We start from the raw sequence: 71652 nt of genomic DNA on the forward strand, positions 1-71652 counted from the left end.
TTGGACCATTCCTCTTTACAAAACAGCTAGTTCATTCAGGTTTGATGGCTTCCGAGCATGGACAGCTCTCTTTAACTCACACCACAGATTTTCAATAATATTCAGGTCTGTGGACTGAGATGGCCATTCCAGAACGTTGTACTTGTTCCTCTGCATGAATGCCTTAGTGGATTCTGAGCAGTGTTTCAGGTCGTTGTCTTGTTGAAAGATCCAGCCCCGGCGCAACTTCAGCTTTGTCACTGATTCCTGGACATTGGTCTCCAGAATCTGCTGATACTGAGTGGAATCCATGTGTCCCTCAACTTTGACAAGATTCCCAGTCCCTGCACTGGCCACACAGCCCCACAGCATGATGGAACCACCACCATATTTTACTGTAGGTAGCAGGTGTTTTTCTTGGAATGCTGTGTTCTTTTTCCTCCATGCATGACGCCCCTTGTTATGCCAATAAAATGACAACAGTGCCAAAATTTATGCACCTGCCTGATTTTGTTTAAACAATTATTGCACACTTTCTGTAAATCCAATAAACTTCATTTCACTTCTCAAATATCACTGTGTGTGTCATCTATATGATATATTTAACTGACATTTTTTATCGTAACAACCAACGATTTATACAGGAAAATAATGACTATTGACAAGGTTGCCCAAACTTTTGCATCCCACTGTATAAAATAACATCTACCTGAGTTTTTTCTTTGAAAGAAGCCCCTCGTGTCCATTGTTGTATTCATCAGTTCATAGCTGAAACCGATTGAGAGTGCTTTGTTTAGCCGTGGAGGGTAACAACTGAAAATATGAAATAAACACACATGTAAGCTAAAAAAACAGCATTGTTGTTCGGCTTTTCATTTCGCCATTTGTTGATTCACTCGTAGAGCAAGTAACGTAATATGGGCCAAGTGATCAGTTTGATATTAATCTTTTGCGATACACCGTCATATTTACATTATTTGCACAGTAAGAATGATTTGTTTTGGTACCTGGTCAAACTTAAGCTCTCCTCTGTCCGCCGATGGTTGACTCCAAATCTCCCGACCACTATGTCGATCTGAGAAAGCAAGACCGAGACAGTGAGACCAAGACAAGACCGAGGGATCCAAGACCAAGACCAAAGTCCGTCGAGACCAAGACAAGACCTAGACCACGTAAGACCGGTCTCGAGACCAATACCGGTCTCGAGACATCCAACTCCACTATAGATAGATAGATGACAGGATATTAAGACTTTACACTGTGACTGCAGTGTAGGTGGTTTCTAGTCTTAGTCAAAGAGAAGCGTATGTCACAGGGTAGAGACAGGAGACTGTCTGCTTTCATGCAGTGGGAAAGTCCCTCTTTATACACATCCCAGCTGGGAAAAAAGGAAACAAAGAAGCAGAAGAGCAGAGGGGTAGGAGACTGGGATGGTCCTTTTTTACAAACAGTTTGTATGAACAAATCTGTCCATGTGTATTATTGTCTCATGCACTAATTTGTAATTCATCAACAATTTCTTGCCTAAACTTGTTTATACTTTAGTAGTAAGTAAATTTCTAATTTACTTATAAAGTATGTCTCAGAGCATGCACTAAAACAAACTTAAAACTTACTACTACTAATCATAACAATAAAAATTATTAATATTACTATAATATTTACAACAATAGTAGTAATAGTAATAGTCTCTCACAGCAATTCATATTCAGGATATCTGAGCCTGAGTTTTTGAACTTCCTCCTTAGAGTATAATGTTTCACTTTCTACAATGAGCCTTAGTAGGATAGTTAGTGTTAGCTAACATTAACCAAAAGAAAGACAGCCGAGTTTCGGATTTGATCCATAAACCAAAATGATCCCTCCATTATTCAAATGTCTTTGAGTCCAACTGCCTAGTCTTCTGTCTTGGTTCTATATAATCAGTGTTCGGCAAATTTCCACAAACCTGTCCCCTCTCTGAAGCGGTGGACGTCTATGTCAATGATCCAGTGGTACACAGGGAGGTGTCTCCTTCAGGGGAGCTCGCTTCCACTTTGGCAGGATACTAACAATCTTTGTGAATCTTTTTCTGTTTGTCTAACTCTGTGAGCACCAGCTTTCCAAAGGAGGTTGGACATGATATGGTAAAGTGTGACACCTGAAATAATGACAGAAAAGCTCTGAAAATACAGAGAGAAATTTCAAATGTGTATGATAATCACAATACAGTTACTGCAGAGGTGAGCACAGTTTAGAAATGGAGTTGGGTCTCAGACTCACTGCGCCTCTGTAAAAAGATGGTGCAGCTTTTTAAGATGTCTACGTTTGCTCTCTCCAGCTGTGTCAAACCGCTTTATGTAGACGTTGTTAAAAGTGGTGGCAAAGGCTAGATTGCCAGTGAAAATCAAAAAAATCCTGATGAATAAAGAATGATATTAACCCAAAGATATCATGAGAAATCATTTCAAATTCCAGTAGCATTTCTACTACAGTAATAATGTGGTAATACTGGAATAATAAGGTGGAAACAAGATGCTAATGGTAATAACCATAAACCAATAACCTTAAAAATGTTTCTCAGTATTGTTTACTAGATAAAACAAAATGTATATTCAACCTTGTGATACATGAACAAGCAATGGTAATAAGCCCAAAACCATGTAATGTTCCTGACACAGGGTCACAGGTTGGCTTAGTTTCTCTTTGCTACAGATTGTTCTTCTTACAGGCTCTGTCTTCCCATGTGGATGGAGCCTGGGGTTTTTTGCTCTTCAGCTGGACATGCCTGACTGTTATCTCATTCATCAGAGCCAGTATGAAAGAACCAGCCAAACCATCCAGTTTGTGCCAGCCTGTCAGCCTCTCATAGGTGGTGACAGAGCACTTATGTGTTTTTTATTTGTTTCCAGTTTTCCTCCTGCTGGATGAAAAAAATGAAGGAACACTAAAAACTGCACATGAACAATATTTATTATTCAATGCAGTTCAGCTCACAAAAGAGGAGTCTCAGCAAAAGAATGAAATCAGTGTATGATTTTAGTTTTAAACTTGAGAAAATGTTAATCTAGAGACCTATGCGATCATCCAACCATGATCCACGTTCCCTGATATTCCTTTAGGTTTTGCTTTGTTTCTGAAAAATACTCCTTCCTGTCACATTTACAGTTTGAAATAAGCATTTCAAATCATTGAACTGTTATTTGACCTCTATATATTATGTTCACATTGATATGAGTAGTGCAAAGATACTTTTTTCATATCACTGTTACTAAAGGCCACCAGATTGTGATACTTAGGACCTACAGTCCTTCAGAAGTTTCTGCTGGAAAAGGTTTCCTTTCTTTTTATCTGCAAAACCTTTCCTGCTGAGTTTATGGTCTTAGTCACTCATTTAGACTTAGTACTCAGTAAGAAATCAAATCTAATTTTTAAATCTGTTCATACCATGTATCAAAATGGAGGATCATGGATTCACAGTCAGATCTGCAAACCCTTTTTACAGCTTTGTTTTTTATTTATAACTTTTTCTGAGAGGGAAACTATCCAGGATAGAAATGTAACTTACAGAAGAAGTAGGTGCAAATTCTGGGTTTCAAAGCCTGTTCGGGCTGTAGATCAGAGAAAACACAATAACTAATGCACAGGATCAAGCACACAAAACAAACAGCCTTCACTTTTTAAACAGAATATGACAGAATGAGAACACAGTTTGAAATGAACATCTATATATATTTAAACATTAAAGCATCAAAACATCACACATATACATAAACATAAAACAATGTTAAGTAGATTATTAGAGTTTTAGACTGACCTGTTTCTTACTTGCACTTATTTTTATCATTCAGTTGCATTTAAATGCAACTGAATGTTGACCTTTCTCCCTCCGTCTTTTTTCTCTGGTCAGCCACCTCACCAAGCAAGATGTTCAGTGTTAACTCTAAAGACTCACTTACACTTTGCCTGCCTGTACATGAGAAATACAGCATGATATAGGCACAGAGATGAGCAGAGAGAGAGATAAAGCAGTAGAGAGAGAGAGTGACAGAGCATAGACTAGCAGTCAAAAGTATGGACACACCTTCTCATTGAATGTTTTTCTTACTTTTTATGACTATTTATATTGTAGATTCTCACTGAACGTATCAAAACTATGAATGAACGCATATGGAATCATGTAGTAAACAAAAGCGTGTGAAATACCTCAAAACATGTTTTATATTTAAGATTCTTCACGAAAACCTCCCTTTGCTTTGATTACTCCTTTACACATTCTTGGCATTCTCTCAATGACCTTCATAAGGTCGTCACTTGAAATGGTTTTCCAACAATCTCAAGTGGAACCAAAGATCTGGACTCATCAAACCATGCACAGATTTCCACGGGTCTAATTTCCATTACTTGTGTTTCTTGGCCCCAAAAAATGCTTTTTGGGGACACATTCAAAGTTTTAGCAAATTTTTGGACCAACTGACCTAGTTCTTATAAGTAATGATGGACTGTTGTTTGTCTTTACTTAGCTGATTGGTTCTTGCATATTATGAATTCTAACCGTTGTCAAATAGGGCTGGCAGCTGTGTACCAACCCGACATCTCCATAACACAACTGATGGTCCCAACACCATTAAGAAAATTCCACAAATGACCCCTGACAAGGAACACCTGTGATATGAAAACCATTTCAGGTGACTACATCATGGAGCTCACTGAGAGAAGGCCAAGGGTTTGCAGCGCTGTCAACAAAGCAAAGGGTGGCTACTTTCAGGAATCTAAAATATAAAACGTATTTATCAGTTTTTTCTTTGCTACAGAATTCCAAACATCTTGCTTCATATTTGATGTCTTCAGTTTGTATCTACAATGAAGAAAGTAGTAAAAATAAAGAAATAAGAAGGTAGAAGAATATTAGCGCCGGCTTTGCACGTCCATGAGCGTGAATGTGCACGTGTACTACCCTCCAGAACTACCAGCTTTGCTCGTTCATTTAACCCTCAGCCCTGTCTCCTCCTAGTGGGTGTGTTTTAAGCTGAGTTGATTTTTTTTTTCTGTCATTCTGTTGATTTTCTGATGTCATTAAGCTCGTTCTCCTGTTGCCTGACCCAGTTTCAGCCAAGCTTTATATTTACCTCAAGAAGACTTTGGTATGCAGAGGAATTCATAGTCGAATTAATGACTGCAAGATGCAGCAAACTGCAAAAACTTCTTCTTTTAGCGGTGGTCCCAATTCCAGATAATCAGTTAGTCAGGAGAATTTGATTACCTGGCTTTCCCTCTTAATTCCTGTGTACGTAGTTAGAATGTACTTCTCGAATTCTTTTTTTTTTTTTTTGCCTGCCCCGTTTGGCTCTTTTGCCATCAGAATTATTGTCTAAAGGTGAAGAAAGATGCCCAACGGATTTACTTTACCAAATGGACCATCCCAGCCTTCCCATAATGGTCTATTTGATTCACCTTTTATTGTTTATTTTATTTTCACTTGCTGAATACGGGACAAACTTGACTGGGGGAAAGAAAGGGGAGAAAGAAAGAGGGAAAGAAAAACAGCCGGGAAGAGGGACGGGGATAAAGGGCAAAAAACAAAAACCAACAGAATAAGCAGACAAAAAATACATATATCGATCACCTGTTGAGAAAGAAAAAAGAAAACAAGCAGAAGAAAATGAGAGTAATAGAATAAACAACATCACGATGATCTATGGGAATATGACTGTAAATACTAAATATTAAACATTATTGTGCAGCACGTAAGATCGACAGCGCACAGTGTGCTTTAAGGTAGGAGCCAAAAAGGGTGTCGTTTGTGTGTGTGATCACCTGTGTGTACACCTGTGAGCATGGACGCGCTTGTTTTTAAAAGGTTCCTTCATGTAATGATCTGCTAGAGGGTGTGGGGGGGCCACTCCCCCGTCCTCCAGGGCATGAAGCAGGTATGGAGGAGATCAAAACTCCAGACATCCAGAGGCCCCCAGAACACAAGAGACCAAGTAAGACCAACAGAGGGGCAGCCGCGCCACTATCCCAGAAAGAGCTGAGGAGAGTCCCAGATGAGGGGTCACTCAGCAGCCGCGGAGCAGAAGCCAGGGGGGGTTGCAGTGACGTGCCCGTGAGCTCCGCCGGCAGCCAGCTGTGCCTGAGTGACCGAGCCCCAGGCCGAGAGGCCGAGGGCACCCCACCCCCGAAGTGGCCCGAGCGAGCCCCAGGCTCCAGGCCCCGATAAGCAGCCACCAAGGAGTGAGCCGATGTGTACCTGGACGCCCATCCCGGGACACAAAGAACCATCAACGCACCGATGTCTGAGGGCATCCGCCACCGGCAGGGGAAGTGGTGGGGGGAGATAGGCCTCCAAACCTTGGGGGGCCTGAGATGTCCCCAGAGAGGTGGCGTCTGATACCCAACCTGACATATAGACACAGACATACAGGCACACACAGATACAAACATCCATTCCCACCCTCATGCTCTCATAAGCAATTACTCCACACTCAACCAACGTGGAGACAGACATAAAGAGACGCTGTACACACAATCACACTCCCCAAGCGTACTCTAAGAACCGGGTCTGGGTACCCTTGCCCCTGGAGGGGGAAACTGCACCCAGACCCAGGTGGTGTTACCTTTTTCCCTGCGGTGGGGAGAAGCAGACCGCCCCGACTCCGCAGCAGCAGGGAGGCCCCACATTCCAGACCCCAGTCGGACAGCCAACTCCTCCTCCTAGCCCCTCCGCTCCAGCAGGCCGCAGAGAACGGTGGTGTGAGAAGACTCCAAACCTCCCTCCACCCGCTCATATGTAGTGTTGATGTATGTGTGTTCTAAGGTGCATTTAAAACCCAGGAGGGCATGGAGCTACCTGCCAGAGAGCAGCAGGTAAGCGCATAGCCCCTCCTGCTAGCCCTCAATGCCTACGTGTATTTAAAATTGGGAGGTGGGCAACGACGCCAGGGGTGAGGTGTACACCCTGATGGTAATTTGGAGTCCGTGTTGCGTGCCCACCCCCAAGATCCTATATGTATGTGTTATGAGAGTGTGAGTAATGTGAATGTCTAAGTTGTGAGATAAAATTAAGGCACAGGCAGCCAGAAGGGGACAGAGGGGGGGGATGCCTCCTCTGCACCCTGGTGACACACCCTTACCCCAATGCCCAGCATGTGTGGGTTGGCTAAGAAGTAGTGCTGAAAGTTAGGTAGTTCTAATCCTTCTTTATCCTTGTTCTTTTGTAGTGTTTTTAAGCTTATACGTGGGGGCTTATTTTTCCAAAGGAACTTGGACATGTATGAATCTAGAGATCTGAACCAATCTTGTGGCGATTTAGTTGGGATCATTGAGAATAAATAATTTATTTTTGGTAAGACCATCATTTTTATAGCGGCAACCCTTCCCATGAGTGATATGGGTAGACATTTCCACCTAGCCAGATCACCTTCTACTATCTTTAAAAGTGGGATATGGTTTAATTTAGTTAGATCTGCAAGCTTGGGAAAAACATTAATACCTAAATATTTTATATTTCCCGATTGCAGTGGAGTACAAGAGGATTTATGGAAGGAGCAATTAATCGGAAGGACTGTAGATTTTGACCAGTTAATTGAGTAATCTGATATTCTTGCAAAAGAGTTTATCAATTCAATCACCCCAGAGATATTGGTTTGTGAATTTTGGAGAAAGAGTAACACATCATCCGCATAAAGGCTGATTTTATGTTCCACGTTCTTGCATTTTATGCCCTTAATTACTGAATTCTGTCTAATTGCTGCTGCTAGTGGTTCAATAAAAATTGCAAACAGTGAAGGGGAGAGTGGGCATCCCTGCCTGGTGCCCCTCAGGAGACAGAAGCTGGAGGATGTCTGGTCATTTGTTCTGATACAAGCTGTTGGGGAATTATATAATATTTGTAACCAGTTAATGAAAGAGGATCCAAAACCAAATTTTACTTTTACTCGAATTCTGTAAAACATTGTCTTTCCAGAAGGAATACAACATGGCCTGTTTTAGGATGCAAAAAAAGCCTCATAGCAGTGAAAGTTACCATATGGTTCCCTCACCACTGCTTATAAAGACAAAAATAATTGCTTAACTGCACATTACTCTTTAATATCTTTATTGACTTGAGACAACTTTTAAATTATTTATAGTCCAGCATTTACTTGACATGTCACACAACTACATTAGGAAAGTAACACATATAGCAAGACATTATATATGATTTTTCTGGTTTACATTAATCTACTGTCATCGTATAATCTAACAGTATGAAAACACTTCCATCACTATTTCTCACCTTTTCAATGTACTGACTATATTGACTGATATCTTTGTAACATACATCATGAATGAAGGTACGATTACTCTAACTCAAAAACTTTTGGCTGGTAGTGTAAAGTGTTGGTCATGTTCCCAGGTTCTTGGAATTTCTAATTTTGGACTCACTCATGAACCTGAATAACGGTTCATTTTTATTTAATCCTGCTTGTCTGTGGAGTCTGCTTTGGATTATTTCTCCTGTTTACTTTGACACACATGTATCTAAGTGTCATAAGATGGAAAGTTAAGTACAGATATATCAAATTTTTACTTAAGTACAGTACTTAATTAATTTTGGAACAGATAAAGTTCCTTTTCTGCCGGCAGTTTCTTATGCCGTAGGGTGCAGTACCGTTCTTCTTGAGGACGCCACAGAGGCCCTCGGTTGGGCATTTTGGGATATCCTCATATTGCATTTCTTCTCCACCCACCCACAGCCACTCACCAGCCAGGTTACACAGGCCTGTCCACACCTGCCAACAGTAAACAAAGAGAAACAAACAAAGTTACAATAAGTACGATTATGAGTCTTTCACCAACACAAATGCATGCAGAAAACTGCCCGACCTCATCAGTGGTAGCCTCTTGTGCGGTCTTTTGTGCAGTGGTGTAGTCATTTGGAGTGATCAGGGTAACCAAGTCATGGCGGTGGTTCCAGTATGAAGAGGCTGGATCTTCTGTGACCACTCCATCCAGAGACCTGCAGTGTCCTAATGCCTCCTCCCATGTTTTATTCTCCTTCACCAGAATCAGCTCTTCCTCATAACATAGGAAGTTTATTTTTTCATCACACTTCTTGCTTTCCCATTTTCCGTCGCTTTTTCTGTTCACACAGTTTTCATCATTTTTTGGTGCTGCAAGAAGTCGAAGCACAATAGAGAAAAAAGACTGGGATGGATTTCAGAGATTTTCTAAAGGTCTATTTTTATCTAGATTCAGTATCAAATCATTTTACCAGTACAGTGTTTATGTGTTTAACAAACCCTCCTTGCTGAAGTTGCAGCTGAAAGAGTTGGTTTGAGACATCATGAAACTCAGTACAGTCAACACTGTGGTGGAAAACACTGCTCCACACTGTAAATCTGATCCTTTCTCACCACTTAAATTGTTGAATGCTCAAAATGTCTCAAATCGATTTCAGGTCACAATGCAAATGAGTTTGGTATAATTACCAGTAAGTTTGATCTTGTAAGCCAGGTAATATCTAAGGAGTAAAAAACATAGTATCGGAATTTACCGCCATCCCACGGTGTGAATATGGCTATTTCGCCTCCTCTGGACCATTTCCATGGACTTGTTGCATCCTTCCGGGACAAACCGATCCATCCAGAGTACTGTAAAGCTTTATTTTCTTCTGCAGTTCTCACTCGGACCAAGTCAGTGTGGTTCTCCCTGCAGAATGCTTCTGCCTCTGCCCAGGTATACTTGTAAGGGTCATTATAAAATTTGATGTCCAGCAGATGTCCACACACGGGGAAAAGAATGAGCAGGAGGGCAACGTGTTTCCTCATTGTTTTTTTCACAGGAGAAAACTGGACAAAAAGCCTGCACAGACAGGACACAGAGCAAAAACTTTATAGTGAGTAAGAGCAGCGTCTGCTGTGTCCACATAATGCTCTACTGATAAATGCTGGGAACAATAAACCCTTCATTAAACACAACTAGAGTAAATTGCACAGATATAGGTGCTTGTGTGTTTATAGAAATCAATAAAACATTTCAAATTTCAAGTGAAATCATATAAATAAAATGTCCTATTATTTAAAAAGAAAAGAACACAAAACAATAGAAAAACCAATTTAAATGAATTGTTGTAATGACATTTACAAAATAAGTGTTAGGTTAAGGCTGTGTGCAGGCAGGAGTGGTGGTAAGGAGGACCCAAAGTGCAGACTCTCGGAGGCAAAAAGGTGAACTCAAAAAACAGCTTTAATGCTGAACTCAAAGTAACAAACTTCCAAAGTGCAAAATAAACTCAGGCAAGCAGACAGAAACACACAGCATAGTAAACGGTAGATCGCGACAGAGAGCACAGGAAAACAAAGGGCTTAAATACACAGAGGGAGCAATCAGGGAATGGGCAACAGGAGGGAAACACAGCTGGGGCAAATCAGGACTAACGAGACAAGGAGAGCAAAACCAGATACACTAACATGGGACATGGACTTTCAAAGTAAGACAGGAAACATAACACAGACTCACAGGCAGGCATTATAACAAAGGGAACAAAGACGTGGGACCAGGGCAGACAGACACTGACTGGACGTGGGGATACAGCAAACAGGGGAGACAGCAACTCAGAATCACAGACAGAAAACCAGAACACTAAAACTCTAACAGAACCCACCCAGAGAACCTAAACTAAGAATAATCCAAAAACCCAAAAAGCAAAACTAGAATATAATGAAATAACAAACTCAAAGAACCAAAACACAAACCACTGGGTCGATGACCCAGGGATCCTAACAATAAGAGTGCGAGTGAGATCAAACTAAATAGTGAGATAGCTATTGCTTTTTGTTCTTCTTTGGGAGAGCATACACTGTGTTCAGTGTCTTAATGTATGATCCCTTTGTCACGTTCCTGGGTCATTGTACCCAGCGTATTGAGTTTTAGTTTATTTTGATGTTTAAAGAGCATTAAGAGTGTAGACCAGTCTAAATGGATCTTTGATGACATAAATAGCATTTTGGCTATTTCAGGTTAATTCCTCTATAAACGGCTGTTTCAAAAATGTAGATGTAATAACTCTTTAGCAATTAAGTGTCATGATCTGTCTTGGTTCCCCGTCTCGTAAGTTAGACTATGTTCAGCAGTGTTCCCACCTATGGTCTATTCCTTCGTTTGCCTTGTGCTTTTAATGTCTGCCTCTTCCTCTGCTGGTTGTCGTGATCTCCCTGAATGCTGTGTTTTCTGCTAGTCTGTCTGTTTAGTAGTGGTGGGCGGATCGATCCAAATATCGATAGTATCGATACCAAGTCGGCATCGGTATCGGATCGATACTTGCCTGGTGAGATCGATTTTTTACTTTGAGTTGTGCTTGTTTACAATGCTGTGCTTTCGGCAAAGACGAAACACCCAGGTCGCTGGTCTCGCTGCTCCTGTGTCAGCGAAGAGCAGGCACACTTTGCTCCCCCTTCCCCCCCTCTTATGTTTTGGTGCTGCGCTGTCACGTGACGTCATTTAGACACTTTGGGGGTTGTTAAGTTGTTTACATATTAATTATATTTTTACCAGTTGTTTTTGTTGTTGAGAATTTTAATTGTAATTTTTGTATTATAGTTTATCAACAGTATTTGTTTTAATTTGTTTAGTGGTTTGCGTGCACTTAAGATTTAAAAAAAGAAAAAGAAAAGATCGCCACCATGGCAGACCCGATGGCATTTTCATGCTTCGCAGCATCATTTATTCTTACAGTAATCACACAGTTGCTGTAACAGTACATTCAACGGCTGCAGCTCTCCCGCTGCCAGCCATACACATCACCACCACCACACCTGCAGCGGCATCGCAGAACACGCCCCCCCACCCACATACCCCCATCGCCCGCTTCAGTCCGGGGAGCCATCCAGCCGAACCTACTCCCCACTCCGCAAGCAGGCGAGGGAATCGGCCCGGACCATCGGCGCCCCATGTCCCAGCCCAGCGACGGGGAAGTGTCCACTCTGGCGGTCGCCCGCGCCTCCAGCGGAAGCCCCGGAGCTGGTCTGGTGGCCACCCATGTGGCAAGCAGTGGCGGAGCAGCAGGCGTGGAAGTGAGCCGGGGCTCACGGCAGCTGGGCAGGCAGACGGCACGGAGGACCATGCAGCATGCCGGTGGCTTCTGTTGGAGGAGGCTGGAGCAGACAGCACGCCGCCCTCGGGCGTGGCAGGACCCCGCGCACCTCGACCTCCGTCTCCAGCTTGGCAGGTCCCGCTGGCGCGCCAGCCTCCTGCTCACCCCGAGCCATGCACTGTCCACCCTTACAGTAATCACACGGTTGCTGTAACAGTACATTCAACGGCTGCAGCTCTCCTGCTGCCAGCCGTACACATCACCACAAAAAGCAACAACAGCACAAGCAGCTCACAGGTTTTTAGCCGGCGAGGCATGATAGTAGATGCCGTGAATGTGAGTCCATCTCACCTGTAGTGGCAACGCAGACCACAACCCGCCACAATAATAAAGCATTTTTTTAATTTAATTATAAACTTTGTCCTAATTATATCCTGGGTTTTAACTATTTATGAATAAAAAAGGAAACATCACATAAAAACACTGAAGGTCATGAAAAATAATTACGATTTAGCAATTCAATGACGCATCCACCTTATTTATTGAAAAGTATCGGTATCGGTATTGGTATCAGCGATACTTGCCCGTATTTACTTGGTATCGGATCGATACCAAAATATGAGTATCGCACACCACTACTGTTTAGTTTAAAGTGTTTTCCCAGTTTTAGTTTATAATTAATAATTCCAGCAATAAAGCTGTGTTTTCAGTTTAGTTTGGATTTTGGGTCCATTCCTGCCTGCCTTTAAAAAAGCTGTTATGACACCAAGTACTTTCAGACACTACAGTGACTGTGGTCCAGTTTATACAGGAATACTTCTTTAATAAGCTACCTTTTTTAATTATTTTTTTTATCTATACTTGTTCCTATATCTATGTGACAGTGTAATTAATCATGGTTTTCAATCACTGACATGAAAACAGGAGTTAAACCAATTCAGTTCTCTTTCAGTTGAGCTGTGTTTATTACCACTTTGCTCACTACATATTTTGTCAGCTATAAATGTTACTACTGTTAGCTGTCAGTCAGTTCAAAACATTACAACAAAATCAAAATCAGACAAAGAAGTAATGTGTTAATCTAAGACTCAGATGGTTGTTTTAGTGCTTTTTAGTCACTTGACACTATGACAGACTATTGTTCTATATTTTAAAGAAGCTAGAAGTAAACTCACTTCACCATAATTGTTTTAGGAAATTGCTCTCAAATGACTAAAGAAAAATTAGAGAATGAGTTGTACATGAATACATGCTAGTCTCAGGAAGCTAAACTGCTTTTAATATACAGCTTCAGCAGATTAAAACTGAAATCAGCCCAACTGATAAAGTCCACAACTTACGTGGATATCACAATGTTTTCTCTTCATCTCTTTATAAATTTAAGTCTCTGCCATTCATTCATCAGACCTGTTTGTACAGCAGCACTTACCTTGGTAGATGTTAGCAGGGAAGCTTTGAAATTCACTCTGGTTATGATCCCTCTATATCAAGTCTGAAAAGACACCAGTGGTGATTCAGAGTTCCATTCAAAACCTGCCATCTATGTCCCAACTAAATTGATGGATAGCTCTAGCCTGGCTTCCCAAAGTCATTTAAATCCGAAGCAAAGCAGCAGCATTCAAATACACTCTATTTTGGATATTTACTTAGTCCCTTCCTAGAGCCTTCCGGGATCATGTACATGTAAACAACCACACCCTACTGACAGGAAGCTGTCGAAGGTGAGGATTTTTGTGTTTGAGTGATGTGCCTTAAAATCTTTATTTTTAACTTTAGTGTAAGAACATTGTTTTAATATTTGTCTTTGTGCAATATATGCACAACATATTTAACATATTTTCAATTGTTTAACCTTCATACATACATATATATATATATATATATATATATATATATATATATATATATATATATATATATATATATATATATATATATATATATATTATATATTATTTATATATAATTATATAAATATATCATATATAAATATATGATATATATATATTTGTTTAACCGATATCTATCTATATACATATATATATACACATATACATATACATATATACATATACATATATATACATACATATACATATATAAATATATTAGTGCTGTCAATAGATTAAAAAAAATAACTAACTAATCTCACAATTTTCTGTTATTAATTGCGATTAATCGCAATTACTTGATTAATAGCCTGGCTCCAATTACATTTTTTCAACTTTATATTTTAAGATTGTAACAGACATTTATGCAACACAATGAAGTAAATGCAGAATAAACACAAAGAATGTATGCTGAAATTCAAAGAGAATTTTAATAGTTTTCATCAATCTTTAACACAGTGAAAACTTACAAAACACCTTTAAGGCCATCAACAGTGACCGAACCCAGGCCTACAGGTTAAAGTGAATATAACAATAAAGGGTGCACAAAACTCAGTATTTAAAACACAAAAAGACACAGCTGAAAACCCGGAATGTTGAACATTTTTCACTTTAAAGGAGCAATCTGGCTTAGTCCTTCTTTGCACTCAGCCAGTTACTGAGGCAGACTATTCTGTTTACATTGTCTGATGACAAAGAAGCACGCTTCTTTTGAATGATGTGACCTGAGAGTGAGAATAATCTCTCACAAGGCACTGTGGTCGCAGGGGTTGACAGGTACTTGCGTGCAATAGGTGCCAGCCTGGCATGTGCTCCTTCTCTCTTTAACCACCACTGTAGTGGACACTCTCCTATGTCAATTTTGGGCTCTGCTTTGTACAGATTCAGACAGCAGTCTATAGCATCTTCCTCTTCCTCTGTATCTGAATCAGGAGAACCCAGCAAGGAGATGGACATCTTGCTCTTCTTTGGTGAGGGTTCCTGTGTTGTCTGAGCAGATGGTTGGTGTGCATCCGTCTCTGCCATCAGAAGGTCATGTACTGATGCCCACACCTCTCTTCTTTCATCTTTGGAAAGGCATTTAAGGTCTTTAAACCTGGGATCAAGGGCAGTAGCGATCTTCAGCCATGTGAGATTGCTGCTGTCCCTCCGCTGAGCTAGGTCTGTGGTAAAAACCTTCTTAAACCTCAAAACATAGACTGGGTCATCATCTGAGGGCTCCATAATCCTGAACAAATGACACAAGGCTGGCAACACCATGGAACAGGAGACATACCGCTCTCCCCCCCAGCAGTTCGGTAACATATCTGTAATAGAAAGATCAAGTCTGTATTTTTCTATTAATCACACAGAGACAAACATAAATACCACATATGAAAATACACAGAGAGGTGGAGGTGGAGAACATACTTGAAAACAAAGCTAGAACACAAAGATAGACACACAATCATGAGAAACAAAATGATTTACCTGCAAGGTTCAAGTAGTTCCTCCAGCTTTTGCAGTCTGTCAAGCTCCTGGTCAGTCAACATGGTCACCTTGCTGTTTTGTTGAGTCAGGATGGTGGTCAGCCCAGATTTGTTTCTCTGGATCCGCTTGATCATCTCTAGGGTGGAGTTCCATCTTGTTGGAACGTCCTGAACAAGCGGTTCTGTTTGATGTCCATGTGCAGCTTGCTGTGCCTTTAATTCCTGAGCGTTTGCTGGACTATGCTTAAAATGTCCAACAATCTTGCGACATTTGGCCAGAGCCCTTTCAAATGCGCTGTCATTAAGAGAAACTGTGACCGTTCTTTGCAGAATGTGGGCCATGCAGGGCATGTGTTCAAATGGAAGTAGTCTGGCGGCTGCAACCATGTTACGAGCACTGTCGGTGCCAAGCGTGGTTACCTTGTTCTTGATTTCCCATTCGTTTGCAACATTCAGAAAATGGTCAGCACACGCCTCAGCATAGTGTCTCTCTTCAGTTTTACTCACTGTTAGTGCAAACGATTGCATAGTCCAGTCGTTATCAATAAAATGCGCCATGACCCCCAAGTAATTATCATTGTTCACCGAAGTCCAGTGGTCTCCGGTGAGAGCGATGTTCCTTACTTGCACAAGCTTGCTGCACTGCTGAGCCCTCTGGTCCCCATACAAAGTGTGCAGTCTCGACACAATGGTTCCTCTCGAGGGCAGATTGTAACACTCATCTCCTGATGCAGCGCGAATGACTTCTCTCAGTCCATCATCTTCTACTATGCTAACTGGTCGGCAGTTTTTAGCTATCCAAACAACCAAGGAATTGGTTAATTTTTCTCTCACATTTTTTGTTATTCGTCCACGAGCACCATACTCCTGAAGCGTAGACTGGCGAGGTCCCGTAGAGGTGGATTCAGTTGGGTGTTTTGCTCTCAGGTGATACGCCAGTGATGAACTGCTTCTGTGGTACTTGAATTCAGCTTTGCAAATTGTGCATCTTACTCTCGTTTTGTCCAACAAGCCATCAGGCAATTTCTTAAAGAGAAACTTTCCACCCAAAAGTCCACCCTCGTCCATGCTTACGTGTGTTAGCTAAATAGCAGCATGGTGTCACTTCTTCTTCTTCTAATCATTTCTGTCAGGCCAAACGCCAGCATAGCACACTGTTGCCCCCCCCCCCCGAGGTGCTCATGCGTTTAAAGGTCTTAGATTACAGGAAATTGATAAAAAAAAAAAATCAGCGTTACATTTTTTTAACGCGTTAAACATTTCGCATTGATCTTAACAATTAACGCGATAATTTTGACAGCACTATAAATTACACAATGAACTTATTTTCGCGGTAATTTCAGCCTGTTTCTTTCTCCTTTTAATAGCCATTAATTTTCCTTCTTCACTGGCAATTTTTCTGACATTAAACTTCAACCATTCCCATTTACTAGTAGAAGAAAAATCCTCCATTGCTTTTACCTCTCCTATTAAGGATTTAATTTTTATACAAAAAGATGAGCTTCTTAAGAGGTTACTGTTAAACTTCCAGTGAGAATTCTTCGGTCCTGATGATCTATTATCCGGGGAGATTGAAAGTGTTATGGCACAATGGTCAGTAACAGGGGAGTGGAGAATCTTACAGTTGGATGATAGGGGGAAAAGACTACCAGTTATTAAGCAATAATCTAGTCTTGAGCGTTGAGAGCGCTCAGAATTACTCCAGGTGTAATGCAGTTTTTCTGGGTTTAACTTAAGCCAGATATCGATTAGGTTGAGGTTGCAGGAGAAATCCATTATTATTTGGTTAAAATGAGAAGAGTCATATTTAGTTGGAAATCTATCCTGTTTTTCATCTGGTACCATATTAAAGTCACCTGCAACAACGACTTTTTCAATTGAATAAATGATCTTCCATTCTTCTATAATTTTTTTCAAATCAGAAATTAATTTCCGATTTTTAGCTCTATTGTTGAACCCATAAACATTTACTAAAATGTACTTAGTATCATCCAGCTCTATGTTAACCATTAACCAATGACCTTCCTTATCACCTTTATGATCAATAACTCTTCCATTAAAACGATGTAGAAAAATAGCCACTCCTGCTGAATGATAGGTACAATGAGATAAATAAATATCACCGCTTCCCCACTGCTTTCTCCAAAACATATGATCATCTTTACTACTGTGTGTCTCTTGAAAAAAAAAAACAATTAGTGTTAGGCTGTTCCTTACAAAAAAGAAAAACCGCTTTACGCTTTATGTTATTTCTTAAACCTCGAACATTTAAAGAAAATATTGAAAGAACCATTGAATAAAGCTTGAGAGTGCTTTAATAACTAGAGTAGGGCAATGGAACGTTTTACCTCCTATTAACTAATAAACCCAGTCAAATTTAAGGACCATTGAGCAAGTTACCGGCTTAAATTTAGTTGAACAGTTATACCTTCATATCTAGGTCGTTATAAAGTTCTTTCATTCTTTGATTTGACGACCATCGATGACAGCATATCCTTTCTTCAGGAAAGCTTTGAGCCCTCTGCTCCTTGCCTCCTCCACCCTTGGCCACAGACGTTTGTGGGCTTCGCTGTCTTCCTTACAAAAGTCCTCTCTAAACCGAATCTTCATCTCCTTGCAGAACTTCGCCTCCTTGGACATCTTCCACACTAGGTCTCGAACAGTTCTCATGGCAAACTGTATGACGATCAGCCTGGGTTTGTCACCGACTCGTCCCTTCTGACCCAGCTGATGCACTGTATCCACTGTGTTGTACAGCTGCTCGGCGTTCGCAGGAATTCCCTCTCGGGAACGCCAGTTAGCAGCAAAGACCATCTCCGTTTGTATCTAGCATGCTCCAGACACATTTCACGAAGAGCCTCGTTTTCTTTTTTCAGCGTCGCCATCTGCGTTTTAATACGTTTCACATCTTCCACCACAGATTTAACAGCTTCCGTATTAGCATCCACGGACTCCTTTACTTTTCTTACAGCGTCGGTGTTTTCTTGCAGCTGGAATTCATAACTCTTTAAATGTTCACTTTGGGTGTCGAATTTACATACCAGTTTTTGGATAGCGTTGAGGAGAACTGTGTTCGAAACTTCGTTTTGTGTCTGTGATTCGTTAGCCTTCATTTTTTTAGGATTTGGACTTTTAACCGGTGTGTGGTGACGATCAGCTTGCGGTTTGTCTTGTGATAAGTCATACTGCTGTTCCATCCATTCAATATCTTCTTCGTCGCACGCCTGCCGAAGAGCCGCTAGGTGGTAGCCATGGTCTTTGTTAATGTTAGCCATTTCGCCGCTTCGGAGAAGGTGGCCGAAAATGACGGAGAGAAACACAGGGAAGAAGTTTTTGAGTTTTAGAAATGAAGTATAACTAGTCTGCTTCTAATTCCGGTTTACTTGATTGCGGTCAAGACATAAAGGAGGTTCTTTTCAAGAAAAGCCTCGGAGCCCACTCAAGTTGAACCGCTCACTCCGCCATCTTCCCAAAATCCGAGGATGAGCGCTTCAGTACCGAGCCCACCGCCCTTTTTGCAACATGTGGGTGAGCCGCCGATACAGTTTATGACGTGGCGCAAATTCTTTGAGAATTACATGCTAGTGATAAATGCTACGGGAGATGCATGGCTGGAGGCAAGACGACGAGCCGTCTTATTACATTGCTTGGGACCAGAGGGACAACGACTGTTCTACACACTGCCGAATCAAGGTACAACGTTTGCTGACGCCATGACTGCGCTTGAAAACCACTTTGTCCCTAAAGTGAATGTAGTGGCATGCAGGCACACATTCAGACAGCGAGTTCAGCGGGCTGATGAAACTGTGACCCAGTATGTTGCCGCCCTCAGAGCGTTAGCTGCGCCATGTGGTTTTGGAATAATGGAGGGTGAGATGATTCGGGATCAACTTGTTGCTAATGCTAATCTCAGTGTTGTTAAAGATAAATTGCTGCTGGAGGAGGACCTTACATTGGACAAGGCAGTTACTATTGCATGTCAGGTGGAGGCTGCGGTCAAGAATGCTACACTCCTCTCTGCTGCGCCCACGGCCCAGACTGCTGCAGTACAAGCTGTGGAGGTGAAGGACGCACGTCTTCGGGGAAAAAGAGGAGCGCGACCAGCTCAAGCTCAGGGACCTACATCTAAAGAATGGCACAAAAAGGCAAGTCATAAAGAGCAACAGCGTCATTGTTTCAGATGTGGATCCGAGAAACACCTGGCTAATGATAAAAACTGTCCAGCAGCAAAAGTAAAATGTGATAAATGCAACAAAAAAGGGCACTTCGCCAGAGTTTGTAAATCAGCTGTAGCAGTGGTCAGGGAAGTAGTTGTTCCTGAGTTTACAGTTTTATGTGTTGATGATCACAAACTGATGACTGCAGCATGTGATAAGATTACATGCAAAATGAACATTGAAACACCACAGGGAAACTCTCAGGTTCTGGAGTTTATTGTGGATACAGGAGCTTCAGTATCTATCCTTCCAGAAGCCATCTACAAAGAACATTTTGCACCCTGTGCTTTGACTGAACCGAAAGTTAAGCTTGTCACTTATGCAAAAGGTGACTTGCCTGTCATTGGCTGCCTACAGGCTTCAGTGAGGGTTGCAAACAATGACAGAAAAGTGCCAGGATCATTCTTCATAGTTAAAGATGGATCACCTTTGCTGGGGTTGGACTTAATTAAAGCACTTAACATTGATATCATTGCTGGAAAAGTCATCAACAAAGGAGAGGATCCTGCAAGAGGATCACTAGCCAGTAAACAAACATGCACGGTGAATAACATTGATTCTTCTTCTTCCCATCATCTCGGAGCTGTTAAAGGGTTCATCCACAAAGTTCAAGTGAACAAGACAGTACAGCCAGTTCGTCAAAAACTGCGGCGTCTACCACTCAGCATACGTGAGGAGGTGTCAGCTGAATTGAAACGTCTACTCCAAGCAGGCATCATCGAACCAGTGGATGCCGCTGAACGATTTAAACATTTGTGCTCTTCAAATTACACACGCAGTAAGACAAGCCACAAAAAACACTGGAGTCAACGCCAATAGGTTGTGTTCAGGCGCAGCACTTAAAGTTTTACAGACATGAGCTGGGACAATTTTTCTAATCCTCTAATGGTTGGAAGAAAAAGTAAGGGAGACTTAAGACTTTGTGTGGATCTGCGTGAACCTAACAAGAGTGTGATCATGGACTGTTACCCTCTTCCTCACATGGAGGATTTGTTCGCAGAGCTGGCTGGGGCTACACATTTTAGCCAGATTGATTTAAGTTCAGCTTATCACCAACTGCCTCTTCACCCTGATAGCCGAAGCCTCACAGCATTCATAACCCATGAAGGACTCTTCCAGTTTACCCGAGTCCCATTTGGACTTGCTTGAGCTCCTTCTGCCTTCCAAAAGATAATGCAAACAGTCCTAAGAGACCAGACAGGAGTACAGAATTACTTGGATGACATAATAGTGTATGGACATTCCAGAGAAGAGCATGATGAACGGTTACAGGCTGTCCTCCAACGCCTGAAGGATGCCGGTCTGCAGATCAACTTCAACAAAAGTTCATTTGGACAGACATCTATTCCGTTCTTGGGACACGTCATTTCTAAGGATGGCCTGAGCCCCAGCCCAGACCACCTGACTAGCATCACCAAAGCTCCTGCACCAAAGGACATGGCTGCTCTTCGTTCCTTCTTAGGCTTGACTTCGTGGTTCAGCAAATTTCTACCAAACTATGCAATTGTGGTTGAACCACTCCGTGAGCTACTTCGGACAAGTCAGACGGCTGAACTTCAATAGACTGATACAGCAAATGAAAGCTTCAACAAACTGAAGGAAATGCTACTAAAAAGTCCAGCACTGGCAATCTTCAACCCAAATCTGCCAACATTCATCACCACGGATGCCTCAGATTATGGTCTTAGAGCTGTCCTGACCCAGTTGAACTCAAACAATGAGGAACGGGTTGTTGCTTTTGGTTCCCGCACCCTGTCCCCAGCCGAGAGGAAATATTCAACAATTGAAAAAGAAGCTCTTGCCTGCGTATGGGCCGTCGAAAGACGGAGGACGTTGTGAGGTAGTCGGACACGAACGTCAAGGAAGGTGGTAGGGAAGCAGACTAGGCAGGCATTTCAGATTTCCAAGGTGAGCAATTTATTTACAGTGAACTTAATATAATGTAACTTAACAAAACTTCCCCCCAAATCAATTCAATTAACAAAACTCAACATAACATGGCTCTGGTAACACAGCTCACCTCTCCTCTCTCTTGCATCTGGTAGAGACTAGCTTTAAATAGGGCCATCAATTTCCCTCCAATTGCCCAGCCAGTACCACTCACTCAACTGAGGGATGTAAAACTCTACACAAATGATTTAAAAACACAAAACCTCTACACACATCTAATATGCACATTTACACAACTAAATGGCAATATTAACAAAAGGAAAAACATTCAACAAATTCCTTTAAACCGTAACACAAACAAAAGGAAGCATCTCTATGGAAAAAGAAACCCCTCCCCTTAGTTTGACCTGCTGATGTCATGTGTGACATCATCAGGATTTTAAAATGAGGAAATGCCAGGCGGGCGTTTCCCCACACCTGACCCTCATGAAAACTGAAAAGACAAACAAAGTAAGTATGAACAAATGACTTAATCTGTAACATAATAAAATATAAAGAAACATAACTTAGTATTTGTCTTAATTTGCAGAATGTTTGATTTGCCGGCAAGAGAACGCTTACACAAACAAACCCGGGATAGTGAGTGAAGCAATGTTACTTGACAAATAGCAAATCATAGCAAATACATAGAAACAGAATAATGTGTACAATGTGCAAAATAAAGTAAACACATATGGGACAAATGGAGAGCTTTACAACTGCTCCTCCACTTTGTCACCCCCCCCCCTTAAGGCACTCACTCCTCCATGGAACGAGACAGAAAATCAGCCACTACATTCTTATGCCCTGGTCTATACTGGATCCTGAAACGAAATGGCTGTAGGGACAGATACCATCTAGTGATTCTAGCATTAGAGTCTTTCATTCTGTTCATCCATTGTAATGCACGATGGTCAGTCTCCAAAACAAACTCATCACCCATTAGATAGTACTTTAATGTATCCAAAGCCCATTTTATTGCCAGTGCCTCTTTCTCAATAGTGGAATATTTCATTTCCCTAGGAAAGAGCTTACGGCTTATATACACCACTGGTCGTTTATTCTCACCCTCACCCTACAGCAACACTGCTCCAAGTCCTTCTCCGGAAGCATCTGTCTGCAACGTGAATGGCTGGGTAAAATCCGGGCACTGCAAAACAGGTTGACTACACAAACAGTTTTTAAGATCAACAAAAGCAGCATCACACTCGGCAGTCCATTTAACCTTTGTGGGGCTGGATTTACGAGTAAGGTCACTAAGGACCGCTGCCCTGGCAGAGAAGTTGGGGATGAAGCGGCGATACCACCCCGCCAGACCCAAAAAGGATTTCACTTTTCGTTTGGTTGTAGGAGGTGGGTAGGCACTCAGAGCTTCAATCTTTGACACCTGAGGGCGGATGACCCCACCCCCGATGACGTAACCCAAGTACTCCACCTCAGACTTAGCAATGTGACATTTGTGTGCATTTATGACAAGTCCAGCTCTCTTAATCCGTTGGAAGACATCAGAAAGGTGCTCAACATGATCCTCCCATGTTTCACTAAACACCACAATGTCATCAATGTATGCTGCGGCGTACCCATCTGCACTTCTCAAAACTTCGTCCACCAACCTCTGAAATGTGGCTGGTGCACCGTGCAGACCAAAAGGCATTGTTCTAAAACGGTAAAGTCCGCTGGGAACTCTAAAAGTTGTCAAATCTTTCGAAGACTCAGTCAAAGGTACTTGCCAGCAGCCCTTGCAAAGGTCTAGTGTTGTAAGATACTTAGCGTTCCCTAAGCGCTCAATCAGTTCCTCTACTCTTGGCATCGGATAAGCATCAAAAGCGGAAACAGCATTGAGTTTAGAGAAATCCACACAAAATCTCTGTTTAGAGTCATTTTTCTTCGGCATTAGCACCACTGGACTACACCACTCACCTCTAGATGGCTCAATGACTCCCATATCAAGCATGTCCTCCACCTCTTGTTTTAATGCTGGCATCAGCTTTGCAGGAACCCGTGAGGTGGTGTCCCTAATAGGTTTTTGATTGGGACAGTGGAGTCGTATCTCATGTTGGATGAGATTGGTGCAACCTGGTTTGGTGCTAAAAAGATCAGCAGGCATAATTGCTTTCAACTCTTTCTGTTGTTCGGAAGTAAGATGACTCACATCAGGAACTGGCTGTTGACCTGCTGGAGAAGGAAAGAATAGCTCCCGTGGTTCCTCCTCTTCGACCACGGCTCGGGCCCAACACTCTAGCGAAGATGCCGGTCGATCAAACCATTCTTTCAACAAATTTACATGAAATATTTGATGCTTCTTGCGACGCTCAGGCATGTGTAGTTCATAGGTAACTGGACCCACTTTCCTACTGATCGCATACGGTCCCTGCCACTTGGCAAGGAGACTGTTTTCAGATGATGGAAGAAGCAGCAAAACCTTTTGTCCCTCTTGAAAAATCCTCCTTCGAGCTGCCTTGTCATAACTCTGCTTCTGACGTTGTTGGATACCAACCAGATAAGTACTGGCCAGCTCTTGGAGCTCCTCAAGCTTATCTCTCATTTTCAGTACGTATGAAAGGACATTGCATTGTTTTCTGGGATTTGGAGCCTCCCAAGCCTCTTTCAACACATCAAGGGGACCCCGGACAGCGTGGCCATACAAGAGCTGGAAAGGAGAAAACCCTGTGGAAGCTTGAGGTACCTCTCTATAGGCAAATAGCAAGAAAGGAAGCCACTGGTCCCAATCTGCTCCTGTATCTTTCACAAACTTCCTCAACATAGCTTTAAGGGTTTTGTTGAAACGTTCAACAAGGCCATCTGTTTGTGGGTGGTAGGGAGTTGTCTTAATACCTTTGATCCCCAGCAATCTATAGATTTCTCTCATGAAGTTAGATGTAAAGTTGGACCCTTGATCAGTAATGATTTCTTTTGGGATGCCTACCCTCGAGAACATTTGTATTAAGCAGTTGGCAATCTGACGAGCTTTAACCTTTTTTAAGGGGAAAGCCTCGGGATATCTTGTAGCGTAGTCACACACTACCAAAATATACCTGTGCCCTGCACTGCTCCTCTCTAATGGGCCTATGATGTCCATCGCAACACGGGAGAATGGAGTGTCTATAACTGGCATAGGGATCAGGGGAGCCCTCTCACCTTTCCTTCCTGGTGCTGTTAACTGACACTCTGGACAAGACTTGCAAAACTGAACAGTGTCTGTAAACTGCTGTGGCCAGTAAAATCTAGATGACATCCGAGAGAATGTTTTGGCTTGGCCCAGGTGTCCTGCCCAAGGGACTGAGTGAGCTAACTGCAGTACTGTGGATCTTAAACTCGTAGGCACAACCAACTGGTCTCCCACCCTACTGCGGCGATATAATAGGTCACCCTTTAGGAAAAATAGCTCCCTGCCTCTCTCAGTGACCTCTGTGGCGTTTGTGACACTTTTTGAAAACAGGGGAGCTAAAGATGGATCCTCTCTTTGAAGCTGAGCTATTTCACCAGGTACGACTGGTAATTCGTCACATTGTGGCACTGGAACTGGTTCAGTGAACTTTGTCCCTCTCACCTTAGCCTGTCGCCTCAGGGCTCTGCTCTTTCTTATGCGACCCTGACTTGATCCTTCAAAATCAGGAACATCACTGTTAGCGAATGGAAATTCACTCCAACCTAAACCTTCTTCTGCGTGATGCTTATGTTTTGACCTGGTGACGGCTACCATGGACCCAGCTGTAACACTTGGGTTGATTTCCTCTCCCCTGGCTATCAGATCTCGCAAAATGGGAAGATCACGACCCAACACAACCTGATATGGCAGTTTACTCATAACTCCCACTGAAAGTAAATACAGTTTGCCGTCAATCTGAATATTAATGTTGGCAATCGGGTAATCCACATCATTACCGTGAACACACCAAACTTTTACCTTGCCGCAAAACGAAGCATCCCTGGGAAGACATTCCTGCCTAACCAAGGCAGGAATGTCCTGAATCCAGAAGAGCCACACATGGCTTTTCCTCAATAAAAACGCATATGGTGCGCTCATGCTGAGAAGAGGGCGCTAAAGACTCAACTTCATCTTCCCGACCTTCGACACCCCTTGAAGAAAAGCACATATATGTGTTACTGACAGTCTGACTTGGACAATCTGCCCTGGACAATCTGCCCTAAAGTGACCCGTTTGACCACAAGAGTGACACACTAAAGGCCCACGTTGCTTGATTTCCCTAGCCCGACTACTAGTGGAATTATGGGGGCCCTGCCTGAAATTCCTTGTTTTTTGACTGTTCCCACTCTCAGTCCTACCCACTATTACTGGGGCTAATGGTTTGGGACTTGCATAGTTCTTTAATGGCCGACGGGCTGCAAGAAAAGCGTCAGCCAGCTCTGCTGCTTGCTTAGACGTGGTTGGGTTATGCTCCTTTATCCACGTGCGCAGTTCAGGATTGAGAACTCTCAGGAACTGCTCTAAAACAATGACATCGCCAATTTCATCTTTGGACTTTTCTTTTGGACCTATCCACTTATCATATAGTTCTTTCAAGCATGTCCTTAACTCTTTAGGTGTCTCACCATCGCCCAATGTAGTGGAGCGAAATCTCAGTCTGTAAGTCTCTGCACATATTTCAGACTTTTCGAGAACTGCTTTCTTCACCTTTACATAGTCCATAATCTCATCAATGTCCATGGCTATGAAAGCAGCTTGTGCCTTACCAGTGAGAAGTGGAGCAAGATGTAGTGCCCAGTCCTCGTGTGGCCACTGGCACCCACTTGCGATCCTCTCAAAAGTTGTTAGGTAATGCTCAATGTCTTCGTCCTCGTTAAAAGGCTGCATTTTAGGCCCTTTCCAAGCTGGTGGTCTTGTTAAGGAGGCAGACTGAGTTGCTGTTGTGGCCTCCATGACGTTAGATTGTAGCTGAGGCATTGCTGGATGCTCCGCAGTAGGCCTCAAACGCGTCTCTGTGCCAGCTGTTGCACCTTCCAACAGCAGCTGGTGCTCTCGACGTTCTGATTGCACTTCCTGCTGGAGCTGAGTGAACTGGTGCTGAATTTTCCGCCAGCGATCTTCCTGCCGCTGCTTCTCCAGTTCCCATCGGGCCTCTCTGTCACCTCATAAAACCACGCAGGAGATTAGAAAGTTCAGCAAGGTTATGCAGTTCAGTACCTTGCTCTTGCTCTGCTTCTTCTAGCTGATTGAGCACTGGAGGCTCCTCACTTGCAGAGTCCATTGGCGCTTGGTGCTTTTTTGGTCTTGCCCCTTTCTGCATTGCTGCTACCTACTGGCCTGGAGCCACTGCTGCCACCATTTGTGAGGTAGTCGGACACGAACGTCAAGGAAGGTGGTAGGGAAGCAGACTAGGCAGGCATTTCAGATTTCCAAGGTGAGCAATTTATTTACAGTGAACTTAATATAATGTAACTTAACAAAACTTCCCCCCAAATCAATTCAATTAACAAAACTCAACATAACATGGCTCTGGTAACACAGCTCACCTCTCCTCTCTCTTGCATCTGGTAGAGACTAGCTTTAAATAGGGCCATCAATTTCCCTCCAATTGCCCAGCCAGTACCACTCACTCAACTGAGGGATGTAAAACTCTACACAAATGATTTAAAAACAAAACTCTACACACTTCTAATATGCACATTTACACAACTAAATGGCAATATTAACAAAAGGAAAAACATTCAACAAATTCCTTTAAACCGTAACACAAACAAAAGGAAGCATCTCTATGGAAAAAGAAACCCCTCCCCTTAGTTTGACCTGCTGATGTCATGTGTGACATCATCAGGATTTTAAAATGAGGAAATGCCAGGCGGGCGTTTCCCCACACCTGACCCTCATGAAAACTGAAAAGACAAACAAAGTAAGTATGAACAAATGACTTAATCTGTAACATAATAAAATATAAAGAAACATAACTTAGTATTTGTCTTAATTTGCAGAATGTTTGATTTGCCGGCAAGAGAACGCTTACACAAACAAACCTGGGATAGTGAGTGAAGCAATGTTACCTGACAAATAGCAAATCATAGCAAATACATAGAAACAGAATAATGTGTACAATGTGCAAAATAAAGTAAACACATATGGGACAAATGGAGAGCTTTACAACTGCTCCTCCACTTTGTCACAGACGTACATTTGGGGACGCAGATTTACTCTGAGAACTGATCACCAGGCCCTCACCACCCTGTTAAGTACTAAGGGGATGAACAGAGCTGGCATGAGGATTGCATGTTGGTCAGCCAGACTGATGTGTTTCCAGTATGACTTAGAGTACCGTCCAGGAAGCCAAAATGTTGTAGCTGACTGTATGTCCCGTGTTCCCCTGCATACCACAAACACAAGTGTAGACTCTGAACAGGACTTAATCACAGAGATTGCTGAAATTTCTCCTCAGCTAACAGCGCTTCCACTGGCTGACTTCAAGGCAGAATGTGAAGACTGTCCTGAATTAACAAAACTAAGACAGATCATTCTTTCGGGCTGGCCGAAAGTAAGCAAATCCTTACCAGATGATGTCAAACCCTACTTCCTGGTCCGACATGAACTGGCAGCAGAGTCACCGGTGATATTTAGAGGAACACGGCTGATCGTTCCCAAATCTCTGCGTGGGAATGTAGTGCACCTAGCCCATGAAGGACATCAAGGCATGGTCCGAATCAAACAACGCCTGAGAGATCTATATTGGTGGCCAAACATGGATGAGCTGGTCCACGAAATATTGTCCACATGCATAACCTGCCAATCATGTGACAAGACAGCAGCTGTTTCACCTGCACCATTACAACCCATCAAATTCCCAGAGGGTCCGTTTCAACATGTTGCTGTCGACATTGTTGGTCCGTTTGAACAAGGAACCTATGACTGCAGGTTTGCCATCACACTAGTTGACTATTTCAGTAAGTGGCCTGAAGTCGCATTCACACCAAACGCCTCAACTGCGACAGTGATTGCATTCCTGACTTCTATTTTCGCCCGTGAAGGAAACCCTTATGAAATTACGACTGATAATGGTCCGCAGTTCACCTCAGCTGCTTTTGCTGAGTTTCTCGCTGAAAGGGGCATAACACACATCAGGACAAGCGTCTATCATCCCCAAGCAAATGGATGTGTGGAGCGCTTTAATAGAGTACTGAAGGACTCCATACAGACAGCACAAGCTTCTCAGCGACCATGGAAAACTGTGGTTACAGAACTGCTTCAAAATTATCGAGCGACTCCCCATGCTACAACCGGTGAGTCCCCTTTCCAGCTCCTCAGAGGAAGAGCCATGCGGACTAAACTCAACATCCTGCCACCACCGAAGGATGCTGGACAATATGACCACATCAGATCCAAAGTGACATTGACACAGAAAAGAAGTGCACTTTATACAGACAGAAAGAGAGGTGCTAAACCTACTAAAGTGACTGTGGGTGCTTCAGTGAGAGTACGAAAGCCATTCCAGGTGGGAAAAGGAGAGCCACAATACACCAAGCCGCTGGAGGTACAGCAGCAGACGGGTGAGAGTTCTTTCGTCCTCAGCGATGGGAGAAGATGGAATGCAGCGCGTCTCTCACTCGTCCCACAGAACTCAAAACACACACAAAGAGCTGATACAGAGGCGGAAAACATCAGCTCAGCACAGACAGCTACACATCCCACTCTGCAGAGGGACAGACAACCACCAAGATGGACTAAAGACTTTGTTATGAAGTAGTTCAGAGGTAACAACAAAGGAGAAATATGCAGATGTGAGAAATGACTGTGAATGGAAAGTGCATTTGAGTTTCATTACCTATCTTTAATTCAAGCTGTAACTTCTGATAAGCTGAGAAGAATGCAGATGTTTTGTTCCTTTTGATTCAGGGTTGATCCGGGGTACAAGTTACTTTGCCATTACAGTTCTTTTATCAGGATATGTAAAACTGTTCTGAAGTTACTGATTGCCTCAAAAGTAAAAGGCTGTTGAATGTTTCATGTTGTGCTGCAAGGGAGAGAGTATTATTTGAGAAAAGGGGGAGATGTTGTGTTTACAAGGTTCTATAATAAAAGAAGCAAATTAGTACATGTTGTTACCCTGTCAGACCAGGGGTAACGCTAATGAGGCTGGGTAAGAGAGAGGAGAGAAGAAGAAAGTAGAGAGAGTTAACAAAGATTTTTTTTTTCAAAACCTTTATTTAAACATCAGTACAATACAAAATGGAATTAAACAGTACCACAATAATGGTGTTGTACTTACAAAAGAATTGTATACCATAGACAAACAAATACAAGAACAGTATTCAGAACCAACAATATACATATGCTAGGGGGAAAGTAACTGATCAAGCCAAAGAATAAAGTGATTGAAAGATCTTGATTTTTTCACAAACACCAATAGTTTTTATAGCTTTTGGGTTAGTGGAGTTCTTAATTGAATTAAGATACTGTACAAGTTCAAAGGAGAATACATAAAAAGAGGGATGTCTTCCTAAATATTTGGACTTGTGAATATGAAATTTAGCCATTAAAATTAACAAGTTAATCATATATCTATTATCAAAGTTGAATTGTCTTTGGTTTTTGTGTAGACCAAATAAAACATATTTCCAAAACAGTACAAATCCTTTAAATACATTTTCTGAGATAAAAACACGTAAACTCTGCCAAAAATCTTGTACAAGGTTACAAAACCAAAAAAGATGTATAGTAGATTCCTTGGAAGCTTTACAAAAGCTACAGCTTGTATCAATGTCTAAACTGAATTTGCTTTGAAGATAATCTTTAGAAGGATAAATTCTGTGTATTAATGTATAAGAAATATCTTTGATTTTGTTGGTAATTAAAAACTGATTAGGGAGTCTCCAAACTTCGTTCCACATAATACCATCTGACAGCCGGTTCCAGAAAAAAATTACATATGGTACTGTGGTTATACTACTCTGAAATAAAGCTCTGATCGATTTATTGTTGTTTTTAGATTGCTTAGAAAAGCAAATCTTGCCAACAAGAGTTTGTATGGGAGATGCCAACGGCCTGTGGAATGAAGTGATATTAGGTTGATTCTTAAACAGCATACAAACCCCTGATGGTATTGATCCAAATACTTTTGTATAATCATGACGATTTATAGCTAAATTGAAATGTAAACAAAATTCTTCATAGGAGAAAAGCGTACCATTCAAATCAAATAATTGGTTGACTAAAACAATGTTATTCCTAAACCAACTATCTAAGAAGAGAGATTTTCTTTTAAATAAAATATCCTTGTTATTCCAGATATAATAACTGTGTGGACTAAAGTTATGCTTGTAAATGAGAGTCCATGCTAAAAAAGCTTGACGATGAAAAGCGGAGATTTTTAAAGGGATTTTATCAATATCAAAATTACAAGTAAGGAAAAATTCAGTGCCACCTAACTTAGAAAACATAAACACAGGTATAGTATTCCAAATGGAAGTAGGCTTAGTAATTAGATTCTTTAACCAATTTATTTTGAATGTGTTATTTAAAGTGTTAAAATCTAACACATTAAGTCCTCCATTGACATAGGAGTTCATAAGAACTGTTTTTTTTTAATGTAGTGTGTCCTATTTTTCCAGATAAAGTTGAAAAGTAACTTATCAACCTCTTTTATGAGTTTATTATCAAGGTGCAATGCCAATGCAGCGTATGTAAGACGAGAGATGCCTTCTGCTTTAGTTATTAATACTCTGCCTTTTAACGACAAATCTCTTAAGAGACACTGATTATATCTGTGTTTGAGTTTCTCTAGAATAGGATAGAAATTTTGAGTGATTCTTCTTTCCTGGTTTTTGGTTATTATGATACCTAAATAACGAACTTCTTGTTTTATTGGAATGTTACACAAAACTGCTTTCGAACATTCTTTTATTGCCATAAGTTCACATTTAGGAATATTCAAGTACAATCCAGAAGCTTTGGAAAACATGGAGATTGTTTCAATAGCAATAAAGATTTGATATTCATCTTTTAGGAATAATGTAGTGTCATCCACTAACTGTGTTATGAGTAAATCTTTGCCAATTAGCGATATACCTTTTACATTGCTTGATTTTATATGGTTAGACAATAGTTGGGCAATTAACAAAAACAGGTATGGAGAAATGGGACAGCCTTGTCTTATCCCTCTTTGTATGTTAAATCTGGGTGAAGTACCGTTTGTTAATTTAATACTGCTGTTACTGTTATGGTATAAAGTTTCAATTGCTGTAGAGAAGTAAGTGCCAAAACCATATTTATCTAGAGCTTGAAATATAAATTCATGCTCCACCGTATCGAAGGCTTTGTAAAAGTCTAAAAATAATATGAAACCATTGCTATTTATTAGGTCAGAATAATCCAGAATATCTAAAACCAATCTGATATTGTTAGTTATATGTCTTTTGGGCATAAAGCCAGATTGTGTTTCATCAATAACTGATCAAGAACCATCTTAAGTCTGTTAGCTATAATTAGAGCAAATACTTTATAATCATTGTTTAGCAAACTAATTGGTCTCCAATTATCAATCATTAATAGGTCCTTATTAGGCTTCGGAATCAACGTAGTCAAACCTTGATTCATCGTAGTGGGAAGTTGTTGGTTTCCTATGCTTTCTACAAATACCTCAAGAAGAAAGGGAGATAACTCTTCAGAAAAAGTTTTATATAATTCAGCAGTAAGACCATCCGTACCTGGAGATTTATTATTTTTTAGTAGCCCAATTGCATTTTTGACTTCTTCTAATGAAATGGGTTGATCACATAATATAGAATCTTCTTGGCTGATAGATTTAACATTCAGCAATTCTAAGAGATGATCTGCAGCTTCCTGAGAAAATGTAGAGCTATAAAGTTCCTTATAGAAATGACTACAATGTTTAGAGATTAATCTGTAATCCTCTGTTATAACCCCATTTATCATTAATTTGCTAATATTATTTATGCTTGAGTGTTTCTTTTCTAAACTGAAGAAATAATGGGAATTACGCTCACCTTCTTCAAGCCACTTAGATCTTGATCTGATAAAGGCTCCTTTTGCTTTGTCTGAGTATAAACGATCTAATTTATCTTGTAATTTAGCAAGGTTCAATTTATCCTCTTCAGTTAAATAAATAAATAATAAATAATAAATAAATTTTTATTTATATAGCACCTTTCAAGACAGAATCACAAAGTGCTGCACATAAAATTACAAGTCATAAAAAGATTTAAAAAGACTAAATAAAACAGGCAAAAAATTAACCAAAAGCAGTTTTAAAAAGGTGAGTTTTGAGTTGTTTTTTAAAAACAGCTACTGAGTCCACAGTTCTTAATGCTTGGGGGAGAGAGTTCCACAGTCTAGGGGCCACAGTGGCAAAAGCTCTATCACCCTTAGTCCTCCTCTTAGTATTTTTTATAGCAAGCCCAGATCAGATGACCTCAAAGACCTGCTAGGGACATAAGGCTGTAGCAGATCAAAGATGTAGGCAGGTGCCAGTCCGTGCACAGCTCTGTAGGTCAAGACCAGGATCTTAAAATCGACTCTAAATTTAACAGGAAGCCAGTGTAACTGCGATAACAACGGTGTCACATGTGAGTACTTGGAGGATTTTGTCAAAAGCCTAGCTGCAGCGTTTTGCACAACCTGCAGACGATCCAGAGAACCCTTGCTAAGACACATAAACAGCGAATTACAATAATCCAAGCGTGACGAGATAAATGCATGTATAGCAATCTCCAGTTCAGATCGAGATAAAATTGGGCTTAGCCTAGCCACATTTCTTAAATGATAAAAACAAGACCGAACCAGAGATTTCACATGCCCATCCAATGTGAAACTGGAGTCAAAGGTGACACCTAAATTCCTGACAGAGGATTTAACATAGAGTGAGAGAGGACCAAGGGCTTTCACTATGTGCGATAGAAATCTATCAGGGGCGCATACGAGGACTTCGGTTTTCCCCTCGTTGAGTTGGAGGAAATTTGCAGCCATCCAACGTTTGATCAAATCTAAGCAATCATTCAGACGCTGAAGCTTAGATAAATCCTCGGGCATAAAAGAAATGTACAACTGAATATCATCAGCATAACAATGATAAGAAATGTCCTCAAAAGAGCCCATTATATGCTGGAGGGGAAGAAGATAAATTAAAAACAATAAAGGCCCCAAAACTGACCCTTGAGGGACACCATAAGTAAGGGAGGTAGAGGATGACCTAAAATCGGAGACTGCCACAGAAAAAGATCGGTGATGGAGATAAGAGGAGAACCACTCTAATGCAGTTCCAGATACACCAACCCATTTTTTCAGCCTTTCAATGAGGATGTGATGGTCAACTGTGTCGAAAGCTGATGTGAGGTCCAACATGAGTAGAACAGAGCATTTTCCTGCATCATTATCCATCAAGATATCACTTGAGACCCTAAGAAGAGCTGTCTCCGTGGAATGAAATTGACGAAAACCGGACTGAAACTTATCGTAAATGCCATGTTTATCTAGAGCTGCCATAAGTTGCTTAGCCACAACCTTTTCTAGAAGCTTAGCGATTAACGGTAATTTAGAGATGGGTCTGTAGCTGCTCCAAAGAGAGGGGTCTAGTTGAGGTTTTTTTAAAAGTGGGAGAATAGCAGCGTTTTTAAAATAAACCGGAACTATACCAGATGCCAGTGAAGAGTTGATTAAGGTGAGCACACATGGGCCAATAGACTGGAAGACATTTTTGAATAATGATGCAGGTATAATGTCAAGTGAACAGGAAGATGCTTTTACTGAATTCACTAATTTCACTAGCTCAGGTAGTGAAACCGGAGAGAAAGTATCCAAGACAATGGGCCGGGATGGGGTAGAGATCGAGATAACAGGTGCTGAGTATGTAAAACTCATTCTCACGTTATGAATTTTTGCAAGCAGAAAAGAGAGAAAATTTTCACAGTCCTCGTTAGAAAAAATAGGGGCCGCAGGCAGAGCAGGAGTAACAATGTCACTAATAGTGTTGAATAGCACCTTAGGATTGCCTTTGCTCTTTGTAACCAAGTGTGAGAAATGGGCAGCCCTCGCATCTCTGATCGCATTATTAAAAGAAGCTAAAAGGTCCTTAAGATAGAGGAGGTGAACATTTAGATGAGTTTTCCTCCACCTGCGCTCCACTTTACGACAATCACGTTTAAGACAACGAATACTGTCATTTAGCCAAGGAGGAGATTTAGAGGCAGAAACACTCCTCGTCTTAAACGGACAGATTTCATCTAAAATAGAAAGGCAATAATTATTTAAAAAACTGGTTGAGAAATCAACACCATTTTGAGGAGATAGCTGTAAGTTAAAAGCATCCACAAATTTCTCCGCTGTGGAGGAGTTTAAGATGCGAGAGCTAACCATCCGTCTGACGGGGGACAAAGGCTCATTAAAAGACAAGTTAAAAACAATAACATAGTGATCAGAAATAAAAATGTCCTCAGAGCAAATAAAATCAATATTCAAACCGAAAGAAAAAACAAGGTCCAGAGTGTGACCTTTGCTGTGTGTAGGACCGGACACATGCTGAGTCAAATGAAAAGAATCTATAATGCTCATAAAGTCTCTGGCGAAAGGGTCGGAGTCATCATCAACATGTATGTTAAAGTCCCCAACTATAAGCACCCTAGACAGCTTCATAGTAGCGGATAAGAAGTCGCTGAGCTCCGATAAAAATAACCTGTTATATCCAGGTGGACGATACACCACAGCACAGTAGAAAGGATCCTTATTACCGATTTTAAGCATCTGCAGCTCAAACGAGCGAAAAAGTCCAGTTTTCACGGAGCGGCAGGAGAAACGGTCCTGGAAAGCCACGGCAAGCCCACCACCCCGACCAGACAACCGAGGCTAGGTAATAAAAGTATAGCCATCCGGGCAGAGTTCAATAAGTGACGAGTAGTCTACATCCCGCTGCCAGGTCTCAGTCAGGAATAAGAAATCGAGTTTTTTAGATAATATAACATCATTCAACAAGAATGATTTATTAGAGAGAGATCGAGCGTTAAAAAGCGCCATATTCAGTGAGCTAGAAGCCTCATTATTTGCAGAGGCTCGAGTTAAGGGTCGTAAATACACAGGGTTCGAGCCGTCACGCTCGTAGAATCCACTCACCGAGGGAAGAAAGAGCCAGCCCGCAGAAGAGTCTGGATAAACCCTCCTAAGGTGGCAAGGTCTCAAAGAGCCGGGCCCAGCGTATCCCAACAAGGCCGTGGAAAACAAGTCCCCCTCCATGGAGCTTTTCTGGACACCGGAGACAACGCACGCTCGACGCCGCTTACCAGCCAAACCACGCCGCCAGTACATCCTGAGCTTTACTTGAATACCTCCTCTTCTCCCTCTCCTTCTCCGTGGTCTAGAAGGACCACTGAAATCGTCTGACAAGGATCCAGCTAAAGGAGGAGGGTGGAAAATGCCAGAGGACGACGAGACATCGTGTGGCATCATAGAGGATCGGATGGATAGCAAAGCCAGGCGATCATACACCAGGGCAGCAAATACATTATTAAAACTGAGTGAGAACAGTAGAGCAGAAAAAAACAACACAACAGTAGTAGAGCGCGACAAACTGCAACCGGCAGCGGCAGAGCCAAACACAGGCGCCATCATACCGGAAATAGAGGTGATCTAAGTGTTGTCCTGCCTCTGTCAATTTGTTTAAAGTGTCAATTTGTTTATTAGATAACTGTGTAATTTGAGAGATTATATTTTCTTCCTCTAATCTTTTGGATTTCGCATTAAGGCTGCCAACCTTCCTTAAATATTTGCCAATTTCAAATTTTAATAATTCCCAGTTATTTCCATACTTTAAATCTTCTTGAGCTATAGACCAAAATTTTGAGATCAGATCTTTAAGATCCTTTTTCATATCGTCTTTTTGTAATAATGAGCTGTTGAGTTTCCAGTATGTAAATTTAACAACAGAAGAATTAGATAGAGAAGTTAGATTTATTTTAATATATATGGCTTTATGATCTGTTGCTGGAGAAGACCATGCACCTACATCTATGCTATTGCTGTCAAAACTCTCCGAAACTAACCAAAAGTCTATCCTTGAATGTCTCAAGTTAGAATTGTTGCACCAAGTAAACATTTTGGACTGAGGATATTTGAGTCTCCAAATGTCTTTGAGTTTAAGGCGTACCATAACAGCCTTCAATGTAGTACTAATTCTGTTCGAATGTCCTGGAGGAAATGTATCTAATTCAGCATCCATAATATAGTTAAAGTCTCCACCTAGTAATAATTTTGCATTTGGAAATTTATTTAACCAGCTAGATATTTTTTTTCAATCGTCAAAAATAAATGATCATTTTCTAGCTTCGTGTTAAACCCATATATGTTAGTTACAATTAAGACTAAATCATTATATTTTATGACTTGACATATGTAATGGCCTGCAGAATCACACTCTGTATGTAAAACATCCCCATTATATCTGTTTTTTAGGATTGATACCCCTGCTGATCGTTCAGTTCCATGAGATAACCATATAGAATTTCCCCATTGAGATCGCCAAAAACTAACATCGTTGATAGTAGAGTGAGATTCTTGTAAAAACACAAAGTCAGATTTAAGTTGCTTTGCATAAAGAAAAGTGGCTTTACGTTTTAAGTTGTTACGAAGACCCCTAGCATTAATAGAAACAAAAAACAAAGAACACAAATTGACAAAGAAAAGATATGTTTTGAAATGTAAATTGAAGTTAAACTTTTTAACCTAACACTGAGATCAGCACTAGAATATGAAAATGTTCACAGAATACAGTATATATATAAATAAACTTTAGACGTCTAATAAAAGCGTAACAAAAAAAAAAGTGTTATATCTATTTAACAGTAAGTTTGTTTTTTGTTAACATCACAGAGCAAATTAAACAACCAAACATGACACCTACAGATATCAGGCACATCAATATAAAGAACACCTTGTAAACAAACCTGAGAAGAACTGAGGGTCAGGGAATATTGAAGAGTTTATGTGTGAATTTCAGCACCATTTACAAAGCCTCGACCTCCAACAAAGTAAGCAGATTTCCCTTCTTCACGCGCCTTCTTTATAATGGGCCACAGCTTCAGTCTGTTTTCTTTGTCCTCTCTCGTCAGGTCTTCAGTGAACCGCAGATGATTATTTTGAAGGAAAGTATTGTTCTTGGCAGCTTTCCACACCGCATCACGAATTCTCCTTGAGATGAACCGGATGATGATCCCTCTGGGTCTCGGGTCATTTTGTTTTGGTTTCCCCACTCGGTGAGCGATGTCTAAGACCTCTGGAAGCTTTTCCTTTTCTGCAGGCAGAACCGTTTGGCACATCTCAATCGCCTTTGCGCGCACATCTTCTTTCTCCAACTCCGGTACAGTCTCAGGTTCCAACGGCGGTTGTAGCGTTCAACTTCAGAGATGCGTTCGTCACATTTCTGTGTAAGCCTTTCGTTTTTCTCAACCCTCTTCTCAATGACCATAATCTTATCACTTATGTCCTTTAAATCCGTAGGAACTGTCCCTACCATTTCTTCAATGGCGTCACTTCTGGTGTTGATCAGATTAATCAAAGTGTTGACCGCATCAGCTTTCAGGGAGTCGCCATCAGAGTGACTGGTAGACAGTGTTGGTTTTTTAGCCACTGGAGGCTTGGAAGGCGTAACTGGTAGAGGTGGAAATTCTTCTTCAACCATCTGCTGACACTCCATTTCTTTCATGTAGCTATGGTCGCTGGCTAGCATGCTAGTTGCATGTGGTTTGCCCAAGTTACTCAGCCTTTTCTGAGCAGATTTCGACATGTTGTTGTTATTAAATTTGGTTTCAGATTTAGCAGGTTTAGTGCGCTGATCTTCAAAAAAGTCTTGAAAGCTAGAAAGACGTCAAATAGGTGCTATAAAACTGCTTTATATCTTTCTAGTGCTGAGAGCTCGAAAAAACACTCCTCTTCACGCTGCCATCTTGCTCGGCCCTCGAGTTAACAAAGATGGAGTGCCGCTGTAAAGCCTAAAATAAAGTGTTGAACCCAGACGTCGCCTCCGCTGCCTGATTTACAAACGCAACAGGACCCTGCAGCGAAACGGAGAGTTAACCTCTGACTGAGTGCCTGTTTTCACAGTCTGACCACCTGTTGAAGGTAACGTGCTAACATGGCTAACGCTAGCATCACCTCACGTAGCCCCGTTATTTTAAGGTCATCTTAGCTTATGAAAGTTTTACGTCGCAGCTGTACGAGCTAGCTACGTGTTTTGTAAGCTGCTGTGCTCTTCACAAATAAAGCTGGAAGCAGCTCAGACTGTTAGAACCAGCACTGAGGCCTGTTACATTTATACAGTGTTAGAGCAATGGCTGCAACCTACAGCCTTTAAACTAGCGATTAAAATGCTGACAGTAAACTCGTCAGTCCAGATGTTACCACATTACTTTGTGATACTTAGAGTTAAAACAACTGACAGGTTGACTAAAATAACAGCTGTCAGTTCTCTCATTCCTTATATCAAGACTGGAGATCGCACTACTGATTTCAGTTCATTTAATATGTGAGTGCACAGATTCATTTTCAATTGGACATAGATGATGATCAAAAGTTGATATATGATGAATTCATCAAATCCCAGCCTCTAACACAGTGCGCTGAATCTTAGCATAAATGTCCAGTATATTCTAATCAGTGCAATTTAAGCATTCACTGAACCTACAGTATCTACACGTGTGTGGCAAATGTGTGGTAAAGACACAGATAATAAAGTTTAATTATTAATACAATATACATCATGAAAAACAAAAGCTGAAACTGATTCAGTTTAGTACTTTTCTCTGTATGCTCTGTGATTATAAAGGCCTTAAATTCTGTGATATATACTGTAAATGATTTTCACAGAGGTCTTAAAGTACTTAAATCACTGCTGATAGTCTGGTTGTTTATATTTCACGTTTTTGTGTCTGTAGGGCTGTTTGATGATGATTTGGACTTCTCTGGGAGATGAGGACACACCCACATCTGTTCTATACTGCAGCCATTGATGGTGTTACAGCTCTGAGTCAGCTTTGGGGCATCAGACGCACACACTGGAAAACCAGCACCTGGACTTCATGCAGGAGAGACATAACACAGATAACACTGTGAGTGTTAAATTTAACACTCACAGTGTTAATTTCACACTAGCGATTTTGCTGTGTTGGTTTCTGCTTCAACAATATCTCCAGTCAAAGTGAAGGACTTTGACTTTCTTCTTCTTATAACCGTTCTTTGGTAAACCGTGTCTCCCAAGGGTTTTTGCCTTGCTGCATCTTCATTTTCCTCCTGACATTCTGCTGATTTTCAGATGAGTGTTCGGGAATGTTTCCAAAAGATCACCATCAGGCCAACAACATGATAACTGCTAGGATGTTCTTGGAAGTTTGTGAAGAGAAGTATGAGATAACTTTTTTTAAAGTGAAGAAAATGTCAATCTGAGGGACCTACTTGACCAACTTGTGTGCTGATGATTGCTGTTTGACCCACTTTATCTTTAGATTAGTTTCACAGACATACATACTATATGGCAACATTAGCTGGTGAGAGATGCCTTTGGCAACTTTCAAGTTAATCTCCCTTTCTTTTAATTCATCCCTTTCTCTTCAAGTATTGCTGATGATTAATTTCCACAAATGTGATGTAAAAATCAGACTATCATCTATCAGTAATAGATCCCTTCCATCCATCATCCATTGATCAATTTTTTACACCCAGCTGAGAACACCACACTACTTTAACCTTCAGATTTACTGATAATATTAAATGTTTTCCAGAATTAATTAAAACAATGAAATATTTTCATTTCATTTGTTTGACTTTTGTCTACTCAAGATATTTTGTGATGCTCCAGATTGTATCTTTGCACAAATGCAGATAATCTCAAAGAGTTCCCCAAATTTTTCTGCAGCTGTAGTCAGTCCACCTCATCATACTGGCAGTAAGTCAAGATGACTACTGACATTTGGAGGTGACTATGATAAAATTTATAAACACACACAAACAAAAAGAAGAATTTGAAAATGCTTTAGAAAAATGCTGAATTGTGACAAGCAGAAAGTCCCTGAAACTGGCAGTTCTTACCCAACCTGAGAAGCTTAATCACTTAATAAGAGCTCAACATTCAGGTCACAGTAACTGAACTGGATCACATCCAATTATTTTCATTTTCATTTTCTTTTTCCGGTGAGCCATTCATTTCTCTGCTATTCAAACTTTCTACTAAATGTCCCAGTCACTGGCCCTCTGCAGACTCAATGAATGGTCATATTTAGATTACTTTCTAATACAAAGAGTAAACAGTGGGACTATACAGTATATGCTGAGCTTTCTGTAGAGCTCAACACATAATTGAGCTCTACAGGAAAACTGCTGCTGTTGGCTTGGGTGAATGATTTCATCTCATCAACAACCACCCACAGGTTTCACCAAGACTTGGCAAGGAAACTCAGTTTGTCAATGTTATAAAGTGATTGCCAATGTCACACATCCGTTTATGTCTGTACACACACGCGCACGCACACGCTGAAATACAAATTTTGGTCATTTTAGTGGTCATTTGACAATTTCTGGCCACTAACACGTCATGTGGGAGTTTCTTTTTTTTTTGGACATTCATCAAAAAAAGCAATAATGCAAAGAAGGTAAAAATAAATCATTGTTACTGTTACTGCTTCTGACCTGTAATGATGTCTAAAAAAATATGACGTTTCATCAATTATATGGTGAAAAAATTAGAATGCTATCTCCTTTTTTTCTGATAAGTTATTGGTAATATATAACCTAACTGGCATTTAAAGAGTAAAAAAAAATCTGAATTTGAATAAAATTTTGGTGTTAATGCCAACTACTGGTGCCAATTTAGAAAATCAAGTTGGTCAAAGTGGAAAAATATTTTATATATTAATTTTTATAGCATTTTGCAAACATAAACAAGATGTGGCCATTTTTGGCCACGAACAAGCTAAGGGAGTTTTATCTATTTTGCTCTCCCTGCACAAAAATAACAATACATAATAATCAATGTCCCGGACTCTAGCATTACTAATAAAGAAAATCCAGTAGCACTGCAAATATGGTAATGGTAATTTAGAAAGAAAAAACACTGTATAAAAAGGTAGCAGAATGTAAGTGTAGGCTTTGCACATGCATGAGTGTGAATGTGCGCGTTTACTACCAGAACTGCCAGCTTTGCTCATTCATGTAACCCTCTACTCTGTCTCCTCCTAGTGGGTGTGTTTTAAGGTGAGTTTTGGGGGGGGGGGGTTCATCTGTGATTCTGTTGATTTTCTTGTGTCATTGGGATCATTCTCCTGATGCCTGACCCAGTTTCAGCCAAGCTTGATATTTACCTCAAGAATACATTGGTATGCAAAGGAATTCATAGCCGACTTACTAACTGCAAGATGCAGCAAATTGCCAAAGTGTTTTCTTTTAGAGATGGTAATTAGTTAATCAAGAGCATTTCATTACCTGGCTGCTGTTTACATTGTCTTTTCAGAAGGCATACAACATGGCCTGTTTTAGGATGTGAAAAGCCTCATAGCAGTGAAAGTTACCATGTGGTTCCCTCACCATTGATTATAAAGACAAAAATAATTGCTTAACTGCACATTAATCTTTGTTTAATATATTTATTGACTTATAACAACTTTTAAGTTATTTATAGTCTAGCATTTATCGACATGTCACACAACTACATTAGGAAAGTAATACATATAACAACAAATATATTATATATTATGTGAGATTTTTCTGGTTTACATTCATTTATTAAAGCATATAATCTAACAGTATGAACATATTTCCATCACTATTTCTCACCTTTTCAATGTACTGACTATATTAACTGTTATCTTTGTAACATACATTATGAATGAAAGTAAGATTACTCAAACAAACTCAACAGCTTTTGACTGGCAGTGTTTGTCATGTTCCCATTCTTCTTGGAATTTCTAATTTTGGACTAACTGATAAACCTGAATAAAGGTTTGTTTGTGTTTAATCCTTCTTGTCTGTGGAGTCTGCTTTGGATTATTTTTCCTCTTTACTTTGACACACATGTATCTAAAGTGTCATAAGATGGAAAGTTAAGTACAGATATATCAATTTTTTACTTAAGTACAGTACTTAATTAAATGTCGAACAGAGAAAGTTCCTTTTCTGCTGGCAGTTTCTTATGCCGTAGGGTGCAGTACCGTTCTTCTCGAGGACGCCACAGAGGCCCTCGGTTGGGCATTTTGGGATATCCTCATATTGCATTTCTTCTCCACCCACCCACAGCCACTCACCAGCCAGGTTACACAGGCCTGTCCACACCTGCCAACAAAAAATAAAGAGAAACAAACAAAGTTACAATAAGTACAATTATGAGTCTTTCACCAACACAAATGCATGCAGAAAACTGCCCGACCTCATCAGTGGTAGCGTTTTGTGCAATCTCTCGTGCAGTGGTGTAGTCTTTTGGAGTGATCAGGGTAACCAGGTCATAGTCGTGGTTCCAGTATGAAGAGGCTGGATCTTCTGTGACCACTCCATTCAGAGACCTGCAGTGTTCTAATGCCTCCTCCCATGTCTTATTCTCCTTTACCAGAATCAGCTTTTCCTCATAACAAAGGAAATTTCTTTTTTCACCACAACCCTTGCTTTCCCATTTTCCGTCGCTTTTTCTGTTCACACAGTTTTCATTGTGATCTGGTTCTGCAAGAATTAGAAGCACAATAGAGAAAAAAGACTGTTATGGATTTCAGAGATGTTTTAAAGGTATATTTTTATCTAGATTCAGTATCAAATCATTTTACCAGTACAGTGTTTATGTGTCTAACAAACCCTCCTTGCTGAAGTTACAGCTGAAACAGTTGGTTTGGGCCATCATGAAACTCAGTACAGTCAACACTGTGGTGGAAAACACTGCTCCACACTGTAAATCTGATCCTTTCTTACCACTCAAATAGTTGAATGCTCAAAATGTCTCCAATTGATTTCAGGTCACAATGTAAATGAGTTTGGTATAATTACCAGTAGGTTTGATCTTGTAACATCTAAGGAGTAAAAAACATAGTATGAAAATTTACCACCACCATCCCATTGTGTGAAGATGGTTATTTCCCCTCCTCTGGACCATTTCCATGGACTTGTTGCATCCTTCCGGGACAAACCGATCCATCCAGAGTACTGTAAAGCCGTATTCTCTTCTGCAGTTCTCACTCGGACCAAGTCAGTGTGGTTCTCCCTGCAGAATGCTTCTGCATCTGCCCAGGTATACTTGTAAGGGTCATTATAAAACTTGAGATTCAGCAGATGTCCACACATGGGGAAAAGAATGAGCAGGAGGGCAACGTGTTTCCTCATTGTTTTTTTCACAGGAGAAAACTGGACAAAAAGCCTGCACAGACAGGACACAGAGCAAAAACTATATAAATCTAAACCTTTTTTTTATCTATACTCGTTCCTATATCTGTGTGACAGTGTAATTAATCATGGTTTTCAATCACTGACATGAAAACAGGAGTTAAACCAATTCAGTTCTCTTTCAATTGAACTGTGTTTATTATCACTTTGCTCATTACATATTTTGTCAGCTATAAATCATACTACTGTTTGCTGTTAGTCAGTGTAAAACAAAATCCAAGCATAAAATATTAAGAACAAATGAACAAAGAAAAAGAAGAAATTTGTTAACCTAAGACCATTGTTTCAGATCATTGTTTTAGTGCTTTTTAGTCACTTCATGCTATGACAGACTATCGTTCTATATTTTAAACAAGCTAGAACTAAATTCACTCCACCATAATCATTTTAGGAAATTGCTCTCAAATGACTAAAAACTTTAGAGAATGAGTTGTACATGTATACATGCTAGTCTTATGAATTTAAACTGCTTTTAATATAAAGTTTCAGCAGATTTAAACTGAAATCAGCCAAATTTATGTGGAGATCACACTGTTTTCTCTTCATCTCTTTATAAATATAAGTCTCTGCAATTCATTCCCCAGACCTGTTTGTACAGCAGCACTTACCTAGGCAGGCGTTATCAGGGAAGCTTTGAAATTCACTCTGGTATGATCCCTCTGCAACAAGTCTGAAAAGACAGCAGTGGTGATTCAGAAGTTCATGCAAAACCTGCCATCTATGTCCCAACTAAACTGATGGATAGCTCTGGCCTGGAATCCCCCCCCTCTCCCCCTCAAGTCATTTAAATGAAAAGCAAAGCAGCAGCATTCAAATTCAATCTGTTCTGGATATTTACTTTGTCCTTCCTAGAGCCTTCAGGGATCGTGTACATGCAAACCACCACACCCTACTGACAGAAAACTGTCAAAGGTTGGGATTTTTGTGTTTGAGTGATGTTGAAATAGCGTGAAAGACAACAGATATGCATTAAAACATTTTTTCTGAAACGTTAGTGTAAAAACATTGTTTTAATATTTGTGTTTGTATAATATATGCACACCATATTTTCAATTGTTTAATCTTTAAAAATATATATATATGTAAATATAAATACCAGTGACTACAGCAGCTCCAAATAAAGACAACGTTAGTAAACCACAATTAGCAGGACGTCCCGCACTTTCTCCATTCAACGTTTACAACCTTTAACTGCCTCATTAATGTAATAAGTTTACCTTAGCTTATACGCTGCAGTATAGGACCAAGTCTGTCACGGTTCTGGGTCTGTTGGACCCAGTATTTTGAGTTTATTATGCTTTGGTTTAATTTTGCATCTGGGATTGTTTTTTTTGTTGTGGACATGATGATTATGATGATGTCTATTGTTTGAGTTTCATGTATTATTTTCTGTGCGCCCCTCAGTGTCGAGTCTGCGTCCTTGTGTAGTGCTCCGGTTTCCTGTTTTATTGTGAAGGTCTTCGTCTCATGTAAGTGTGTTCAGTTTACCTCCCTTGTCTCGTCTCGTTAATTACTCCCAGCTGTGTCCACCACCTGTGTGTAATCTCCCTGTGTTTCTCTGTGTGTATTTAAGTCGCGTCCTCAGTCATTGTATTTGCTGGTCTGTCTGTGTATCCTCCATGTCTCATTCGTGTGTTCTCCCTGCCGTCACCATCATGTACCGTTGTCTACCCTGCTTCATGTTTGAGTTCTGGTTCGTATTCAGTAGTTTAGTTGTTTCCAGTATAGTTTAGTGTGATCTCTGTTTGCCGTTTTTCCACTTGTGCTTTGTGCTCAATAAACCACCTTCACACCTCCACAACTGCCTGCGATTGGATCCTCCTTTATCATCTCCACACGGCTCATCTCACTCGCCATGACAAAGTCATTTAAACTTCAGTGATATTGATATGGTTAATTAAGTAGCAGAGGGGGTTGTTGATCAGTTTCAGCTGCTTTGGTGTTAATGAAATTAACAACAGGTGCACTAGAGGGGCAACAATGAGACAGCTCCCAAAACACTAAAGCAGTGGTTTTTAACCTTATTGGAGGTACCGAACCCCACCAGTTTCATATGCGCATTCACCGAACCCCTCTTTAGTGAAAAATAAAATATGATTTTTTTCAAATTCAAGACATAGATATGTTTTTTACTGGTGCACAAAATGACCTGTGCATGAACATCACCTTGTTCAAAGAACAAAACCAACACAATGCATGAACTTACAACAAATTGCATACCTGCAAATCAGTGTGACTTCTGCTGTTGCCTTTGAGAGACCAGTTCAGATATGCGTGCTTTCACCTTGGCAAGTGCCACTCTCATGCCATTTTCACAGCAAAGTCTGTTCCTTTTCTTTGTTTTTATGTCCAGCATCCTTGAAAAGGATTGCTCGCAAAGATATGTTGTAACTAATGGTATAAAAAAAATCCAGGGCTTTTTTAGCAATAACTGGATACTTGTCCATTTATCGACACCAAAACGTTGAGAGGGTTGTTGTTCTGAAGAGTTGCTGTTGAACCTGGCTCTGCTGAATTTCAATGATTTCGTCAAGGTATTCATCATTGACATCTGCTGTCTCAACAGCAAACGTGAACGGCTGTCTCACCCATGCTGGATATGACTCTCTTGTAGGAAAATATCTGTCGAGAGACTTTGCAAGCTCATCTAAGTGCGTTGCAATTGTTTGCTTCAGGTCCGTGGATACAGAAATATCTCTGATTCCAGACTAATCTTCAATCTTACTTACACAGTTGTCCAGAAGGGGGAAGTTTGCGAAGTTGTTGTTCTCTGTTCGTCGTTTCCATAACAGTAGCTTTTTTTGAAAAGCCTTCAGGTGTTCTTCCGCTTCTATGATATTGACTCCACCACCCTGCATCTGCTGATTGAGATGATTGAGAGCTGCGAATATATCAGCCATGTACGCTAAAATGAGAATGAACTCAGGATTTTTGAAGCAATCTGCATGACAGTGTTGGTGCTCCTGCAAAAGCAGTGCTAATTCCACACGCATGGCAAAAACACGATTCAGCACCTGTCCCTGGGATAACCACCGAACATTAGAATGGTACAGAAGTACCTCGAATTCACAGCCCATTTGTTTACACAGCTCACTGAAGATGCGGTGCCTCAGAGCACTATTTCTCACATAGTTCACACATTTCACCACAGTCTTTAATACTTATGCCATTTTAGGAGGCAAGGCTCTTGTTGCCAACGCATGCCTGTGCAAAATACAATGCGTCGCAATGATGTGTGGTGCATCGGCTTTTGCTAGCGCACCAAAAGTTTCTTCCCAGCATGACTGGAGCTCCGTCCGTACAAACTGCAGAAACCATGTCCCATGAAAGATTGTTGTCTCTGAAGAAGTCATCCACAAGCTTCTTCACATCGGCTGCCTTAGTTGTTGTTGTAAGAAGCTTACAAAATAAAAAAATCTTTTTTTATCATGTCATCTTTCACATTGCGCACAAAACCAGCAAGCTGGCTTAGATTAGCAACGTCTGTGATCTCATTGAGTTGAAGGCTGAATTTTGCCAGGCTTAAAATCAGATCCGCGACTACTTGAGCCAAGATGTCTTTACTCATGTCTTCTATTCTGTCGCTGATGGTGTCATTTGATTGATTGATTGATTGAATCTTTATTTTGAACATGTTGAAAAAGTACAACAACATAGAATTAAAAAGAGACAAATAAACAAAGCAAAACAAAAGGAAAACGAGCAACCACAACTACAAATAACTTTCAGGTTCAAAAAGGAGCAGGAAGAAGCATAAGCTTATTTAATCCCACCCCTTTTCCACTATCTGGTAATTGTTAGGGTTCAATGTTGAGAGAAGAATCCATAAAAACCACAGATCCAGGCGTGTGCAATTTAGACGGCATTTTAATGAACACATGTGTGAGTTCAACAACCCAATCAGTGTTGAACTGAACTTACAATCATGAGACAAGGTTTTATATGGGTACAATAACAAAGCCCCCTCTTTTACAAAAATAGACAATAGTACAGCTTACGTCAATCCGAACCACAAAATGTTCCATGACCTTTAACATTGCTCTAAAAAACATTGTCTTCGGGTCGGTGCTTCCCCTCTTCGCTGTCGCTTGTCGGGTGCACTTCCTCTAAGTACTTCGGCACACTTCTGCATTTCTGCCCTACCAAAATAGATCTGTTATGGTGTGTGTGTGAGTGCGTACACGTGCAAGGGCGCGTGCATGTTGTGTACTGCGTACGTGTCATGACCTCTCACTATTTGTCTGTCTGTGCGTGCAGAATTTGCATCTGCTTTTCTGATCCTTAGTTGACCTTAAACTGAACTTTCCCCTATCAGTGATTCCTCTAACTAAGTGTGTGTTAATCAACGATACATGCATAACACCCTGCTCTTTGGCTTGCAGTCACTCTGCTTTCGGTTTCACTTCTGCAAAACATGCTCTGCAGACGCGTTTCGTTTCCTGTCTCATTTTAGCACAGAGAGTATTTTCCTGTCTCTGCCCTCTACACAGAGATCATAAAAGCATTAATAACATTTAAATTATAGATTCAACAGAACCATTTAAAATGGTTCTTCTTTGGACCTGTAATAAAGGCTATAACCATATATTTGAACATCTGAATGCATCTAAATGCAACCTCACTATTAATACTGAAATGTTAATGATGATTATAAAAATAGCAGCAACTAATAGCAGGACAATATTTCTATTCCTGACACTCCCTCTCTTGACCTCTTGACCACAAGAGGTCACCATACTGTGTGTTGGGTCACTCCTTGGCCCATTCAACTGTTTCCCTGTCCACCCCTGACGTCATGGACATTTAGGATCACTGTTCTTAGCTCTGACCCTCTCTTGGCATCCTGTGACTTAACAAATCAGACAACCTCATGTCATCTAGGTGGTCTTAATAATAAAATGCCAGCTCCCACTTGAGAACACTCATGCTTGAGGTTTATCACACCAAAGTATCAGCGAGCCTAAAGTTGATCAGGGGCATGAGAGAATAAGAGTGCGAGCAGAGCTCAATCAGCACTCCTCCCTCACCCCAGAACCCACTCATACCCGGTGAAAGACCCCTTACACTTGTGAATCTCTAGTGGTCTGTCCCTTTTCTGGGTCCCACTCTAGTGGAAATCTGGCCACCTGCAAAGGAAACAGAACCCTTCCTCCCTAGTACGGCTTCCCTGCCTTATGTCCCTCAATTGTCTTCTTCATTCAAACCTAATGTTACTCAAAACATGAACCTAATTTTGTATTTGGTTTTTGACTTTTATTTTTATATCTCATTCAACCGTACTCAGCATTTGTAAAACTCTCACAGCACTGCCTTTAAGAGAATCGGAGGAAGCACGTCTCTGCATGTGCTTCCTCTTTGCTCCTTATCTGATCACCAACATCCTGTGCACAAAACTGTCACTGCTGCAAGGGCCTCTCATCTAAAGTCACCTCTCACCAGCAAAATCATCATAAAATCATTATAAGGGCTTATTCTACTAAAAGGATAATAAAAAACAACCGCTTTAATCACTCAGTGTAAGCACATAGTTAATTGCTCCTAGATAAACTTCATCATAGCTAAAAACTGAACTCTAACAGTATTTTGAACTCCCATTTTCTGGGTAATAACCTGTTTGAATATATCATTTTATTTCATTTTGCTGCTTTTAATGTAATGCCTCCCTCTAACTTAAACTTTATCAGACTTAACCAACATATATAAGCTTTCTCCCTTTGCTTCTGTTTTCTGTATTTCTGTAACTGCTATTTATATAAGAGGACTAATTTAGAACTGCATGTGTTATCTCCATATTTTACATGTCACCCAATTTAGTTACAAACGAAACTCCTATTCAGTTAAATGCTAAATGGATTTCAGGCCTTTTGCCTGGAATCAATACTGTCATGTGTCTTAATGAACTCTGTATGTCTGTAAGCGTGTGCAATCCTTCAAAACTCAGGTCATTCTCACAGTAGATTGGCTAATCATAACGTTAACCAAAAGTTTATGACCCTCAAGAGACGACTCTCTGAGCCACAACTCCGTTAAAGGCACCAAAATGCAATGTGTATGAAAAAATCATTTCTACATATATAATCTCCAATATTATTCATTTGAGTCAGCGAGACTTTTAACATCCTCATAAAAAGCTCTCCTCTACCCTAAAGCCTACCTTATAACAACATTCTAACATTATGTCACTGTTACAACTTATCCTAAAAATCAAAAAAAATCCCACATTTTCTACTCATAAAATGTTCACTATTTTCCCCAAAGCATATCCTTTATTCCCACAGTTTCCCCTTTAAATTTGGTGTACAACTTCTTTTTAACCCCAGCAATTTATCTTCTAAACAGAATTTAGTTCATTTTACTCCTTTCTTTAGAATTAACAATCTCTGCCTCAGTTTTACCATATCTAAATTATCAAACAACCCCAATCATTATAAAATCCTAGTAAAACCCCTTTCAAATTAAACACATTAAATCTTAAACCCCTCTCTTTTTTGACACATCTCATGTGGCAAAAAACTCAACATGCTCCACCCAAGCTTAACAAATTAAAAGGAAAAAAGGTTAGTCATTTCATTTCCCAGAACCGCTCAGCAATTCTCCTCTCCGGTGTTTTGCTTCAGCCCTGAAAACCTGTGTTTAAGGAACAAAATCAATTTAATCATCATGTCAAATCTCCTCCAACTCGTTGCTCCATTGAACTCTGGATCCTTGGAATTTCCTGAAAACAAAACCTGTAGTTTACATTTCATACTCAACTCTCCCTTTATGATCCCGTCTATGTCATAACAAAAAATAAACTTGAACAGAACAGTTATTAATCCTGAGTTACCTCAGTTAATGGTAACTTGAATCTCATCAAACAATGTTTCCCTTTTAGCATTTAGCATTCTCCCAACAATATAATGTAATCCCATAATCTAACCCCCGTAAAAAGAAATTTTCTCAAAGCAAACATCAGCATCCCAAAATCAGCCTCCCCAGATTTAAGTCTCCCACTTGTCCTGCCTATGGCAAAAGCAAAACAAAGCATCCCCTTTCTTTTCCTCACATGATAAATCTGTCCACATTTATTCATTCCCACCTTAGTCCAGTCACTCACATTCACTCACATGCATTCACACATGATATTTTTGCTGATCTGCAGCCTCCTGCGCACGTCATCAGATGCTCCACATCAGCAAAATGAGCTCAATCATTCGTTTTATTTCGTTTTCCTGTTTAGGAAAATAGTTCTCTATACTTTTGACTGGATTGAATCGATACAATCCATTTTTAGACAGAGACTTGCCGCCAATCAGTCTCTGATTGTAATCAATTATAATTCTGTAAAGCCCACCTGATTTTCGTACTTGGTAATTTTGTCAGCGCCGTCCGTTCACTCTCTTCCAGGCCTGCTTAGAACAAAAATGAAAAAAGAGAGCTGATTATTAGCTCATCAAAGTACCAAACAAAATCACCTGACAGGTTTTTTCCTGAGTGCACTTACTACTACAAAAAATTTTTGGGGCCCCTCTCAGACCTATCCCTGCCTTAATGAAACACCCTCTCTGGAAATAAAACAACAGCCTCAAAAATCTGAAACAATCTTAAATTTCACCCGTTCAACACACCGAAAACCTCGTCAAAAGATCAAAGACCGTTTTCATTCAGCACAAGATAAAAACCAATTTCAACCACATATCATCCTTAAATTATAAATTTCCTGTCCAAATCTGCCCCTCTGAACAGACCTGACCACCGTAATCAAATATCCTGATACTTTACCATTATATATTTCTCCCAATACTCTTCAACAGCCACTGCTCTCTCTTGAACTGAACCGAAAGCCTCCGACACACACGCACACAGGAAGTGTCTTTGTCACTCACTCACTCCAGCTAATTTGCATAAACCCACAGCTCAACAGCCAACTTAACAAGAGGAATACATGTTTAAACTTTATCACGTTATTGAATTATTTTCATTTTCTTTCTATACTAATCACTTACTTTGATAAATCAGTGCAAGAGCACTCCTGAGTCACTCTTATAGACACTTTTCTTTTGTTTTTTCCATCTATTTTTATGAAACATTCACACCATTCTCTCACTCATACAAGCAGCAAGCAGATCTTCATTGCATATGCTTATGTTCTTAGCCAGGTTTTTAATCAATATCTGTTCATTAAGCTTCAGGAGCTTGTCTTTATAAGGTTAATGCATTTTCTGTTTGTGTGTGTATGGGTATATGTTATTTTGCATCTATGACTTCACAGTCTCCCAGACTTCTTCCCAACTCTCCAGTTAAGCAGTCAGTTTTCTTTTTCCCCGAGTTACTAACCCACATTTTGATTTCCCACCTTAAATTACCGCCCTCCGGGTCTTCAGCCAGGAGCTAGGGCTTGCTTTTCAGGTTCCTGGACACATCATGCTGTGAACCATTCAACCAGAAACTTGCCTTAACTTATCCATAGATGTTAACCTCTAACTTTCTTCCGACTGCTGGATCTGGAGAGCCGGTCCAAGTCTGCTTTACTCCTGAAAATAACAAAACTAAGACATTTTCATTATTATCACCAGTGGTTAAATAACCCATTTCTCTATCTCCGATCAGAAACACCAATTATGCCAGGCATGTAAGCGTGTTCTTCCCTGCATTTTATGTTAATTGGGTGTAAACTGCTTCTTCATTAAATTAATTCATTGAGTTCTTCGTTGCCTTGCGATGTATTCATGTTAATGTACACTACGTGTAAGCTGTTTCTTCATTGCATCCTATATATTCATATTTAATTTATGCATTTCACCACTGAGCTTTAGATTCAAACTATCTCACTTCTGATTCATTTCAAAAATAATCTCACATGTAACAATTTGTATGTGTGTTTTCTATTCATTAAGGTAATGACAATTATCTTCGTTCATTATTCTTACCTTTTCTAATGTTTACCTCTTTGTTATGCTGTGGTGGACATCCCTAAACAATTCATGAGTTCAGGTTTCAATTTTCAATCCAATTATATCCTATATTCTCGCAGTCAAACTCGTCCAGCTTCATCTCTCACTGGTCCTCTCTGCACAATGTCCTGTTCGGGCTTCAAAGCTCCAGCAAACACAGTCTCAACTCAGCTGTTGTCTTCTTCTCTGTTTCTTTACAGTCTTTCTTTCAGATTAAGTCCCAGCATGGCAAAATATCACTCAATGTCCAGTGCTCTTCCACAATTCTTTATCCCACTGTTCAACTGCCCAGCCTGTATTTTCACAGTACATGTTACATTACTCTTACATGCTGCTGCTGGTCGTCAGTCGTCATCAGTGTTAATGGATCAGTGGCACTGCCGTTTGCCTGCTGTATTCAAGTCCACAATGTTCTATCGGTCTTCATCAGGCGATTGACTGTCCTTTGAACTTCTTCTCTGCTTCAGGGACAAAGTGAGAGATCCAGCCGCCCAATTTCGAGCCAAAAACTGGCTTATTCTCCCAATTCTTTTAATCTACTTTTCTGCTGCTGAACTCAAGGTTGCAAAGTTGAAAGACGCCCACCTGTATTGACACACTAAACCATATAATTAGTATTATATTCATTTTTTCTTAAAGGCTTCATTTGCTTCATGTGCCTAGAGTTAAATCTCTCTCTCTGTGTTCTTTCTGTACACACTCAGTTCCCATATATGGGCATGCACAGTTCCTGTTCACTATTTCCTGTTGCTGCAGCCCCGATACACAGAGCAATATTTCCTGTTCCTCAAACTAATCTAACTCCTTTGTTTTTTGTTTTCTTGAATTAAAAACACTTTCAAACTTTAGCACATCCTACTTTTTCATCACCCAAGAAATATATTTCACACTCCTTTATTCCATACACACCTTTAAAAGTTCTCACCTCTTTCAGACGCCATAAATCGTCTCACACGCACTGCCTTTCTCTCACTCAGAGAACTCACGCAGAGTCACTCAAATCAAATACTGACAGCACTCACACAGTTAAAATCACTCGAAATACGCTTTCATACGAGTATTTTGGACATGCCTTCCATGATCAGAAAGAGCAAGTCAAAAGAAAAAGAAAAAGAAAACTGAAACCTCTCATCGTCTCACAGCTTCTCCCCACACACATAACTGAAAATGAACACACCAACATTTATGGCTCACGAAATATACATCTATCAAAATTCAGTCATTTACTATACCTCCACACTAATATATTCACACTGTATTCATACTCTCATAATAAGCAAAACCAACCTCTTATATACAGGCATTTAGCAAAGCGCTCAGTCCTCTCGAGAACTGAAACCACCCTCTCTGCGCGTCACTGCTGCTCATTTGCATTTACACACACAATCAGTGCACTTCCGGCTGTGCATGACTGACACAGAGACTGATCCTACTCATAGATCTCATATTTTATATTACAGACGTCTTAAATTACAACTGCACAGATTTTTTTAGGCCTCTTAACACCTATATAATTTTGATAAATTTACGTAACGGCTCCAACCGATAAGTCCTAGACTTTTTTGCTCAATTCACCGGACCAGCTCCAACCGTTCCGTCCACATTTCTAGCCCTAACTTAATTTACAGGTAGCCAAAAAAGCGCAAATAGGAGACTCTAACTCCTAGCAATTTCAGAGGTTCCCAAGTTCTCTCCCGCTGTCGACGGTACTATCCCTACTGTCCAGTAGGTCTAAGGTCAGCGTCCTGCCTTAGCGCAAGCGTTACCAAGGAGAAAATGCGCTTCTTAACAGACGCCGCTGTCGTCCTAGAAAAATTTATAATAATTTGAAACAACAATCTACACCCGGATCAGGATTAAGATTGAGGCAGATCTCCCGTTGTGGACATAAGGGACTTGAACCCACGAACTGACCATCACACGTAGATCAAATGACCAACGGGGCTTCACCCCACACAATGACCAAATTCCCTATCCTTCTAAAAGTTCACTTCGCAGTCCAACTGCTTTAATTCTCTTTTCATTCCTTTATTCTCATTAACTCAGTACTGTCACTTATAAACTTCCATTTCATTATCATTACTTCAACCGGTAAACTTCATGAAAACTTCACCAAAATTAAAAAACAGACATTCACCAGTAATTTTCAGTGAGTAGACTTTAATTTGACATGCCCAATGTGACACCTTTTGGAAATATATTTCAACAGGCAGTGTCTTACCTTTAAATGCCCCGGGGAATGCCTACTCACTTTCACCACTGATTACCGTCTGCCCGTCCAATTACCACGGACCCCGGATCTCACCAAAACCCCAACATTCCCTCTCTCTCACCGGAACGAGCCCCCAAATGTTAGGGTTCAATGTTGAGAGAAGAATCCATAAAAACCACAGATCCAGGCGTGTGCAATTTAGACGGCATTTTAATGAACACATGTGTGAGTTCAACAACCCAATCAGTGTTGAACTGAACTTACAATCATGAGACAAGGTTTTATATGGGTACAATAACAAAGCCCCCTCTTTTACAAAAATAGACAATAGTACAGCTTACGTCAATCCGAACCACAAAATGTTCCATGACCTTTAACATTGCTCTAAAAAACATTGTCTTCGGGTCGGTGCTTCCCCTCTTCGCTGTCGCTTGTCGGGTGCACTTCCTCTAAGTACTTCGGCACACTTCTGCATTTCTGCCCTACCAAAATAGATCTGTTATGGTGTGTGTGTGAGTGCGTACACGTGCAAGGGCGCGTGCATGTTGTGTACTGCGTACGTGTCATGACCTCTCACTATTTGTCTGTCTGTGCGTGCAGAATTTGCATCTGCTTTTCTGATCCTTAGTTGACCTTAAACTGAACTTTCCCCTATCAGTGATTCCTCTAACTAAGTGTGTGTTAATCAACGATACATGCATAACACCCTGCTCTTTGGCTTGCAGTCACTCTGCTTTCGGTTTCACTTCTGCAAAACATGCTCTGCAGACGCGTTTCGTTTCCTGTCTCATTTTAGCACAGAGAGTATTTTCCTGTCTCTGCCCTCTACACAGAGATCATAAAAGCATTAATAACATTTAAATTATAGATTCAACAGAACCATTTAAAATGGTTCTTCTTTGGACCTGTAATAAAGGCTATAACCATATATTTGAACATCTGAATGCATCTAAATGCAACCTCACTATTAATACTGAAATGTTAATGATGATTATAAAAATAGCAGCAACTAATAGCAGGACAATATTTCTATTCCTGACATAATCAATAGACTATAGAAATACCTAATGAAAGAGGAATTTGGGATAATTTACCTTCGGTCACTGTTCCGAGTGTCAGATTTGCCATCTTTAACGCAGCTGGTTTCACGAGTGTTTCACCAATGGTGTGTGGCTTGCCCTGCTTAGTGATCGGGTAAGCAACTTCGTACGATGCTGTGAGGATCGGTTTGTTAACGGGTACAAATCCAAGAGCAGGCAGAGTGCGCCTTTCATCAAATCTGGCTCTCTTCACCTTGAATTCAACAAGTGTTGTGTTCTTGTATTCTCCGTCTCCATGTAGCTTCAAGAAGTGTTCCTTTAGTTTTGCCGGTGCGAGACTAGAGTTGCTCAACTTGGCGTTGCAAATCATGCAGATAGGACGCTCATTCCCATCACGTTCCGTGATACATGTGAATCCATATTGTACATATTCGTCCGACCACTTTCTTCTTTTGCCTGACATAGTTAGTATGGATTAAAATATTAACAAAAAAATCACACGAAATACTACCACGACAGTCACACGTTGAATACTGGGCGCTAAATTCCCTGCAGCACTTATTGGCCAAGCAGTGTAGCATGATCATCTGCAGCTGTAGCACTTGGTAAAGTGTAAAGCTAAAATATGTCTAGAACATTGCATAAATCTGTTGGTATTTGTGTTATTCAACTATATGTTTGGATTTTTGGCTGCTACATGTTTTCCACCAGTAGAGGGCAGTCACGGCAAAAAGAAAAAAGAAATGTTCTAAAAAAGAAAGAAGAAGAAGAAGTATTCTTGGGTTCTGTATGTGAAAGCCACGGTTCTGGAGTACCCAAATAAACTCGGTTTGCTGTCCACACCAAGTTGTCCTGGAGTGGTGTAACATTTTGGAGGTCCCACTGAGATCGTTTTTGGGACTACTTCACACAGAGGAACACAGTAAAGGAGCATGACAGAGCAAAGGGGCTAATGCTAACGGATTGCAACAGTCTAGCTAATGCGACGCAAACTGTGTTTTCTCCAGTCGGATACACTGAGAGAGCTTCACTCGTCTTAGTTATCTTTCAAGTATGTCTGTGAACCGTGAAGATTTTTTGTTGGAGTTGGAGCAGAAGTTATGTGGACTTTCTGTGGAAGAACTGCTCAGAGTATGTGAACTATGTAATATTACAGAAAAGGACAGCGAAGAAATACAAAGCAAATCTCGCAGAGCTCTCGTTAAGCTTATTAGCCAGTTCTGTGAACGAGAAGAATTTTTGCAACGAGAGGATGAAGGCATGTCGGTGCTTCTGGAGCTAAATGATGTGCTGGTTTTGCTGGTAGAGGCGCGGTCAGCGGCTGTCGGCGCGGGAGCGGCGGCCCGGTCTTCATCTTCAGACAGAGCGGGGATGACGGCGGAGGCTGTGCACGAGGGGCAACTGGCAGTGGCACGGGCACCTCCGGAGCGGCGGACAGGGCCGATGACATCGCTGGAGCATCAGGCGGCTCAAGGGACATCAGCGGAGCAGCAGGTGGCCATGAGGACGTCGCTGGACGGCGAAACACAGCGCAGGGGGAGAGACTGCATTGGCAACAGCTGCTGTAATGTTTCATCAGGTGGATTCAGAAAAGACTTCAGGATAAGTGGACATGTGGGTGAGTCAACAGCTAAAGACACGCTGAGTTTCAGTAGCTTAGAGCACCAGATGGAAAACGGCTTAAAAACGGGCTACTCTGAAGCTGAGATCGTGGAGGCTGTCATACGTGCCATCAGTCCTGGGTTAAAACTAAGGAACTATTTGGAAGGGAAAGAAGATCTCACATTGACCAGCCTGAGACAAGTTCTAAAAGCCCATTATGCAGAAACGGATTCAACAGTACTGTATCAGCAATTAACCAAGGCTACACAGAGGGCAAATGAAACACCACTTGAGTTCCTGATTAGAGTGTTGGATTTGCGTCAAAAAATTCTTTTAGCATCTGAGCGCGCCCAGTCTAGCCTAAAGTACAACAAAGAACTTGTTCAAAGTCAATGTTTTCAGTCCATTAGAACGGGTCTTCTAAATGACAATGTCAGAGCAGAAAAGAGAGTATATTTGCACGATGAAAACTGTAGCGATGAACTCTTATTAATGAAAATGCAAACAGCCCAGTACAATGAAAGCGAGAGAGCGTTAAAGGCAAAAGCCCACAGGTCATTTAGAACAGGACTAAATGTAGTTGAGCAGAATGTAGCGCTTACTGATCCCCACACCAGCTAGCCTGATACAAAACCGGCTAAAACCCTCAAAGATAACTCCTTATTTGCAAAAATTGAGGAAAGTAACTCAGCAAATCAGGGAACTTACAGGACAGGTAGCTTCACTAGTACAAACTGTCCAAAGGGATAGAAGTGGTGACGGTGATAGGCAAGCCAGGGTGTACAGAAAGTCAGCTCAGAGACCAAAAAGGCGATGCTCTGCATGTCAACAAGAAAACAGGGACTGTGACCATTGTTTCAAATGTGGCAGTGACTCTCACTGGGCAAAAGAATGTAAAGTAAGGGGAGCTCAGAAGCAGGGAAACTGGGCGGGGCTGTGACTGCGGGACAAGCCACAGCTTCAGGACCAATGTCCCAATGTGATAACATTCCCAAGGCCCAAAGCTTATCCCTTGCATCACCAACTGACTCAGGAAATCCTAAAATTAGGAACCAACCCCCAAACGCGTTCAATCTGAGTACCAAAAAAAGAAAAGTAGCACAGCTCGTGGGCAAAAAGTGTCTAGTATGGTGTAGAATGAACAACTGCAAAACACAGGCACTGTGGGACACGGGAGCCCAAGTTTCAATAATGAGTGCATGCTGGAAATCAGACAATTTACCTCACTTAGAAGTTCACCCCATCAGTGATTTACTAAGTAAGGATGAACTTTTAGACTTGAGAGCCGTAAATGGATCTGAAGTCCCTTTCCAGGGTTGGGTAGAAGTTAGCCTTAGCCTTTGTGATCCGAGAGGAAAAGCTGTAGCTCAGAATGAAGTTCGGGTTCCAATCCTAGTAAGTCAGGATGTGATGCAGAAACCAATAATAGGGTTTAATGCTATTGAGTAACTGATAAAAAAAGACACTACTCAGTCCAGTGAAAGCTTGTTTTTACTCAGAAACTCTCTAAGAGTAGGATTAAGCAAAGCAGAAGCACTGTTGAACCTTATCCACACCGCCAGTAGCGAGATAGTTACTTATCCTATCAGATCAGGACGCAAAGCTATTGTCGTACCGAGTGGACAAATGTACGGTGTTAGTTGTTCCATCAAAACAGACTTAAAGGTAAAAAGTGAAATGCTTTTTGAGCCAGATGAAAACCTGTCTTTAGATGAGGGTCTGAAATCTAACTGCCAGTTGCTGTCTGTATCAGGCAGTACCCGCAAAGTCAATATCTATGTTACTAATGTTACCAAACATGACATTGTTTTGCCACCTAAAACCCTTCTAGGTAACATAGAGAGGGTAACACACAGTTATCCTGTGAATCTCAAAGAAGCTCAGATAGGTTCGGTTGTAGAAAAAGACAATCAGAACTCACCTAGCTTACCAGAAGAGCCTTAGGAACCACCTGTCAATTTGGGCCACCTTAACACAGAACAACAGGCAGCTGTCATGGAAATGTTAAGGGAGGAGTCAGGCGCATTTGCTAAACACAAAGAGGAAGTTGGTTACATAAAAAATCTAAAAATGGATATCAAACTCACTGATCAGATTCCTGTAGCCAAATCCTATAATGCGGTCCCACGTGCTTTCTATGATGAAGTAAAAAGTCACATTCAGGACTTGTTAAAAAAAGACTTTATTCGCAAATCAACCTCACCATATGCCTCTCCAATAGTGTGTGTGAGGAGGCGGGATGGAGGCCTGAGACTGTGTGTCGATTATAGGGGCCTCAATAAAAAGACCATTCCAGACAGACACCCTATTCCACGAATACAGGAAATCCTTGATGGACTTGGTGGCAATACGTGGTTTAGTGTGCTTGACCAAGGCAAAGCGTACTATCAAGGTGAAATCAGCGAAGACTCAAAAAAATATACTGCCTTCACAACACCCTGGGGGCTGTATGAATGGAATAGAATTCCATTTGGACTCACCAATGCACCTTCAGCTTTCCAACGTAGTATGGAGGAAAGTTTAGAAGGCTTGAGGGACAAAATATGCACTCCATATTGAGCAGCATATTGAAGATTTGAGATCAGTTCTCAAACGTCAGCAGGCTTGGGGAGTAAAACTAAGACCTGATAAATGTGACTTGTTTAAAAATGAGGTCCGCTATGTGGGCAAAATCATTTCAGCAGACAGTTACAGAATGGATGGAAAAGAGGTACAAGCAGTACGAGCTTTGAAGGACAACCCACCAACAAACATCAAAGAGCTGAGAAAGCTTTTAGGATTTTTAGGATACTACCGAAGCTACAGTGGCTTGCAAAAGTATTCGGCCCCCTTGAACTTTTCCACATTTTGTCACATTACAGCCATGAACATGAATCAATGTTATTGGAATTCCACGTGAAAGACCAATACAAAGTGGTGTACACGTGAGAAGTGGAATGAAAATCATACATGATTCCAAACATTTTTTACAAATAAATAACTGAAAAGTGGAGTGTGCGTAATTATTCAGCCCCCTGAGTCAATACTTTGTAGAACCACCTTTTGCTGCAATTACAGCTGCCAGTCTTTTAGAGTATGTCTCTACCAGCTTTAGACATCTAGAGACTGAAATTCTTGCCCATTCTTCTTTGCAAAACAGCTCCAGCTCAGTCAGATTAGATGGACAGCGTTTGTGAACAGCAGTTCTCAGATCTTGCCACAGATTCTCGATTGGATTTAGATCTGGACTTTGACTGGGCCATTCTAACACATGGATATGTTTTGTTTTAAACCATTCCATTGTTGCCCTGGCTTTATGTTTAGGGTCGTTGTCCTGCTGGAAGGTGAACCTCCGCCCCAGTCTCAAGTCTTTTGCAGACTCCAAGAGGTTTTCTTCCAAGATTGCCCTGTATTTGGCTCCATCCATCTTCCCATCAACTCTGACCAGCTTCCCTGTCCCTGCTGAAGACAAGCACCCCCAGAGCATGATGCTGCCACCACCATATTTGACAGTGGGGATGGTGTGTTCAGAGTGATGTGCAGTGTTAGTTTTCCACCACACATAGTGTTTTGCATTTTGGCCAAAAAGTTCCATTTTGGTCTCATCTGACCAGAGCACCTTCTTCCACATGTTTGCTGTGTCCCCCACATGGCTTGTGGCAAATTGCAAACGGGACTTCTTATGGTTTTCTGTTAACAATGGCTTTCTTCTTGCCACTCTTCCATAAAGGCCAACTTTGTGCAGTGCACGACTAATAAATTGTCCTATGGACAGATTCCCCCACCTGAGCTGTAGATCTCTGCAGCTCGTCCAGAGTCACCATGGGCCTCTTGGCTGCATTTCTGATCAGCGCTCTCCTTGTCCGGCCTGTGAGTTTAGGTGGACGGCCTTGTCTTGGTAGGTTTACAGTTGTGCCATACTCCTTCCATTTCTGAATGATGGCTTGAACAGTGCTCCGTGGGATGTTCAAGGCTTGGGAAATCTTTTTGTAGCCTAAGCCTGCTTTAAATTTCTCAATAACTTTATCCCTGACCTGTCTGGTGTGTTCTTTGGACTTCATGGTGTTGTTGCTCCCAATATTCTCTTAGACAACCTCTGAGGCCGTCACAGAGCAGTTGTGGAGCTGTTTTGCAAAGAAGAATTGGCAAGAATTTCAGTCTCTAGATGTGCAAAGCTGGTAGAGACATACCCTAAAAGACTGGCAGCTGTAATTGCAGCAAAAGATGGTTCTACAAAGTATTGACTCAGGGGGCTGAATAATTACGCACAGCCCACTTTTCAGTTATTTATTTGTAAAAAATGTTTGGAATCATGTTTAATTTTCGTTCCACTTCTCACGTGTGCAGCACTTTGTATTGGTCTTTCACCTGGAATTCCAATAAAATTGATTCATGTTTGTGGCTGTAATGTGACAAAATGTGGAAAAGTTCAAGGGGGCCGAATACTTTTGCAAGCCACTGTATGTACAAGATTTTTCAAGACATGCAAAGTGCCTATATGATTTACTCTCAGTTGACCACACTCAAACACCAGCACGGTCAGCCAAGGCGGGGCATGCTGCACCCACCCAAAAAATCATATGGACTGACAGCCACCAAAAAGCACTAGACTATTTGGTGGATGTTTTGACTAATCCACCCGTGATGGCTTATCCTAAGTTTGAGGAACCCTTCATTCTGCACATTGATGCATCAGAAGAAGGCCTTGGTGCAGTTTTGTACCAGAGGCAGGACAGTAAATTAAGAGTAATTGGATATGGATCAAGAACATTAACACAGGCTGAGAAGAACTACAGGTGGCACTCAGGGAAACTTGAGTTTTTGGCACTAAAATGGGCGGTGACTGAGCGCTTTAGAGACTATTTGTTCTATGCTCCCTCAGTGACAGTATACAGTGACAACAACCCTTTAACCTATGTTTTAGGCACAGCTAAACTGAATGCAACAGGACACAGATGGGTTTCCGAGCTGGCTGATTTTAACATAACATTGAAATACCGACCCGGAAAAAGTAACGTGGATGCTGACTTTTTGTCCAGAACACCTTCTAGTATGGACTCATACATGTTAGAATGTACTGAGCTGTGTTCGCCTGAAGTGTTAAGCGCAGTACTGCATGCCACTGAAACACAGGAAGAAAAACAACTGGATTGGATATCAGCTATAACGTTCAATCCAGAAGTAAACAAAATACTTACAGAAAATCAGCCAGATGTGAGAATCACAACACAGGAGCTATTACAAGCTCAAAGGCAGGACTCTGCCATAGCTTATGTTCTCAACTTAAAGAGTACAGGTGCAAGCTTTGACAAAACATCAGTGACCAAAACCCCTAAAGTAAAACAGCTACTACATGAGTGGAAAAAGCTGTTTATTTCAGATGACGGGTTGCTGATACGAAAGACTGTGACTTATACTCAGATTGTGATTCCAGAATCGTACAAAGAACTGGTGTACAAACACCTTCACTGCGAAATGGGTCACTTGGGGGTGGACCGTGTTGGCCAAATATGTACAAAGATATTGAGTTTTTCATCACACAGGTGTGCAAATGTAATATTCAGAAAAAACCTACAGTTCAGCGTCTGGCCACCATGTGTCACGTGCCGGCTACTGCACCCTTTGAAATGGTTTCAATAGACTATGTCCATCTCGAAAAGAGCAGGGGAGAGCAGTATGAGTATATTTTAGTGTTACAGGACAACTTCACCAAGTTTGCTCAAGCCTACCCTACACGCAACAAATCTGGCAAAACAGCAGCAGATAAAATTTTTAATGACTTTTCCTTGAAATTTGGTTTTCCTGGTAAATTACATCATGATCAAGACTAGGGATGGGTATCGTTTAGGTTTTATCCGATACCGGTGCCAAACCGGTACTTTTGAAACGGTGCCGGTGCTTAAACGGTGCTCAAACCGGTGCTTAAAGAATGGAGGACACAAAATTGGTCCAAAAACCTCTCATGTTCAGCTGTTTTTTTTGTAACAAGATAACAATGTTAGCCTTTTCTGCAGCTATAGGGCATATATGGTCTCACTCTTGGCTGGAAGCAGTGCTTAAACAATGGAAAAAACACAAACTTTGTCCAAAAACCTCTCATGTTTAGCTGTTTTCCACTTTTTCTTTGGTCATTTTAGCCTTTTTGGCCAGGGTGAAGGGAGTATCTGCCGTCAAACAAGAAGACAGCCGCATGTAACTACGACGGTGTTTGCTAGTTCACCTTACATGCATTAATGTAATAATGTGGTTAGCGTACTCAACGTTAATTACACACGAACAACATGAAGCTCCTCACGCAGAGGAGAACGGCTGCTGCTGCCATCATCATCCGTCATCATTTCTGCTACGCTGACAGGGCTAGGGGCCAGGACTCTACTCTTCGGGTTTTTGGGGGATGATGCTAACTCCGGGTCCGATAACAGGCACCACACCCGCAGTAGATGTGCACGGTGTGAGGTCTCGCAGCAAGCTATCAAACAAGGCGCATTTCTCGGCTTTAAAAAAACCCGCTATGCGTCGCCAGGTATTTCAGCAGATTTGAGGTGTTACCTCCTTTGCACAGTATCACAGTATCAGCTTAAAGCACTTGTTGCAGGCTGCTGAGTTTGCATCTTTTGCTGTGAAGTACAGCCAGACTTTTGACCGCTTCGCCTTGGGCATTTTTAATCTGTAGCTCTGCTCTAAAAGAACGTACGTACCTGGCCCCGCCTACTATCCTCAGAAACGTAAAATGATTGGCTAGAATTGGCTCAGGAAAAAAAAAGCACCGAAATAAAGCACCGAAATGTGCGCTGCTTTTCGGTCTGGTTACTACCGTTTATGTCAGAACTGGTGCCATCATGGCACCGGACACCAGTACGCATCCCTAATCAAGGCAGAGAATTTGAAAACCATTTATTCAAACAGCTGCAGAAGTACACGAATAGTCAATTCAAAGACTACACCCTACCATCCACAGGGGAACCCAGTGGAAAGGTTTAATCGCACCTTGCTGTCAATGCTGCGGACCCTGGATGAGGAAAAGAAAGAAAACTGGAGTGACTATGTAAACAAAGTTGTGACAGCATATGACATTGCATCCAGAAACATTAAAAAGACTCTGTCAAGAGGAAAATCACATTATGACCAGAAGAGACAAAGTGCTGTACTCTCACCTGGGGACAGGGTACTTGTCAGGAACATGTCAGAGAGGGGGGGCCCGGGAAAGTTACGCTCCTATTGGGAGGATCAAGTTCACATAGTGATCTCTCAAAAGGGGGAAAATAGCCCTGTTTATGAGGTCAAGCCAGAGCGTAGCACTGGACGAGGTCGTATTCTCCACCGCAACATGTTAATGCCCTGTAATGCATTACCGCTTCCCAAAATAACAAGAACTGAACAAAGCAGGCACAAAAACACTACACAGACACAAAAACAAAGAGACCCACAAGATGCATTGAACCATATAGAGAGTTCAGATGATGAGGAGCAGTATTGGTCTCAGAGAGTGAGGCACCACCACTGTCAGCCTCAAGGGGATTCAATGATGTCTGCACCTGCTACTGAACCTGACCAGGACCTTCAGCGAAAGAGCACAGAGCTTAAAGTGGACGCTGAAGAGTTTCAAGCAGATATGGTGAATGGACAGGATAACACTGAACATGACATCTCAGCATCATCAGACACTGTTGCTTCGCCAGATCAGCCCAGTGAAATAAATCCAGAACTGTCGGAACCGCAGCCAAGAAGATCTCAAAGGGAGAGATGTCCACGGAAAATATTGACTTATGATGCATTTGGCCAACCAGTTCAAAGAGTAATTGGTCACAGTGTTAACCCATTGTATGCCAGTGCAACAGCATCTCCATTCTATGAACAGTTTGGAGTACCTTGGGCAGCTCTACAAATGCCTTACTATCCAGCTTATGTACCAGTTAGTTATTATTGAACTCTGAAAGAGTTTTTCTGAACTTAAATTATGTTATTTTTCAAAAATGTATGAGTACTTACAAGGTCTTACCAGTATGGTGACGCAAGTATTTGATGCTTTTGGGATGGTAGCGTAAGACATTGGATTGTGTTATGTTTGATGAGGTGAATTTTGATTAAATGGTTACTATCTAAGTTGACAAGCTCTGGAGCACGTGATAAAGTGATAGTAATGTCTTAGAGGGTAATATTTCTATGTGGACTATTGGAAACAACTCAGCATTGTTATAAGCCTATGCTTATCTGGTAAGAGAGTAACATGTGATTCTGTCACCTGAGGTCCAATAGTGCATCGTGAAAGTGATCTTAAAGCACTGCTAAACCCTATCCCAACTTACGCCATCTCTACATTGTCACAAGGAAAAAAGAAGTATAGTTGTTTATTTTTGTTTCTTATTGTCATGTTTTGTCAATGTTGGGACAACATTTATTTAGCAGGGGAGGAATGTAGCACTTGGTAAAGTGTAAAGCTAAAATATGTCTAGAACATTGCATAAATCTGTTGGTATTTGTGTTATTCAACTATATGTTTGGATTTTTGGCTGCTACATGTTTTCCACCAGTAGAGGGCAGTCACAGCAAAAAGAAAAAAGAAATGTTCTAAAAAAGAAAGAAGAAGAAGAAGTATTCTTGGGTTCTGTATGTGAAAGCCACGGTTCTGGAGTACCCAAATAAACTCGGTTTGCTGTCTACACCAAGTTGTCCTGGAGTGGTGTAACACAGCCAGTGATGGGCAAAAGGGGGCGTGTCATCACGAATTTACACGATAATTCGGGTGTGTCCGGACCTCCGCGGCGGAGGCTCTGCCGAACCCCTGAGACCGACTCACCAAACCCCTAGGGTTCGATCGAACCCAGGTTAAGAACCACTGCACTAAAGGTTTTACAGGTGGAGGCCACATTTTTACCTCCTCATCTTTTCTTACTGTTTTTTCATTAGTTTTGCATTTGGCTGCTGGTAGCATAAGGTAATACCTGGACCCTACAGAGGTTTCACAGATGAGTCTCCTCCAGGATGGGACATCTACAAGTGCCATCGCTAGAAGATTTCCTGTGTTTTCCAGCACAGTCTCAAAAGCATGGAGGAGATTCCAGAAATGGACAGTGACTCTATGAGAGCCGGAGTGCTGAGCAGGGTGAGCACTGCCAGGGCTTCAAAATGACCTCTAGCAGACCACTGGTTTGAATGTCTCTGACCAAAAAATCATAGATTAGCAGAATTGCAGGCTTTGCTACAGGCTTTGCAACAGCAGCCTGACTGCATTCTGAATCAAGATGAAATCTTTGGACCCACTGTTAGACCCTACATTGGTTCAGTGGGGTACAGTGGTGAGAGTATGCAGGCAGTTTCTGCAGGATGAAGGGATTGATACCACTGACTGCTCCCCATACTCTGCTGATCTAAATCCCACAGAATACCTCTGGAACATTACGTTTTGGGTCAGTTTGCATCTCAGACTGTCCAGGATCTCAGTGATGCCCTGGTCCAGATCTGGGAGGAGATTCCCCAGGACACCATCTATCATCTTATTATGAGCATGCCCCAATGTTGCCAGACATGCATACAGGCATGTGAAGGCCAAACTACCGAGTAGCATTTTGAGTTACTGCAGTGAAGTTTCGGTAAAATACATTAGCCTGCTCTATCATTTCTTACTTTGATTTGCGGGTTTTCATTTAATTTAGAGCTCTGTAGGGTAATCATTTTCTTTTTTTCTTTTTTTTCATTTATTTAAGACTTTTATTTAACTTTTTTTTTCCCAACAAATACAAGACGTGTTCACATCCAAAATAGTAACACTGCACAGCATTAGAATATTATACATTCTCCAGAGTCCACAGAGAACTTTATGTCCATAATTGTTGTCCATTAGAATCAAGCACCCAGTGCTTCCAGTGGTTTCTTCCATTTGTCCACAAAAATTCGGGAGCTGCCATCAATATAATGTCCCAGCCTGATCAGAGTCATAACATCAATGATGAGCGACTTCCATAGAGAAATGGAGGGAGGCTCAACCCCCACCCATCTCAACATAATGCTTTTTCTGGCCAACATTAACAGTGACTGAATTACATGCTCATGTTGCACCAGTGAGACAGGAATAGATCCCAATAAACACATTAATGGGTTTTCTGTCACCTGATGACCAATGGCTGTACTAATATTGGTGCAGACCTCTTTCCAAAATGACTGAATAATAGCACATTCCCACAAGCAATGGAATCTAGTGCCCACTCTGGCCTTACACTTGAGACAATTCGGAGATGTTCCCATATTATACTTGCTATAAATATACGGAGAAATATACACATTGTGCAAAATTTTGTACTGCAGTTCTTTAAATCGGTTACAAACAGAGATTTTAGATGGAAGGAGCAGGATTTTGTCCCATGCCTCTATATCTATTTCACATTTAAGCAACATCCCCCAAGATTTTCTCAACCATGCCAATTTGTCCACACTTGTGGCATAAATCTCTGGATAAAACTTTGATATAAAATGTTTATGCTCCCTGTTATCCAGAAGAAATTTCTCGAACCGAAAAGAGGCTGTTGAGATTTGTAATGATTTACCATTTTTTAATACACAATGTCTCAATTGCAAATACTTATAAAACTCAGTATTTGACATAGAATACTGGGACTTCAGGGATTCAAATGATTTAAACTCACCATGTTTAAAGAGGTCATAAAACCTCTTTAAACTCACCATGTTTAAAGAGGTCATGAAACCTCTTTAAACTCACCATGTTTAAAGAGGTCATAAAACCTCTTTACACCTACTTTATGCCATCCCACAAAGCTTTCCTTTCATTGCTAAAAAATGACCCCGTCCATATTATTTTAGATATCCAGCATGACTTGTTTCACCACTGAGATCTGATGTGTTTTAAAGTGTTTTTGTTTTGTTTTGTTTTTACAAACATCATGATCCCTATAAGCCAGTTTGAATGTTAAGTTCACATGATTCAAATCCTTCTGTGCCTCAGTGTCGCTACGGTAGACATATTTTTTCTCCATTAACCTTACTTTGTTATTCAGCCAAATTAGTTTATTTCCATTTGTGTGTTTGTGTGTGACAGAATGGAAACTTTGTTCTCTACATTCACAATGATTATTCACTAGCCTGTGAGTATACTCGGTTGCTTGCTAACTTAATTTTCATTCTTATGTACAGTAAATATGTTATGAAATTTAGCCTAAAATGATGTGACAAAAACATGATATGTGAAGTACGTTCAAAGATGGATTCCATTTTTGCTGTGTTTTCCTAAATGCAAATATTTGAGTGTCATCATTATTGGTTGAAGGTGACATAAGAGTGTGGTGGGGTGAGGTTGGTGGTTTGGCTGCAGGGAAGGCGTAGAGCAGTAGGTTCATGGCGTCGTGGTAGGGAAGGCAGGGTTTCGCAGCTGGTGAGAATCTTCTAATCATGCCTTCCCTATTTCAGTAGTGGTCAGGCCGAAGAGGAGGAGGAGGAGTAGCTGCAGCAGAGAGCCGGAACTGGGAGTGCTGCAAAGTGCCGTACTATAAGAAGCACCAATCACAGAAACAGTGTGAACAAAATAAAAAGGCTGAAAGTGAGTTTTCTGAGTTGTGTCGGGTCCTTCAGGATTACAAAGAGAATAAGTTAAAGAAAACACTGAAGTTAAATCACAGACAGAGGATGAAGCACAAAGCTCAATCATGCACAAGCCCCTCTGTGACTGCGAGACATTACCAGTCCTAAACCAACACAAAGAGGATGCTGTGGCGTATAATTTTTAGTGCTTGTAATATTTACCACTTGTACATTTTCCAACACAGAGAACTGGCAGAAAATTGGTTTTCTTTGTTAACCATGTTATAAACACAGAACACAGAAAACATTAACTTTAAGTCCTGGGCTCCTGAATTATGGGATGTGCTTAAGTTTTTCACAGTACTGCATAGAGTCACGTGACTGTATAATTAAAGTATGTCTCATATGTACTGGACATGTGCTGAGGTGAACGGCTGCACTAAACAAAGACTTCGTCTTATATTTTATTGAAATCACTGTGAAAATTAAATTCCAGAAGAGGGTGATGTGAAATACTTTGTGTCAAAGAATGCGTAACAGCCCTATGATTTATGATTGGCAGTAAGAAAAATTTATGACATTCAGAACTTTTATACCATGCCATAAAGTTATAATATTTATAACATCTTTGAGATATGTGATAGAAATTTAATTAGGGTAAGGAGCAATAATTTATAATTGTGTTTTGTTGTAATTTTAAGCAAAAAAAGTTTACTTTTGAGACAAAAAGTCTACTTTTGTGTGTGTGTGCATGAGAGAGAGACAGAGAGAGAGAGAGAGAGAGAAAATGTGTTAAAACGATACAAGATTATGTCTTTGCAGGTTCATCATAGTGTAAGGAGCTTGGAAAGAAAAGCGTCTGGACTGGAGTCTGGATGACGTGTGGGGTTGCTTGAAGATGTTTCACTTCTCATCCAAAAAGCATCTTCAGTTCTAAGAACAATTGGTGGAGAGTCCCAGATTTTGAGCCCCCTATTGATCCTCTGCCTAATCACTTGAGCCAAGGTTTGAAACGGGTGTTGGTCCAATCATCCAAGGTTTCGGGTGAACCTTTTGTGAGACGTTGCCCCACCCTTTGGAATGAGTTGTTACTGTGTTTTGTACTACCAGCTTTTAAGAGAGCACACAGGCAAAGGGAGGGCTCTGCTTTTACTTTGAGCAGTTTGTTTTTATTTTTTTTTCACGAGTGTGTATTTTTCTAAGGAGATCTGCATCAGTTAGATTTTGTTACAACAAACTTCGTGTGAAGTTCACAACAGAGCAAGAGAGATTTAAACACACCAGTTTAGGGAGGCAGGGGGGTCCAGAGCGTCAGACTGGGTCCACAGGAGAGGTGACGAAGAGAGAGTCAGGGGAGATGTGCAACAGAAGCAGAGGGAACATTTTTACAAGATGGTAAATGGCACATTTAGATGTTTAAGGATTTTGTTGATGAGATTAAAAGATATGTCCATCAATGTTCAGCAACATTTCAGTTTGATTAAAGTTTTAAACTACACAGGGTCTATTTTCTTATCTGATATAATTTTTATATTGAACAAACCAGTGATGGAAGCAAGAATCTGATGAAAAACAGTAAACGTGTGTCTAATTAAACTGTTCCAGTGAACCTTCAGTCCCAAACAGCCTTAAATCATCCTTTAATATGTTCAGCATTACAAACTTGAAGAAACACAGAAAAGATAATCAGACATTAATTTAATCAGTTTTCAGCCTCATATTGAAATGTTGAAATCTTTCCCGCTGGACCTAACTGCAGCGTTCAGTACTGTTGATCATAATATTTTATGACAGTTATTATTATTTATTAAATGGAGAGTCCACTTCACACACTGAAGTTAATTATGGAGTTCTACAGGGTTCTTTGCTAGGACCAATTCTGTTTACATTATAAATGCTTCCCTTTGGCAGTATCATTATAAGGCATAGCATCCATTTTCACTGCCATGTAATTGATACCCACTTTTATTAGTGAAACTGCAGGGATGTCTTAGACACATAAACACCTGTAATTTTCTGCTTCTAAATTCAGATAAAACTGAGGTTATTGTACTCGGCCATGAAAATCTTAAAAACATGGTGTTTAACAAAATCCTTACTCTTAATGGCATTGCCTTGAGCTGTCTGTTGTAGTAATTTGGTGCATTGTAAATTAAATTGAAGAACACAATCCCGTCGCACGACATCAAGATTATTTACATACAAAAAAAAAGTAAAATTGTTACTTCCAACTCATCACGATACAGGACCAAAACAGATTACGTGGGTACATAGGGTAAGTCCTCATCTTTAACCTATAACGGTTCTCTATGAGCGCATGCCACAAACCTACCCCCCTCGTGTTTATAGGTGACCCCCTGCGAGTGGGTAGAGCCTCTCAGACTCTGCATTGTGTTGGTCCGTTTAAACAAATTAATAAAGCTGTGTGAAATTTCAAACCCGACCCCTGTGTGCTCTTTTAAAAA

At 40.9% G+C, this 71652-nt stretch overlaps 4 protein-coding genes and 1 long non-coding RNA gene across 8 annotated transcripts in view; 1 reads left to right on the forward strand and 4 right to left on the reverse strand.

The window, feature by feature from the left end:
- The window catches only part of LOC102076390 (uncharacterized), a 2223-nt gene extending 894 nt beyond the window's left edge, over positions 1–1329 (reverse strand). The window contains exons 1-2 of the long non-coding RNA XR_267691.4: positions 987–1329; positions 689–792 (exon numbers count right to left, since the gene is read on the reverse strand). This is a non-coding gene — a long non-coding RNA (uncharacterized LOC102076390). The remainder of the gene's footprint in view (positions 1–688; positions 793–986) is intronic.
- Positions 1330–7868: 6539 nt separating this feature from the next.
- LOC109201565 (macrophage mannose receptor 1-like) lies at positions 7869–45130 on the reverse strand. Of its 4 annotated transcripts, XM_025903460.1 has the most exons (5): positions 44989–45130; positions 13464–13515; positions 9497–9804; positions 8827–9113; positions 7869–8732 (listed from the first exon to the last, which is right to left on the reverse strand). In XM_025903460.1, exons 3-5 carry the CDS (start codon positions 9768–9770, stop codon positions 8544–8546), a joined length of 750 nt encoding a protein of 249 aa, XP_025759245.1. In that variant the 5' UTR covers positions 9771–9804; positions 13464–13515; positions 44989–45130; the 3' UTR covers positions 7869–8543. The 4 variants fall into 4 exon arrangements, with proteins under 4 accessions (XP_025759245.1, XP_025759244.1, XP_019212879.1 ...); XM_025903459.1 differs by lacking the exon at positions 44989–45130 and having other exon boundaries at positions 13464–13652; XM_019357334.2 differs by lacking the exons at positions 13464–13515; positions 44989–45130 and adding an exon at positions 10087–10293.
- LOC109201558 (zinc finger BED domain-containing protein 1-like) lies at positions 14336–16585 on the reverse strand. Its single transcript, XM_019357322.2, has 2 exons — positions 15394–16585; positions 14336–15230 (listed from the first exon to the last, which is right to left on the reverse strand). The coding sequence occupies exons 1-2, from the start codon at positions 16458–16460 to the stop codon at positions 15131–15133; spliced, it is 1167 nt and encodes a 388-aa protein (XP_019212867.1). The 5' UTR covers positions 16461–16585; the 3' UTR covers positions 14336–15130.
- On the forward strand, positions 18869–21172 carry LOC112843921 (uncharacterized). Its single transcript, XM_025903276.1, has 3 exons — positions 18869–19085; positions 19306–20335; positions 20780–21172. The coding sequence occupies exons 1-3, from the start codon at positions 19000–19002 to the stop codon at positions 21170–21172; spliced, it is 1509 nt and encodes a 502-aa protein (XP_025759061.1). The 5' UTR covers positions 18869–18999.
- Positions 42325–46231, reverse strand: LOC109201564 (lymphocyte antigen 75-like). The gene is made up of 5 exons (XM_019357333.2): positions 46113–46231; positions 44501–44562; positions 43556–43866; positions 42895–43181; positions 42325–42800 (listed from the first exon to the last, which is right to left on the reverse strand). Exons 3-5 carry the CDS (start codon positions 43830–43832, stop codon positions 42612–42614), a joined length of 753 nt encoding a protein of 250 aa, XP_019212878.1. The 5' UTR covers positions 43833–43866; positions 44501–44562; positions 46113–46231; the 3' UTR covers positions 42325–42611.
- Between the last annotated feature and the right edge of the window lie 25421 nt (positions 46232–71652).

This window comes from Oreochromis niloticus, linkage group LG23, assembly GCF_001858045.2.
Source record: "Oreochromis niloticus isolate F11D_XX linkage group LG23, O_niloticus_UMD_NMBU, whole genome shotgun sequence".
In the NCBI taxonomy this organism is placed as follows: Eukaryota; Metazoa; Chordata; class Actinopteri; order Cichliformes; family Cichlidae; genus Oreochromis; species Oreochromis niloticus.

Excerpts from the sequence above, each read along its gene's own strand:
- LOC109201564 (XM_019357333.2), bottom strand. The coding sequence starts at position 43,832 with ATGAGGAAACACGTTGCCCTCCTGCTCATTCTTTTCCCCATGTGTGGA. Across the intron at positions 43,182-43,555 it reads CACACAATGGGATGGTGGTG|AACCAGATCACAATGAAAAC; the intron begins GTAAATTTTCAT and ends TAATTCTTGCAG. Across the intron at positions 42,801-42,894 it reads AAAACGCTACCACTGATGAG|GTGTGGACAGGCCTGTGTAA; the intron begins GTCGGGCAGTTT and ends TTTTGTTGGCAG.
- LOC112843921 (XM_025903276.1), top strand. The coding sequence starts at position 19,000 with ATGGCTGGAGGCAAGACGACGAGCCGTCTTATTACATTGCTTGGGACC. Across the intron at positions 19,086-19,305 it reads CTACACACTGCCGAATCAAG|TGTTGTTAAAGATAAATTGC; the intron begins GTACAACGTTTG and ends TGCTAATCTCAG. Across the intron at positions 20,336-20,779 it reads AAGCAGGCATCATCGAACCA|ATAATGCAAACAGTCCTAAG; the intron begins GTGGATGCCGCT and ends GCCTTCCAAAAG.
- LOC109201565 (XM_025903460.1), bottom strand. The coding sequence starts at position 9,770 with ATGAGGAAACACGTTGCCCTCCTGCTCATTCTTTTCCCCGTGTGTGGA. Across the intron at positions 9,114-9,496 it reads ATTCACACCGTGGGATGGCG|CACCAAAAAATGATGAAAAC; the intron begins GTAAATTCCGAT and ends GACTTCTTGCAG. Across the intron at positions 8,733-8,826 it reads AAGAGGCTACCACTGATGAG|GTGTGGACAGGCCTGTGTAA; the intron begins GTCGGGCAGTTT and ends TACTGTTGGCAG.
- LOC109201558 (XM_019357322.2), bottom strand. The coding sequence starts at position 16,460 with ATGGACGAGGGTGGACTTTTGGGTGGAAAGTTTCTCTTTAAGAAATTG. Across the intron at positions 15,231-15,393 it reads GAACTACTTGAACCTTGCAG|ATATGTTACCGAACTGCTGG; the intron begins GTAAATCATTTT and ends TTTCTATTACAG.